Source organism: Medicago sativa, chromosome 3, assembly GCF_051527215.1.
Source record: "Medicago sativa cultivar Bolivia chromosome 3, Bolivia_mono, whole genome shotgun sequence".
NCBI lineage: Eukaryota > Viridiplantae > Streptophyta > Magnoliopsida > Fabales > Fabaceae > Medicago > Medicago sativa.
Genome location: NC_140751.1, coordinates 60,555,425 through 60,622,955, shown reverse-complemented (window position 1 = coordinate 60,622,955; position 67,531 = coordinate 60,555,425). Strand labels below are relative to the sequence as shown.

The 67,531-nt window shown below is 33.2% G+C and overlaps 5 protein-coding genes and 1 long non-coding RNA gene across 6 annotated transcripts; 2 read left to right on the top strand and 4 right to left on the bottom strand.

The window, feature by feature from the left end:
* Positions 1 to 6,597: 6,597 nt before the first annotated feature.
* Positions 6,598 to 23,302, top strand: PA200 (proteasome activating protein 200). The gene is made up of 35 exons (XM_085752717.1): positions 6,598 to 6,925; positions 8,262 to 8,364; positions 8,457 to 8,569; positions 8,990 to 9,112; positions 9,361 to 9,462; positions 9,552 to 9,717; positions 11,180 to 11,296; positions 11,399 to 11,466; positions 11,569 to 11,670; positions 11,768 to 11,984; positions 12,162 to 12,398; positions 12,513 to 12,640; positions 12,767 to 12,884; positions 12,973 to 13,191; positions 13,277 to 13,432; positions 13,570 to 13,646; positions 13,756 to 13,961; positions 14,273 to 14,486; positions 14,587 to 14,666; positions 14,764 to 14,881; positions 14,971 to 15,141; positions 15,903 to 16,071; positions 16,156 to 16,199; positions 16,294 to 16,336; positions 16,413 to 16,564; positions 16,769 to 16,863; positions 17,006 to 17,904; positions 18,505 to 18,786; positions 18,887 to 18,982; positions 20,302 to 20,480; positions 20,736 to 20,817; positions 21,325 to 21,449; positions 21,921 to 22,013; positions 22,821 to 22,974; positions 23,086 to 23,302. Exons 1-35 carry the CDS (start codon positions 6,765 to 6,767, stop codon positions 23,125 to 23,127), a joined length of 5,451 nt encoding a protein of 1,816 aa, XP_085608843.1. The 5' UTR covers positions 6,598 to 6,764; the 3' UTR covers positions 23,128 to 23,302.
* MYB80 (myb domain protein 103) lies at positions 23,101 to 24,634 on the bottom strand. The gene is made up of 3 exons (XM_085752718.1): positions 24,360 to 24,634; positions 24,137 to 24,266; positions 23,101 to 24,038 (listed from the first exon to the last, which is right to left on the bottom strand). The coding sequence occupies exons 1-3, from the start codon at positions 24,490 to 24,492 to the stop codon at positions 23,333 to 23,335; spliced, it is 969 nt and encodes a 322-aa protein (XP_085608844.1). The 5' UTR covers positions 24,493 to 24,634; the 3' UTR covers positions 23,101 to 23,332.
* Positions 24,635 to 28,843: 4,209 nt separating this feature from the next.
* On the bottom strand, positions 28,844 to 33,987 carry LOC146938811 (putative amino acid permease 7). The gene is made up of 7 exons (XM_085752716.1): positions 33,712 to 33,987; positions 33,106 to 33,342; positions 31,344 to 31,437; positions 30,656 to 30,867; positions 30,115 to 30,248; positions 29,791 to 30,018; positions 28,844 to 29,530 (listed from the first exon to the last, which is right to left on the bottom strand). Exons 1-7 carry the CDS (start codon positions 33,794 to 33,796, stop codon positions 29,129 to 29,131), a joined length of 1,392 nt encoding a protein of 463 aa, XP_085608842.1. The 5' UTR covers positions 33,797 to 33,987; the 3' UTR covers positions 28,844 to 29,128.
* Positions 33,988 to 38,399: 4,412 nt separating this feature from the next.
* On the bottom strand, positions 38,400 to 40,775 carry LOC146938810 (uncharacterized). The gene is made up of 2 exons (XR_015033400.1): positions 40,426 to 40,775; positions 38,400 to 38,679 (listed from the first exon to the last, which is right to left on the bottom strand). It is a non-coding gene; the product is annotated as an uncharacterized LOC146938810 (long non-coding RNA).
* Positions 40,776 to 44,381: 3,606 nt separating this feature from the next.
* Positions 44,382 to 48,338, top strand: LOC146938809 (putative amino acid permease 7). Its single transcript, XM_085752710.1, has 7 exons — positions 44,382 to 45,222; positions 45,316 to 45,549; positions 45,654 to 45,747; positions 46,225 to 46,439; positions 46,569 to 46,702; positions 46,791 to 47,018; positions 47,764 to 48,338. The coding sequence occupies exons 1-7, from the start codon at positions 45,147 to 45,149 to the stop codon at positions 48,172 to 48,174; spliced, it is 1,392 nt and encodes a 463-aa protein (XP_085608836.1). The 5' UTR covers positions 44,382 to 45,146; the 3' UTR covers positions 48,175 to 48,338.
* Positions 48,339 to 50,792: 2,454 nt separating this feature from the next.
* On the bottom strand, positions 50,793 to 54,094 carry LOC146938808 (putative amino acid permease 7). Its single transcript, XM_085752709.1, has 8 exons — positions 54,021 to 54,094; positions 53,488 to 53,611; positions 53,162 to 53,395; positions 52,960 to 53,053; positions 52,502 to 52,716; positions 52,281 to 52,414; positions 51,977 to 52,204; positions 50,793 to 51,398 (listed from the first exon to the last, which is right to left on the bottom strand). Exons 2-8 carry the CDS (start codon positions 53,561 to 53,563, stop codon positions 50,988 to 50,990), a joined length of 1,392 nt encoding a protein of 463 aa, XP_085608835.1. The 5' UTR covers positions 53,564 to 53,611; positions 54,021 to 54,094; the 3' UTR covers positions 50,793 to 50,987.
* Positions 54,095 to 67,531: the final 13,437 nt, after the last annotated feature.

Here is a 67,531-nt window from a genome sequence, read left to right as displayed (position 1 = left end):
GTAATATATTAATGATTTATATTGAGATGGTGTAAGTTGGAGCAATATATTTAGTGGTCCAAACTATACTTTTCCCTTTTTATAATTGGTAATAAAAACAATTTTCTCAATGTCCCACATCTTTTAATGAGTTAATATGTATGAATATTGCGCCAGTAGGATGTCAACACATTTTATTTTTAGCTTAAACCCTTATTCTACTTATCACTTGTTTGGATCCACGGTTAGAGTTTCAATTTCGTGTCCCGATGTGATATTGACGTAAAAAGTGAGAAGCTATGAATAACAACTTCTACATTAACATTGTTCTTTGTCGCGATTCTTCTTAACGTGCCACGTTACTAAACACGTACTTAGAGTCATGAAAAATCCCATTTGAAATATAGTTGAAAACTTTGGTTTATGTTTTAAAAGTCTTTGAAAAATGCCATAAATAAATCTTACCGTAGTTTGACAAACAATTTTTCTATATATTGTGTGTGTCTAATACTTGTATGTTGAATTTTTTGATAATAAAAGAATTATTTATCCGTTTGAGTCAAAATAAAAAGAATTTTTTTTAATTGTTCATGCATGATTTTCAACTACACAACTTTTCTAGCATAAAATATATTTTCTATTAAGATAAAATAATGTTAGTCAAAAAATATTTTTGAAGGAAGTCAACAAATATTTATAACTTAGCAATTTGCAGCCGTTGAATTGCATACAGTACACAATAATTTCTTAGTTTTAAAACATTATCACAATATTCCTGAAAAAAAAACATTATCACCATAACTTCTTCTTCCGCAAGTTATATGCATATCCTTTTCCTCAAGCAAGATGCATCAATATCGATCATGTCACAAAATGTACACTTGCAAATATGAATTTTCAAAAGTCGGTATCAGTATACCCGAAAGTAAAAAGGCTGATATCAGACTTCAACTTCCAAATTTATGTTAAAAACAAAAACAGTTTCCAAATTTAGTTATCCTTTACGATAAAAAATGGATGCTAAATGCATAATTAAGAGATTAATTTTAAAATAAAGCAATAACATTTAGAATTTAGTGATGGTGGGTTACACGCACAACTAATTAATACATTTTAAACTGCGTAAATTAAAAATATTAATTGATGTGACGATTCTGAATGTTTTGATTAGTTGTGTGCAAAATTGTTTTGGACTATCAACCCTCTACCATTGTATTAAGAGATTAATTTCGATGGAGTAACGGTATAAACTATTTTATATATGTATTCAATTAAGTTTTACAATTGTACCACTTTTTTTTTTTTTTTTTTTAAGGAGCAATTGTACCACTTTTATAAGTTGGTTTGTAAAACATCTTCACAAATATCTATTCGGTATAATTTATTTGGATACCTGGCTAAAGAAGTTTAACATTGTCAGTTTAAACAAATATTAAATCCTTAATTTTTTTATTGGAGAATTAGTCACTTTAGTCCCTGAATAGGAAATGAGTAGTCACTTTAGTCCCCGAATGCAGAGAAATTGCAAAACAATCCCTGAATGTAGACTCTGTTGGTCAATTTTAGGGACTAAAGTGACTAACGCAGTCTACATTCAGGGACTAAATTGACTAACGAAGTCTGCATTCAGGGACGAAATTGACTGACAGAGTCTATATTCATGGACTATTTTACAATTTATCTGCATTCAGGGACTAAAGTGACGACTCCTTTTCCTATTCAGGGATTAAAGTGACTAATTCCCTTTATTTATTACAATTAAATCCTTATATTGATTCATGTTTTTTTTTTTTTTTTTGTGTTAAATAACATAGTAGCTATAATTCATCCTAAAATGAATAAGTAAAAAATCTGTCTAGGATTCGAACCCTCTAGCCCTGCATATTATGCAATAGACTAAATTACATAAGGAGTCCTTTAAGTTTGAGGTTTATAACAGATTGATTCTTTAAGTTATTTTGGTCACATATAAGTCATTTTGAGGTTTGTAACAAATTGATGCTTTAAGTTATTTTGGTCACACATAAGTCCTTTTAAGTTAGTAAACGTTTTCAATTTAGTCCCTTATGTTAATCAAACATTATAAAAACGATGATATACTAAATCTAAAACGTTTACAAACTTAAATGACTCATATGTGATAAAAATAACTTAAAAACAAATCTATTACAAACCTCTCAATCTTGAAAGACTTAGATGTGATCAAAATAACTTAAATGATAGATCTATTAGAAACCTCAAACTTAAAAGACTTCGGGTGTGATTTAACCTATGTAATATCACAAACTTTATTGATAACTAATTTCATCGGAAAAACTTAGCTAAGAGACCACCTTGTTGGGGTACACTCCCCTCCCAATTATATTTCGTTATTAATTGCCTGCCAAACAAAGCATCCGTGAATCCATTGTGGTGTAAGGTTGTCATGATTACACGAAGACTCCTACGTCAAACATCAATCCTTTTCTTTTTATTTTAGTTCAACAATTGTAAATATCCTTTTCTTTTAGGCCAAGCTAGGACGGAATATGAGAAAGCCTTTACATAGTCAAAAGTAAAAAGAGATGAGAAACACTATTCATATCCCACGATTTATTTAAATTATGTATAAAAAAATATTTGTTTTTGTAAAAATACAATCCTTTATTAGCTTTCTACATGTAAAAATATACGTTCTTGTAAAAAAGAGTAAGAATACGTTCTTACAGATTCTACCAGTGGAAGCGATGATGTAAATGTCACATGTAAGAATCATTTCATAACTAATAAAGAATGAATATGAGGTGATTTGTTTTATTCGTTTTAAAGGAATATGTAAATTTATAGGATATTAAGATAAGATGTGACATATAACTTGTGGGATTCATTTGTTCTTAAAGTGTTAGACCATGTACAATGAGGGTGTTGAATCTGACTTTCAACAAGTGGAACCTGTCCAATGGTGTGTTGAATGTTGTTGAGGGATGAGCTGGAGGTGAGAGTTGTTGAATCCATTCAACGTTGTTGAAGCCTGCTCCATTGTGCCACCTGTCGCAGCTTGGTTGGTGAGAAATGGAGCGTGTAACAAACACGCCGACAGAAGCGCGTGGAATGTCAGTGGACGGAGAGAGAAGAAAGAAAATATGGAATAAGGGGACGCGTGTTGGTTTTGTATTGGCTGGTCTGTTTTTAATTTTTTTTAATAATTCTACATCAATTATTTTGTTGAAAAAAAATTTAAAATATATATATATATATATATATATATATATATATATATATCAAAATTCAAGATTTTTTTTTCTCTATAAATAGAGACTTGGTTCATTTCATTTGGACACAGAAAAAAATACCAAGTTTTTCACTATCTTCTTCTTATTATATCTTTCTATTAGCAAACTAAGTGAAGTTTTAATCTTCTTTTTAGTGAAATGGATCCCAAAAATAAAAATAAATTATTTAAATAAATTTTTTTCACTTTTTAGTTTCAATTCTTTTTAGTTTCAATTTTTTTTCAGTTTTTCTTTATTTTAATTTAATTATAATCGATAATTGTAATTTTATGTAATTATAAAAACAAAAATATAAAATTAAATAAGAATAAGAAATAAAAGGTGGTGGGGTAGAGTGTTGAATGAAAAAAACCATTGGAGAGGTTAAAGTTGAATGAGTGTTGAATTAAGAGAGAGAAGATGATGTGGAGTGTTGGGAATTGAAAAAGTGGGTGTTGAAGGGTGTTTAATGTTGGTGACCATTGTAAATGGTCTTATACCATTGGAATTAAAATTTGCTAAAATTCTTCAAAGTGACGTGGTATTGCAGGCTTAACTAAAATAAAGACAAAAACTAAATTAAACAAATGGACACAAATTCAAAATTTACTTTGATTAGCTTGTTAGGGAGAGAAAAAATTGTTAGCAACAAGGCTCAAATAACAAACCTCCTTAATCTTTTTCGGTGTTACAAATCATCCCACCGAATGAGGGTTGTTTGTGATGCGGTTTGAATCGGTTTTGAGATAAAAATCTATCCGATCCAAAATAGAAATCATACGCGGTTGATTCAGTTTGGATGACTGTTCTAAAAAAATCTGATCTGATCCGACCCAAATATATGCGGTTTAATTTGGATCAGTTTTTGGATATCCAAAATGCAACATGTATTTTTATTTATTAATATTAGTATTATACATACACAGTAAAATAATAAATTTTATGCAAAATATAACACAAATATATTTAAAAATTAACTTTATAGAATGAAAATGATCAATTACATTCGAACATATGAATTATTGATAATAGAGATTAAATTAATGCAATATATAAAATAAAAAACAACAAAAAATATATATTAATGTAATATATAATAGAGATTGAATTAATGACCGGTTTGATTTGGTTTTGAAAAAGTGATTCGAAATTCGATCCGGTCCTAATGTTTTTTACAAAACAACATCAAAACGCATCCAAAAATATTCAATTTTTTAGATCGATATATGATTTTATTTTGAATCAGTTTGTATTTGAACACCCTTACACCGAACTATATTTCGAAGTCATGTTAATCGATAACTTTTTTTTTTGAACAAGCCAAAATGGAATTAAATTACCACGGGTGATTCATCTCACACAAGGCATGCAAAAGAGAATCACCAAAAAGAGTAAAGACAAATATCATTGGTGCATAAAACACAAGCACCGTAGAAAGGAAACAAAAAAATAAACAAAAAGACTACAGCCTCACACCCATACAAGACAAAGGGTGCTGCCACCAATCATGATAGCTAAAAACAAAATATAACATATTTGCCTTTAACCACTGGAAAAATAACATTTTCACCTTGTCTGATAAAATTCGAGGAGCTGCAACCTTCTGCTGAAACACTATGTTATTCCTTTCCTTCCAGATAATTCAGACACAAGCTAGCCAGATTATCCGAAAGAAAGTGTAAGAAGAACGCGAAAACCCCACCATCTGACCGAATTGTATATAATGATTAGTACTCCCTGCCGGAGCGACGAAAGATAAGCGAAGCCACTGCAAAACCACGGACCACACACTGCCAAAAGTGTTGCAGTCGACAAAGAGGTGGTCCGCGGTCTCCAAAGAGCCACACCCTCCCACGCAAATATTGTCACCAGTTTGAAGAAGTTGACGCCGAACAAGATTATCATTGGTTGAAAGCATGTTGAGAAAAAGTCTCCAAACAAACAATGAAACCTTTAGCGGAACCTGCTTATGCCAAACATCAATTTTCATAACATGAATACTAAAAATATAAAACTTAATTTTCATACTCTATTAACACAATTTTTTACACATACATCTAATTACTATTTATTGTATACTCCTAATTTTTCACATTTGAAAAAATAATTTGTCCTAAAATAAGTGTCGACTTTAGTTTCAATGCAATTTTAGTTTCACCTTCCAACTAATTTTACATGTTTGTCAAAAAAAAAAAAACTAATTTTACATGTATCACTCTAATATATTACTCTATCACTTTTTATTTATGATAATAAGAACACATTAATGATTAATAATAATAATTTGACTATCTTAAAAAAATGACAATTTGATAAAATTACTATTTTTTCTCTCTTTTTTATTTATCAATTTTTCTTAATATGCACTCCCGCTAGTCACATTTATAAGGAATAAATTGTTTTTTTTTAGGTTCATTCAACATTTAATGTATTTGATCTATATATAAACCAAATACATTAAGTATCGAATAAACTTAAAAAATAATTTTTTTATATTATAAATATGTACGTATTAGTCAAATGCAACACTTATTTACGGGGGAGGGAATATATATATATATATTCGTGGCATCCTTTACAAAATGTAGTTACTTCCTCGATTGAATTGCATTTAACAATATTAACTTTTGATGAGTGATGAATTTTTTTCGATCTCTATACTAATAATTCTCTCTTATCTAACTAATTTATTTAAATCACTAATACAATATTTTTTCTCATTTAAAACACACCAATGCCACAAAAAATTAATATCAATCAAAACATCTTCCCAACCGTCTTAAGAGAAATACTTATTTGGTCACAAAACCTAATGCATAGTGTTTAGACACAAACATACAATGATTCATTTGTTCCTAAAATGTTTATTTTACTTTAATTTTTAGGAAAATGTCAACCGATACCTCCGAAACACTGGTTAAAGAAAAATGTCTCTTTATATGTGTGCTTAAACACTATACATTTGGTCTTCTGAGCATAGAAAACTTGCTCCCATCTTAAAATACGTGTCTTCATAGCATGATTGCCATATGATCTGCTATGAATTATTTATAGGGTGACATTTGTCCAAAGAGTATAAATGCATGATCATTGCTTGATTTCACAACTAATATTGTGGTAATGAAATGAGCAAGAAGAGATTAGATTTTAGCTCCCCTTGCTAATGGAGAGTGTTAAAATGGTTGGAATTACCCTCGAATCTAATGGCGGCTTCATCATAGTGTAAAAGTCAATTGCAATGCAACCAAAAACCACAAAAGTCATATTTTCATCCCATAGTAACAACAACAACAACAACAAAATCAACAAATTAATTAATAAACAATAATACTAATAAATAAAATAATAATTTTCAGTTTCACACTTCACCTCTCTCTTCAACTCAATGAATTTACCTTTCTTGTTCAGAAAGTACCTCTAACTCTAATCTTCAATCCTCACACCTACACACACACTCTTTATATAAATTCACATTCACAGTTGTATAACTACCAAAACCTTATTCTTCTTCATTTCTCTCGAAAGAACAAAAAAATGCATCTCTACAATGCATGGTTGCCGCCACCAGTGGCAGCTCAAACCGCCGGCGAAAGAGATTCCTTCGCTCGCATCATCGCCACCGTTAACTCTTCCTTCAACCGTGACGATCCCGAATCCGTTTATTCTACTCTCAAATACATCTCCGTTCTTGACCTGTGAGTTCCATTTTTCAACTCTTCAATTTTCAATTTCGATTTTCTCTCTCTTCATTTGTTGCTGATTTTCGTTTTGTTCAATTTCTTTTTTCTTGTTATATTTTGATTTTATCGTGTTTTCGTTTCAATTGATTTGTTTTTTGTTTTTTTTTTTGCTTAATTTTAATTAATTTAGTGGTAATTGTTCGAAGATTTTGTGTTGACACGAAGGAAATTTGTTGTGATCGAATTCGAAGTTTTGGTGAGGTTTTGAAGATTGAAGTTAGTTACTGAAACGTTATTGACTTCGTGGTTTTAAGTCTTTTAGACTCTGAATTTTTCACTTTTTGTATGGAATTTGCAATTATTCTGATTACCTGAGTGTGAAAAATACTTGAGGAGACTGCATAGTTGTCACTCGCGGATAGCGAAGCAGTAGCGCGATAGCGCCACAATAGCCGCTAACTGACAACATTTTGTACTAAATATTGAATCACAATACACTGGTGGAGTGATTTGTCTGAATTCCGCTACTCTATAGTGGTATAGCGTTGCTATAGCTGCTATATAACAACAGTCAGCTTGATTATTAACGACAGTGAGCTTAATTATGATATAAATAATGGCTTCTGTTCTATCTAGCACTGTCGCTTTATATTGAAGGAGCATACACGTACAATGTCCGACACTGACACATATGTATGGTTATGATCAATCACTTCGATTTTAAATTATCATCAGTGTGTACGTGTCAATGTCATGTCTGGTGTCATTGTCTTTGTCAATGCTTTATCGTTTTTTTTTTAAACTCTGTATCCGATAATCTGAGGGGTCCAATCTCACCGTCCACATGTGGGGGCCCCATTTAAAGCCAGAGCTTTGCTCTGTATGGACTAGCCCCCCAAAATTGGTACTGGGAGGAATGCAACTTGAGACCTTGAGAGGAACACATTCCAAAGTACAAAGCCAATACCACCAGGCCAACCCAAGTGGGTTGCTTTATAGTTTTTGTTATCAAAACTTCCCACTGGTACCTGTCAAAGAAAAACGATTATTTTCTTTAAGTAAGCAAATAAAAACACATAATTCTTGAGAGTGTTGTCAGGGTTTAATTGTGTCTGTAATATCACATCATATATTGTGTATAAACAATTACACTTGTTTCATTGTTTTGGTAGTTCTGTTATCACTAGTTTCAGTGTTTGTTATTCAATTGGAGATTCTTATCAGTATCTACTCGCTCTTCATTGCATTCCAAATTGCATTGTTAATAGTGGACATGGGGTTTTTCGTTAATAGGTTGTATCTGAATGGAGTTGGTTAATGGAAGGGAATCTGACTTTTATGTGTTGTGCAGTTTCATAAAGGCAAAAAGCGACGTGTCTTTGGAAGATGTCCAGACCCTTATTCAGACGGGTCTTGAACTATTTCACATGTCCCGTAATAAGCTTTATGCTCAGGTGCTGCATTTTTTCCTGGATGAGATATGGAGTTTTCTTGTTTTCATGTCTTTTCATGCTCTTAAATGAACGTGTCATTTTTTGTTTATTAGGTTAGATGGGGAAATTTATTAGTCAGGCTACTCAACAAGTATAGGAAAAAGATTGCACTGACTATTGAATGGAGGCCTCTGTATGATACGTTGATTTGCACACATTTTACTAGGTAAGGTTTGTACTGTTACTGTCGATATTGCAGTCTTAATTGGTTTAAACTTTGAAGTTATTCTGCGTTGTTAATAGTTTGCAACCGCTCTGAAATTTATGATTTCTTAGTTTTATCATTGAAAACAAAGGGAAAAAAAAAAGAAAATAATTCCAGGTGATTTAAAACTTGAATTAGAAATGAACACAAAAGTTATCTTTTTTTTTTTGAGGGAAACACAAGTTATCTCTAATTATGAACTTAAGCTTTTCTCTGATTTCAATGTTACTTTCTTAGTTCATTAAAAAAAAAAAATGTAATTTTAGTAGTCCGTTGCTAAAGCAAAATACGTAATTGAATATATTGAAGAATTTAATTCTTTGCTTCGTATTAGGTTCAGTAATTTTAGGCTGGTGATTATGAATTATATCATTGTTGCAGAAGTACAGGCCCAGAAGGATGGAGAGTAAGGCAACGGCATTTTGAAACTATAACTTCACTTGTTCAGTCCTGCCGAAGATTCTTCCCATCGGGTTCTGCCTTTGAGATATGGACTGAGTTTAAGTGAGTGCTCTGACATTGTTTCTGCATAGTTTTATTGTCGAATTATCACAAGTTTTTCTCCTTATGCCTTTATTTATTTTGTACTATTTATTGACACTGAGCTAAATGAAAGTGAATTGTATATGTTTCCATTGGAAATTAGAATAAAGGTGGACCTGTATTAGGACTTTTATGTTTTTTGAATTTCGGTTTTGTTTAATTTATTTGCTTATTAATTATTTTTCTTTGGGTCAATGAATGATTTGTAGATCTTTATTGCAAAACCCATGGCATAATTCATCCTTTGAAGGATCTGGGTTTGCTAGACTGTTTCTCCCTACAAATCTGGATAATCAGGCTTTTTATACACAGTAAGAAGCATAAATTTGTTAGGAAATTTATTTTTTGTGATATCTGATTTCACTTCTTGTGCGATGAAGTCTTACAATTGAATTCGCAGTGATTGGATTACAGAGTGTATAGACTTGTGGGAATCTATACCAAATTGCCAATTCTGGAACAGTCAGTGGGCAGATGTCATAGCCCGTGTTGTAAAAAATTACCACAATGTCGATTGGGAGGGGTTGTTGCCTTTGCTTTTTGCTAAATACTTAAATATGTTTGAGGTAAGCATATCAATTATTCTTCTTCACATTTTGATTTACAAATTATCAGAAGTACATACATGCTATCTCTATCTTAGGCACTTCATTTAAAGATAATCTATTGTGTTGTTTTTTCTCCATTTTTAAATATTTACAAACTTTGTTATTGCAACTGAGATTTCACCTTTTCAACATTTAAGAGATGTTTTTTAACACTGATGCAGTGAAACACAATTAATTAGTGGCGACTGGCGAATATTAAAAGAATGATGTTTATCTTAGAGCGTAATGCTGAATGTTATGTTTTTTCACATAATTGATCACATATTTATACCCTATATCTCTTGTCTTTTGATAAATACACTGGAATTACCCGTTGGCAGTCAGTTTATACCATCTTAGAAATTGTGGTTGGGCCCAACACATCCCCACAAAACCAGCTTGTGAGGTGAGGATTTCCCCCCCACTTACATAAACACATGTTTAGGCCATCTTTTGTCCGATGTGGGACTCTTTAACACAAACAAATAAGCACTGTCTTCTCAATAGGAAATTTTCAAGGAAGCTAGATGTTGCCAATGCTCATGCTTTAAGCTGCGAAACTAAAATAGATTTCTTTAGCGTACCATCTTTTTTCTATAATTTTTTCAACAGAATTTTTTGAAGAAAGTTACAAATGAAAAATTTGTTTGAATAGCCTATCTTAAATCGTCATTCTAAATATTTCATCATTTTGTTGAAATGTTTTTTGGATGATAAAATTTTAAAAATCTCTGAAATAAGAAGCTATTTCAAATAGCTTTTCATAAAAATAATTTTTGAAGATGTCTTTTTGAAAAAATATGTGATCTTTACTATATAAATTTTCTAACTGAATATTTAAGTTAGTGTATATCATAATCTCTTCATTAACTTATGAAAACGAGTTTGAAATAACTTCTACTATTTTTGAATATATTTCCAAAAAAATAATTTTTAGAAATACAAAGAAAAATCCATTTTTTTAAATATCTAACAAACAGGCACATTATTCTACCACAAGACCAGCACGGCCCTTCTTAATAGCCAAGTTTATTTAGTTCCCTATCAACTTTCATGCATATATACAAACATTGAAAGATATACTTTGAGATGCATTATTATGTAAGTAGGAAATCCAATCCATTTCCAAACATACCTCCAACAAATGGCAATCTTAATGCCACAGCTGTATCAGTTATTTCCTGCGAAGTCATGAGCATGCTATCAAAACTAGCTACTGCATTTTTAAATTCTTGTTTACAGTAAAAAATGCATCCTCCGGCAAAACTGTTTGGATTAGTTGATCTGTAGGTGCACCCACATGTCGTCCTGCTATGTTTTGTATAAATTTCATTACTTATTCAATATTTGTAAAGCTAATTGATCTTTATTTCCATAGCTTACTCCTTTGGTTAGTCATTTGGATTTTGCCTCATTTCATGCTTGCACTAATGAATCCCAGGTTCCTGTTGCAAATGGAAGTGGATCATATCCCTTTTCACTGGATGTCCCAAGAAACACAAGGTTCTTGTTTGCCAATAGAACTTCCACCCCTGCAAAGGCTATCTCCAAGTCAATTGTAAGAAAATATGTTGTTCCTTATTTTTGTGGGATTCTAACATTTGAGCCATGTTGCTGGTTTCTTACTTTTAATAGCGATCTTTTGTAATTGCAATTACAGGTATATTTGCTAAGACCTGGCAGTTCCGCGAAACAGCACTTTGAGAAATTGGTCAACATTTTGGAACAGTTAGTTTACTTACACATTGCTTGCAATATTTAGCTTAATTAAGTTTACCTTTTCTTCAATTCAATTATTCCCATTTTGTTGTTTTCTTTTCCTTCCCTTAGATACTATCATCCCTCAAATGGTGGTCGATGGACTTACTCACTGGAGCGGTTTTTGTTTCATTTGGTGATTCAATTTCAGAAGCGTCTACAAAATGAACAGTTGTACGGATCAATTATCATTTGATATCTATTCTGTTTTTTTTTTTTTTTTTTCCCTTCCTGCTTCTGTTTTATGGAACTGAAAAACTCTGTTCTACAGGGGCATAAATAATTGCAGACCCACTGAACAGCATCTTGGAGAATCAGAGAGGGTCTTCTTTGTGAATACAATGCTAAAATTAATTGATCGTGGTCAATACAGCAAGAATGAGCATCTCTCTGAGACAGTTGCTGCAGCAACATCTATATTGTCTTATGTGGAACCCTCACTGGTCCTTCCATTTGTGGCATCTAGGTTTCAAATGGCCCTTGAGACGGTTAGTTGTGTTGTTTGAATATTTTTCATGGTAAAATTTCAGAAATCATTTGTGGTCAGTGGCATTACAAAGAATAATATTTTCTTTTTGGTAATATGTCCATTGAGGGATACTCTTTGAAAGTATACTGTATTGTGTTAGTTTGTCTTTCTGACCATATTCATTTTGCCTAGCCAGATGACTGCCACCCACCAGTTGAAAATTGCAGTTATGTCTGTGGCATTTGTTGGGCGCTCACTATTTTATACATCTGTATCGGCTTCCTCCATGAAACAAGTTGATCTTGGCGGTGGTGAGGAAGCATTCATTGATCTTGTGGGGGTTTCATTATCTAATGCATTACTTGGCATGGATGCTAATGACCCTCCAAAAACTTTAGCTACCATGCAATTAATTGGTTCCATATTTTCAAACGTGAGTTTCAACTTCTTGATATATTGAATAAACGGCTTCTAGATATATTGAATAAACAGCTTCTTGCTGGTACTACTATAACGAATGCTTAACCACTCTACCGTGTAAATGCAGTTGGCTTTATTGGATGATAAAATTGACGATTTATCATTTATGCCAATGATCCGCTTTTCTGAATGGCTGGATGAGTTCTTATGCCGTCTGTTTTCCCTACTTCTACACTTAGAACCCAGCAGTGTTTTGTAAGTAATGGTGTCAAAATCTCTCCTCTCTTGCACGTAATTTTATTTGGCAAAGATGTTGTTTAAGTGGATTTTATGTATGTTATTATGCTTTCATAATTGGATAACTGGTTTTTGGTATATTAGAAATGAAGGTCTGCACTCGTCAGCTTCGTCAGGAACTTTTCTAGTTGACGAGGGTCCATACTACTTCTGTGTTCTTGAAATTCTTCTTGGGAGGCTTTCAAAATCACTATACACTCAGGTATCACTTTATAACTTAAAAATACTTGATATAGACAACTTTTTCTGAGCTAATATATTGTCTTGCACTTCACTGACATATCAAACAGGCATTGAAGAAAATTTCCAAGTTTGTGACGACAAACATTCTTCCTGGTGCTATTGCAGAGGTTGGATTGCTCTGTTGTGCGTGTGTTCACTCAAACCCGGAAGAAGCAGTTAGTCAACTTGTTGAGCCAATATTAGTGTCTGTGACATCCTCTTTGAAAGGAACACCAGGCACTGGATTTGGAGGAGGTGGGACTTTTGATACTTCTGCTTCAACCAAGGTACCTGGGTTTGGTTATTTGTGATTGTCTTTGACTTCAATGTTGCCTCTGGATTCTCTGGAAAGCTGAGACTTCTCTACTTCAGGTTAGGTCCACAATTTCACCAGCTCTTGAGGCTGCAATTGACTATCAACTAAAGATATTATCAGTTGGTATCACGTATGGAGGTCCAGCACTCCTCCGCTACAAGGATCAATTAAAAGAAGTTATCTTCTTGGCTTTTGACTCACCATCTTGGAAGGTCTTACTCTTACGGGCACACTTGATCTGTTTCTTCAAATAAGCTTATTGTATTCTTTTACTAATACACATGAATTTGGTGCTGAGTAGTACTCCATTGGTTCCATATCTATATTTGATCACTATTTTCATTGACAGGTTAATGGTGCTGCTGATCATCTTCTTAGGTCTCTTCTTGGAAGCCAGATTCACTATTATCCAATAGACCAATATAAGTATGTATTAGAAGGGTTCATTCATTTCCCTATGTTTGCGTAGTATTTTTTTTGCGATTATGTGGCTGTATATCTTCAGTAACATAAACACTGTTTTTTGGGTTTCAAGGTGTGTTCTTAGTCACCCTGATGTTGTTGCTCTAGAAGAGTGGATTAGTACGAAAGATTTTTCTGCTGATGAAAGGTTGATTCCAAAGTGGCATATTCCCTGTGATGAAGAAATTCATTTTGCAAACGAGCTTTTAGACATTCACTTTAAGTCTGCTTTGGATGATCTGTTGAAAATATGCCAAACTAAAATTCATGCTGATCAAGGTATAACAAATAAGCATTTGTCTCAAGAAGTTAATTAGTTATCCTGTGTTCATTAGCAAGATTTCTTATTTAAGTTCCTCTTTGACGATGAAGACTTATATTAATTATGAATAGTTCTTGAAATTATCTATGTTCATTATGCTGATACGTATTATTCTGTTTTCTTGGAGTTTTCCTCTTTTTCTGATATAGTAATTTGTTTATCATAAGACATATTTGGATGATAGTTTTCTATGAAGGAAATTCCTATAGGATAATAATACAAATGTATGCTTTTCTAACTGTTATATTGAATGTAATTTTATATGCAGGAGATGAGAAAGAGCACTTGAAAGTGACTCTTTTACGTATTGAGTCGTCTTTGCAAGGACTTTTTTCTTGCTTGCCTGATTTTGTCCCAGCCTCTAAGAATGGAATGGTTGAAGATTCAAACCATACATTTCTAATTGCTGGGGCAACAGGCTGTACTGTTGGAACTACTGCTCTGAGAGAAAAAGCTACTGAAATTGTACATGCAGCCTGCAAGTAAGTGTCACATATACTGCTACTCTATGCATCATCCCTTCAACTTATGACTATGTGGTTTTCGATCCGGAAATGCTATTAAACTTTGTCTGTTTAACAGATATGTCATCGAGAATAAATCTGATGACAGCATCCTGTTGATACTCGTTATTCGTATTATTGACGCTTTGGGAAATTATGGTATTGAATTCTCCATTCAATCAAGTGTTTGCATATTATTCCAAATTCTGTTTGTACATGCACAACCTAACTAATTCCGAACCCTTTTCAAACACAGGAAGTTTGGAATATGATGAGTGGTCAAGTCACAGACAGTCTTGGAAGTTGGAATCTGCTGCCATAATAGAACCGCCAATTAATTTTATTGTGTCATCTCATTCTAAAGGAAAGAAAAGGTACTAATACTTTGACCACTCTTCGCTCTTAAAACGCAAGAACTTTTGCAAAGAACTTTTTGATAAGTCTGAGTTTGTGGTCATTTCAGACCTAGGTGGGCTCTTATCGACAAGGCATTCATGCACAATACCTGGAGGTCTTCACAAGCATCCTATCATCTTTACCGTACAAGTGGGAATTATTGTCCACCTGAACACGTGACTATTTTGATGGATGATTTACTGAATCTCGCTTTGCATAGCTATGAAACTGTCCGCCTGTAAGTGATTGAGGAATCAATAGCTAACTGAAATTTTGATTTCTATATTATTTGATTTTTATATGTTAGCTGTTGGTTTACTATGTAGCATTTATTTTAACATTTCACCCGTAGCTATGAAATTAACGATATTCAACGAACAAACAAATAATCCAGAATTCTTTTGCCGGAGAGAAAAATAACACAATGAAATCAGTTCGTAGGCTTTGCATTTATATAGAATTTAGAGTGTTGCACCTCTAATGGTCTAAGATGGCATGGATTTGAATTCTATAATGTGTACAATAAATTTGCAATAGTTTATTAGGAAAATAGAAAAGGGCATAAAAATATTGTCTGAAATTGCTGACGTGCTTAAGAATAAAGTCGTGGTATAGTTCCTTCATGTTACAATCCAAGAATAGATGCTTCAAATTTTCTTATTTAGGTAAAACTGCTTACATTGCCTGTTAAGTCAACCACTAATTTTTTCAGTAAAATGAAACCAATTTATTTCGAAAGTTGGAAACCCCCAGTCAGAATCATCTATACAGTGATTAGTCTAATCATCATGCATCAATGTAATATTCAGACCATGTTTACTTTGAGGTTTCATGTGTTATAGAAGTTAAGTTTAATTCTTTTAGTTGTTCTACAAATATTTATCTTGATTCTCTTTCCCTTTGGATGTGAGCTAACGTCTCATCCAATAATTTAACATGTTTTACTGAATACAACTACTGTGCTGTTTTATGCCTGATTAAGATTCTTTTATGATCCAGGCTTGCAGGGAAAGCTCTAGTGAAGCTGATCAAGAGATGGCCTTCTATGATTTCAAAATGTGTCATCAGTCTTACTAATAACTTGCAGGACCCCAATGCCAAGGAGTATACAGTCTTGGGTTCTTGTTCAGTTCTTGCCTCACAAACAGTTCTCAAGCATTTGACTACGGTGATTGTCAAGGATTAGGTTTTTAAAATTCTTTTATTGACAGCTAATATTTTCATTCCTCTTACATAGTTTCTTTGATTCTAGGATCAAAAGTCATTCTCTTCATTTATCTTGTCAATTCTATCAAGGTAATTCTATTTTCTCTGTTTCCCCTTTTAGATAAAAATCGCTATAACTTGTGTAACATTAGAGAATAATACTTTCCTTGCTTCTTCTTTGAAGTTCTCATCACGAATCCCTGAAATCTCAGAAAGCAATTAACGAGGTAAGCTTCCCTGCATCGGATTACTGCAATTTTATTATGTGCTTTTCATTGTTTAACTTTTCCTCACTTCCAACAGCTTTTTGTGAAGTACAACATCCAATTTTCTGGAGTGTCTAGAAGCTTTTTCAGGATATCAGACAAAGATAGTCATAACGGTGGACTGGAGTTTTCCGATTTGGTTTCTCAGATTGGTTCTATGAGTTTTGATTCTACTGGCTTGCATTGGCGGTAAGTGTCCATTCATTTGGTTTGAAAATAGTGACTCATGATTAATGAGTTGTTTTTCTGTATATTTGTGTTCTGTCTCTCATCTGCTTCCTTTTCATTTATTTTACTTTTTACACGGCGCTTCACAATTTGTCAACTTATTTAAGCTTTCTGTTGAAATTCTTGCACATTTAAAATGTTACCTGATAGTTTCGGTTATTTCAGGTATAATTTGATGGCTAACAGAGTTCTGCTCCTGCTGGCTTTGGCATCTCGGAGCCATCCAAATTCATCTTCTAAAATCCTGAGTGAAGCTGCTGGTTTGTACAGCTTCCTGTTTGCTTCTGGATCTTTCGTTTTCTGTTATATTTTTTTGGCTTGCCTTTTGCACATTCAAAGTCGGCATTTCTGCACTTTTTTTGTGCACCTGTCTTTATGCTATTCATACTGTTTCTTATTTAGGACACTTCTTGAAGAATTTGAAAAGTCAACTTCCTCAGACAAGGATACTTGCTATTTCGGCTCTGAATACATTGTTAAAGGAATCACCTTATAAGCTGTCTCCTGGTGAGAAATCTGACGTACTCGAGGATTTGAAAGGCCATGTCAAGTCATCCCTAGAAGGAGCTTTAACCCAAACTTTTCAGGAAGATGGTTTCTTTAATGACACACTCACTAGTCTTTCTCATGTTCACATAATAACTGACAACGAATCTGCTTCTAGAGGAAACCAAGGAGATTCCAGTATTCAAAGCTTAGCAGACAAATCCATAACCCGTTTTTATTTTGAATTTTCTGCTTCATGGCCACGTACGCCAAGTTGGATCTCCTTTTTAGGAAGTGATACATTCTACTCAAGTTTTGCTCGTATTTTCAAGCGGCTAGTACAAGAATGTGGCATGCCTGTAGTGTTGGCTCTTAAAGATGCAGTAGACGAGTTTACAATTGCTAAGGAGAGGTCTAAACAATGTGTAGCCGCTGAAGCATTGGCAGGTGTGCTGCATTCTGATATTGACGGTCTGTCAGGAGCATGGGAAAGCTGGCTGATGCCCCAGTTGAAGAATATAATTTTAGCGCCATCTGTTGAATCAGTTCCTGAGTGGTCCTCTTGCATAAGATATGCAGTTACTGGTAAAGGAAAGTATGGAACAAGAGTTCCTCTTTTGAGGCAGAAAATTTTGGATTCCTTGATGACACCTTTACCTCCAACAGTAGCTACCACTGTAACAGCCAAGCGTTATGCTTTTTTGGCTGCTTCACTTATAGAAATATCTCCACAGAAAATGCCAGTAGCTGAAATCCAGCTCCACAATACACTGCTGAAGGAAGTTCTTGGTAATATGTGCCACTCATCAGCCCAAGTATGCATTTCCTCTGATCCTTTATATTTAATCAATCATGTTTAAACTCTCCTGTTGATCTATTACTTTCCTCCCTCCCTTGGTTCCAGCCAATTTGATTATAGTTCAAATTCCTAATGATTTTAAATAAACTGATCTAGAGTATAGCTGAGTTTACATCTTTAAGGCGTATTCTATCACTTGACTTGGTTGACTGTCCCGGAGAATATAGCTGCTGTATATACTACTGTCCTCTGGTTTATCTCTTTATGGAATTACGTATATAGGGTTAGTGTTAATTATCATAACAAAATTTTGTGTATATGATTTTGATTTTAAAAATAGTCGAGGAAGTTGCAAGGAGAAAAAGGAATTCTCTGCAAAAAAAAAAAAAAACTTACATTGAAGCCGTGCATAAATTTATTAACTAATGCATGGTCAGGTAGTATTTGAACATAAAAGATCTCTGTCTCTATATGCGTCCATTTGGAGAGAGTGGTTGGAATAAGCGGTTTGGCACTGGAACAGATGCCCCCCTCCCTGTTCTGCAACATGAATATATAAGTTGGATAGACATTTTCTTAATTGTTTGTGGTTTTGACCTATTTTAATATGCCACAGGTGAGGGAGGCTCTAGGTGTTGCCCTTTCTGTATTATGCTCTAACATTCGGCTATATCATTCAAGTCATCGTGATAATGTGGGTGATGAGAGAACCAACAATGCTGATAGTTTGATGAAAGATGAAAGTTGGGTTCATTGTCTTACAGAGAGAGCAGCCGAAGCAGTTGTGAACATTCATATTGCTTCCCAATCAGATAAAGCTGTGAATACAATAGATACAAATTCTCAAAATGGGCATTTAGACGGGGATTCACAAGATGATATGAAATGGATGGAAACGGTACTAATATGAGATATATTTTTATGGATTTTGCTTTTACTTATTATTATACCATTAACTATTTGTTTTATTAATTGTTTACTGTTCCAAACAAATGCAGCTACTTTACTTTATCATCTCGTCGTTGAAGTCCGGGAGATCCTCTTATCTACGCGATGTGATTGTGGGGCTTCTTTATCCTGTGATTTCCTTGCAGGTTTGGGCTAAACATTTGACTGTATTTATGATGATATGCAATTTTTAATTTCTTGTTTGACAATATTCATAACTCTGATCCAATTTCTTTCCTTATTATGTGAACTTGATTGTGTGTTTTATTTTCACAAATTGTATGATTTTTTTTTTTTGAGGATTTTGATTCTCTTAAGCCTTCAAGTTTAGACACCAGATTATGTTATTGGTATTAACCAGAGTTTCGTAAAAACACCAAACTCAGAATCCTGATTTTCTTCCAGGAGTTGATTAATAGGATAACATATCTTGAAACTTTCTGTGCTCATAACTTTCTTCCAAGATTCTGGTTCCACCAAAATCTTAAAACCAGTAACATGGTTGCGGGCAAAGAATGTGACCAAATCTGAAGTATAATCCCTTGAAATCTTGGAATTTCTTAATAGAGGTTCTTAGAGTGGAAGAATACCTGTGCATGTCCTTGCATAAAATATTAGTAGGTGGCTATGTAGTCTATGGCGGATAGCGGCTGATCCTCAAAATGCTGAAGTGCTATAGTGGGTAGCGATATGGTTGCCACGTCGAAGTCTGGGGAAACAACAATACACGAATTTACACCATAGTACCAGGCACATGTGCGAATTTCCGTAGGCAAGATTCCAACTCCGCGTCGAAGCTAAAAACCAATGTAGTAACCACTAAACCACAACCACCTAACATTTACAAAAAAGTCAATCAAAGTCTGCCACTGATGCTCAAAAATTTAATGCAACAAGGATTCTTGTAGCACCTAGAGGCTGCTACCCTACATAGCGCTGTTATAGTGGCTGCTATTAACTACAGAGATAGGCACTTTTTCTTTCTATAGACAAGCTTCCATTTCTCATGCTTATGCTAAATTCATATCAGGACACTTCAATTGAGATGCTTTTGCGGTTACATGGAATTAATGATTAGTGAAATAGAAAATCATGTGTCAAATTGTGTAGCTTACTGTTGCAAGACTTTTAATGAAGGGTACGCACAACGTTGCTTTTAACATTCCTATACCTTTGAGAAGTTGTATTAAAAAATTAGACAACATTTACCAAGGGTTGGTCTAGCAGAAGGGGCTAGACTCCCACAACATAGTGAACCAAGGTTCGATTCCTGTCTGAGAGAGGTACCAACATTTTGTGCCTGACACGCCTCAAATAGTATTACTTCCAGTGGAGGGAACATATGGGAAATAAAAAAGCGGACGATTGCCTAGAATTTTTTTATATTCATTTCCTTTTTCTATCATCATTCAATTTCAAGTATATCGGTTATCACACTTCTGAGTAATGTTGTTTTCTTTTGAAGGACACATCAAATAAAGATTTGTCAACATTAGCCAAGGCAGCATTTGAATTACTAAAATGGATGATTGTTTGGGAACCTCACCTCCAGAAGGCAATAGATGTGATTCTTTCTTCTGCCAATGATTCCAACTGGCGAACGAGATCTGCTACATTGACATATCTGCGTACTTTCATGTACAGGTATTTGATCTTGTGACTGGTTTGCTTCAGCATACCATACTTTAAAGTTTAAATAGTTGGAGTCCTTATACGCATCTATCTTGTGATAATATTTGATTTTTAAGACAACTGATTTAAATCCCTCTTTTGAAATATAAGCAAATAGTACTTCAGAGGTTTTTCATTGTAATAATTTTCGCAAAATTTCTCATAATTATCTTACTACTGCCTGTTATCAAACAGATGAAAATAAAGGTTTGTTCCCATCTTTAACAGGCACACTTTCATTCTCTCAAGTTCAAAGAAACAAGAAATTTGGAGAACGGTTGAGAAGTTACTAGTAGACAACCAAGTTGAGGCAAGTTCTCGCTCTTTAAATAGAAGTGCAAACTATGTTGTTTTTCTCCCTTTATTTTGGAATTTGGGTGATTTAGGATGAGACGTCTGTACTATATAAAAAATCCTAAGCTTGTTGAGAAGTTTTCACCTGATATGTCCTACTTGTCTATTAGCCTGGAACCTCTTTCCACTTTTAAGAACTGGGTTGTGAATGAAGCAACATACACCAAATGTTTTTTTTTTTTTGAATGGCAAATGCTAGTAGTTAGTTTGTTAGATTAATGTTTTTCTTCTTTGTCCGAGTTTGAACCCAGGACCTCCTTTTCCCTTAGCTCAAACCATAGGGTTCACTTAAAAAAATTAGTCTTTAGTGGTAGTTCCTCGTGTGAACAAATTTATATGAACACGTATTTCTTTTCTCGTGATTTCTTCTATTGTTGATGGTTTCAATTTTCATTTAATCTGATGTGGTTCTAATTACTGCATTTAAATTACCTCATTCTGGAAGACTTAATCTTTGGTCTAGGTAAGAGAACATGCTGCGGCCGTTTTAGCTGGCTTAATGAAAGGTGGAGATGAAGATTTAGCTAAAGATTTCCGTGATCGAGCTTATGTTGAGGCGAATATTGTACAAAAGAGGAGAAAATCGAGGTAACTTCTTTCAACTAATATTGTTCCGAAGATTTTCTTGTGTTTCTGTGAAGTTTAGTTGTTGTTTTGAGAAAAAAGTGGGCCTCACAGAAAACCTAAATGCTGATTAATTTCTTTGAATGTAATATCATCTTTATCCATTGTTAATGGTCTTGTAAAGTTATATCTGTAGCTGTAACTTCGTACCTTTATGAAAAAGCTATTCATGCTTTAGTTGAAACTTGATTTCTCTACATGGACAATAAGCTTAATTATTTAACTCTGGAATATTTGCCATTAATGAGAAATGAAGTCATGGTGCATCCAGCGTGTCAAAAAAATATTATTTAACATGTAGGCTGGACTGCATTGTGTATAGGGTAGGATTTGCAAACATGATATTTATTTGTCAATTGACCAGCTAATATCCCCCCCCCCCCCCCCAAATAGCACATTGCACGTTTGATCAAGTGGGGAAATTTTCAATTGCAGAAAGGCAAGCTCTGGTTCGTCTGTAGCATCTGTTCATGGTGCTGTACTAGCTTTGGTAGCTTCTGTATTATCAGCCCCATATGACATGCCCAGGTTTGTCCAACAGTATAATATCCAGTGAACATGATTGCATATTGGTAACTTGGTATGTTAGTAATGGCTACGTAAAATAAACTTGATATGGTATGTTAGTAATGGCTATGTAAAATCAACTAGAGATAGTAACAGTGTTAGATAATGCATCAATAATATCAAAAAATGAACTTATTTCTTGTTAAAATAATATGAAATCCCTACATGAACTGCAATGTTTGTACTACCAACTACTGCTATCTTCAAGTTCTGCATCTCTCTGAAATGTAACTTCATCCATAGGTATCGAAGGAAACCATATCAAATTAAAAAACCATGTGATGTCCCTATATCATTTGAAGTGTGAATGATTGAAGTGGCAGTGCTAAGGCTATAATCTAATACACAAACATTATTTTTCTAGTTGATGATAGTTGAATTTGAAAAATGATCAGGGTACTTGGTTGAGAGAAATCCAAAAGATTTTCCTGAAATCACATTCGTAAGCACAATTAACTTGGGATAAATAATAAAGTTTTTTGCGAAAATAATTGTTTACTCTAGTTGAACTCTTGATCTATTTATAGAGGGTTCCGTGTGCTGTTCTCAATTATAGATTACAAGGATCATAAGCATACTTTTTTTCTTATCTTTGTTTTGGAGATATTTGAAAGCATTGCTTTTTATCCTTAGAAATCGAACTTACCAGGATTTACAACACTCGCACACCCTGAGCACTAACCACCAGCTTTTTTTCTTGATTACACAATTATTGGTTCTTTTGACACTATGTTTTCCGTTGTTATCTGACTGCATAACTACTTTCAGTTGGTTGCCTGAGCATGTTACACTACTAGCTCGCTTTAGTGGGGAGCCATCCCCTGTGAAATCCACTGTTACAAAAGCTGTTGCAGAATTCCGGCGGACCCATGCTGACACATGGAATGTTCAGAAAGAGTTATTCACTGAAGAGCAACTAGAGGTAGCTTTCTATGTAGACGAAACATATTGTCCTATGATTTGGAAAACGTAATTATTACTTGTGTTTTTTATTTTATATGTCCTAATGTTTATTTTTCCCCCATATTCACAGATTCTGGCAGATACATCCTCTTCATCATCATATTTTGCGTGATCTAATAATCCAAAGATACTGTTAGGAAGTAAAAAGAAAATTGGTTAGGCATAATATGCTTTTCATTTGTTGTGTATTTTTAATTTGTAAAAATAGCTCTTATTTACATTTTGTACCATTGATCATATTTGTAAGAATTTATTCCATAATGCAGTCTCACAAGTTGAGCTTCTAAGCTTCCTTTATTTTTGTAATATAATATTTCTTATACCATAGGGTTCATTAAATCATCGGCTGGTAAATCCCACACGACACAGTCTGAGTTGAATATATTGGATAGATTTCTAATTTCTTTTGTAGCCTCAGAATCATCCCCATTTTCCTCTTCAAGTTTTTCATGAAACTGGCTTTGCTGATCCATGGCTGTGCATGTGCTTCCAGTACATAAACTTTGGCTCCATGGTGATGCATCCCCTTTATTGCCAAAACATGATGGGCTGAATTGAAACCCAGACATTGTAGGGTAAACATTGTATGGCATTGCAAAACTTGCAGTTATTGCCTCCCAAGGTTTATTTGTGGGTACCATTTCTTGTTCTTGTTGTATGGCCTTAGATAGGTCAAACTTAATCTTCTCAACAGCATCTTCTCTTTCTTCTGGCTTACAGTTAAAGTAATTGGTGATGTTATTCCCCAGAGCTTCATTAGAATGTTGGCCCTGGTAGTTAATTGGCTTCCTGGTAAGAAGGTGGAGCACCTCATCTTTGAAACAACCAAGGGCTGCTTCAGCTAGGTGAGCTGCCTGTGGCGGTGCCAATGTTGTAGCAATTTCAGCCATTAAATGGGAGAATGGCTTGTGGGTGACAGGGTCTATACCCATGCCTGACAGTTTCTTTTTCAGCTTGGTGTTCCAATGATTTTTGACATCATTGTCGGTGCGTCCTGGCAGCTGCGCTGCTATCAGAGACCATCTGAACAACCATTTAAGCAAATCATTAACAATGTGATAAAGAGAATCTCATACACTACGAATAACATAACCTTAATGCATAGATAACATTAGTGGTACCTGTTACCAAAAACTGAATGAAGCTTCACAATTGTTTGCTCTTCTCCATCCGAGAAATGGCCATGTTTCAGATCAGGGCGAAGGTAATTAGTCCACCTTAGCCTGCAGCTCTTTCCACATCTCTGAAGACCTATTTAATTTAATCCACAAAAATCAAGTATTAAAGTTAGTTTTATTGACATTGATTCAAATTATATTTAGACAAATAGGGAGAAGGACTAACCAGCATTCTTGGGAATGAGGCGCCAGTTGCGAGTGCCATGTTGAGCAATGTAAGAGGAGAGCTTGTTATCTTCCTCAGGTGTCCACTGACCTCTCTTCACATTGTCCTTCTCACAGCATGGAATACGACCCATTTCTCTTTTCTTTTTCAAAATGTTAAATTTGAGAACAGGTTATGACTATAGAATAATGGAGGGAAGTATCAAGTATAAGAATTGTTTGTCTTTCTTTCACAACCTGTGAATTCTCTCTACCAGTCTTTGAATTCTTTGAGGCAAAAAGGGAAGACGTGGAATATTTCTGTGTTGGTTTTAGTTTTGTTTTTCCTTCTTCTTTGTTTTTTATTTGGTTGTAACTCACTATTCTTTATATATATGAGGGGTGTCAATTAGAATTGCATGGGGTACATGGTTAAGGCTCAAAGGCATCAAAGGTGCATGATTTTATTAAAAAATTCAACGCCGTTGAGTGTGTGAAAGAGGCAGGTAGCTCACCCACAAGATGCTTGGTCAACTTCTTTTTCCTTCCCTCCCTCTCTCTTTGTTGACTGTGTTAACCATAGTTTGTGTGCTTAATGCATGTGTGGGATAAGTTTCTCTCCTTTGCTCACACAAAACAACTTCACCTTCAGAGGAAGAGTGGAACGGTTCAGATCCTATCTATAACATCTCAGATGTAAATTTTGTTTCACGGTGAGATAACATGTGAATAGAGATGTGAGGTGGATCCCACATGCTGTTAGGGTATGGTACATTTTGTTATGGAACCAGACAACACTGCTTGATAAATTTGCATGATGGTTTTCACGACTTGTTATAGTATTTAAGTGATCTAAAGATCATATTTGACCGATATACTAAAATTGTTAACGTACATGCTTTCATGAAAATAAATAAAATTACAGTATATCATAACTCGCACCTTCCGTTTTATGTTCTTTAGAGAATTTACAATAATAGTTTGAATGTGTTTTTATTTTTAGTGATAGCATGTTAAAGTGTATAAGAGCAGCAGTGTAGGTGTTCATATGAACCAGTTACATTAAAGGAAATACATAAATTAGTCAAGTATGAATAAAACAAAGGTTTTTCTAACCTGTGCAAGATTGCACAACTTAAGGAGTAATAAATGTATAATTTTTTTGTCATTTGAACTTGACGAAGTGGTTCATATTTAAAATTAATATTCCTTGCCTTCTTTTATTGCAATATTTCTCATTTTAATATCAACACAAATTAAGTATTTCTTATCATATTTATCTATACTACTAATAAAGGGGATACACAATTTTTTGGTGTAGTCTATTTTCAACATACTAAAATTACCCTCTTTACTATTAAACTCATCAATTCTTTTCTAAATCTAAGTTTTAATTTAAATTTGTCTGAATTTGTCTCTCATAGAGTGAAATTTGCATGTGAATGTGGTGCGGGCCACAACTCTCCCTTCCACTTGAAACAAGATTATTTTCTCAAAGTTTATAACAAACACAAAATATATATTTTAAATTAAGAACCATACAAAGCAAAATATATATTTTAAATTAAGAACCATACAAAAACATCAAAATAAATTTATTTAAGTTTTATTAAAAGAAAAAAAAACTCCCTTAAAAATGTTTTTTTTTTCACAAGTTAAAATGTCATTTCTTGCTCTCCAAATTCTTCGGTCATCACAAATACGTATCTAAAGATATCAATTCAGGAACCCACTTACATGTTTAATTGCTTGGCTAATTAGTTCTAGGGAAATGTTAACGAGTGCCTCCGGGACACTCTTTAACATCTTTAAATGATAATGTTTTTTAAAAATTTGTATAATCAATGCATTGGAGAAAATACTTGATTTTTTCATGAAGTAATTTCTTCTTTTAGAATCTTTAAAGAATGCTCGGGGGCACTCGTGAACAAGTCCCTTAGTACTAATTAGTATTCTAGTGTTGTAATCACTGAAGTGTAGAAAATCCCCTTGGAAATCTTATTAAGCCTCGAAAATTTAATGATGTAATGTGATAGTCATCCCATTTAATGGTAATCTATTACAATTTACTCCCTCCGGTCACATATATAAGCAAAAAAGTACTTTTTAGATTCATTGAATACATAATGTATTTGGTCTATATATAGTCCAAATACATTATGTATTGAATGAATCTAAAAAGTACTTTTTTGCTTATATATGTGACCGGAGGGAGTACTTTTCTTAGTTTAGCTTAAGCTTGGAATAAGGAACTTTAAAAAGGAGATTAAAACACATTTCCCATGTCTCAAGTCAAAGTTAACTGAAGACACAGTTTCATGTCCTCTCCAATACGACAGTTGTATAGTGTGCAGTAGTCCTAGAGATCCGGATTCCAAGTCAATATGTCAGCCCAACATATAGCTTAACCCTGCTCGCATTTCCTTTTTTCTAAGGGGTCAAAGAAATGTCTCCACATGCTGCCAATAGTCTTTCTTTGGAATTCAAGTGAACGGGTCGATCCTCCCCTCCGAGAGCGATAAGAACGAAAGGGTTGGTGTGGCCACAACTACAACCACTCGCGCTTCAAAAGGCTTAGATTTCTTTTAAGGGTGTTACAACAAGCCACCATTTTTTTTAGGTCATGTAATAGGGAGGTGTAAACCTAAAAAACCTTTAGTACTTCGGTAGGGCGAGCAACCCTTAAACCAGAATCAAATGAAAGGGCCGAAGGACCATTCAATTCATTAAGGGGCACAAATCTAGGCCTCTTAGTTTGGTCAATCACCGGGGGGGGGGGGGGGGGGGGGGGGGGGGGCGACCTTAGAGTCTGGTGAGGCCACCCCATCTATTATTAATTTTCCTCTTCAGTGTGGGGTGGGAAAGGATAGAGGGAACTACCATACCGAGGGAGAGATACTTGGAAAACCGAAAGAAAGGTGCGAGACTATTTCGATTCATTAAGGGGCACAAATCTAGGCCTCTTAGTTTGGTCAATCACCAAAGGCGGGGGGAACCATTATGGGCGAGACCCCCCGACCTAATTTGATGTGGGACTGGTTGTGAAGGGAAGCTTTTTGGGAGAAAGGAGAAAAAGGCCAAGCTAGTCAAGGCTTTACTCAAACATATGGGATAGATTACGAGGAAGCCTTTGCCCCGGTAGCCAAGATTAAGTTTGTTCGTCTCCTGCTCTCTATTGCTGCGAATCGAGATTGGCCTCTGTACCAATTATATGTTAAAAATGCCACATGAATGAGTGTGTGGCAATTCATTGGGATGACCTTCTGGGTACTTACTTGAGCAATGGGTAAGCCTTTTCTTTTGTACATTCATTCAAAGCATTTAGGCCCGACTAGGAACACGTGGATCCATGGAATCTGGCTCGGGAACAGCTTCTTACTAGTGGGCTAATCACAGTAAGAGAGTCCAATCTCTGAAATAGAGCTTAGTCTCTCCATAGTAGTAACATATTAATTGAAACTAATGCGACGGTTGTCAAAGACCGAATCTTTGCACTTCCTGGTCGTCACTTTTCCGGACCAGGATCGATAGATAAGTGGAAGTAATCAAAAAGAGATATTTCTCTTCGCACCTGAGATCAAGAGGAAGGGTAGCTTGTCAAGCCGGCTGCTTGCTTGGAGAGCGCTAATCCTGTAGCGGTAAACCAATAGCAGCAAAAAGGCCGACAACACTGCCTTTTCCATCTTGCCTTTGTTTGCTATTTGAGAGAAGTGTAGTATGTCTTAACTTTTTAGTTTTCAGCGGAAAATACCCTAACAATCAATTCAAAGTTTGTTATAAAGTAACTAAAGTATGATAATAATTGTTATAAATTTTAAAGAGTTACAAATATTGTGGTTGTTGTGAATTTTTTGTGTGTGTATGTAATCACATCTTAGGCATCCTATGGTTTAAAGTTTAGAATTTTAGTTTTTTTATCAAGATTAAATAACTAACAAAATGAACAGCGTAATCGTAAAAAGTTTAAACAACCAAGTCCTAAAGCCTTGGTTTTGAAATTTAATTTATTTTCTTGAAAACTTTGTATCCAATCAAAAGACCGATTAATTCAAGAGGGTCAATCTCATCATCCACTTGTAAGGGGTAGCACTTGGGTGCCATAGAATTGGTGACATTGACCAACCACCACAAGTGGCTTCTCTCTCTCTCTCTCTCTCTCTCTCTCTCTCTCTCTCTCTCTCTCTCTCTCTTTCTCTTTCACAAGGATTGTGACATTGTGATTGATCAATGTCACCAAATTTTATGTCACCTAAGTGCTACCCTTGCAAGGGCTTCATTTAAAGCCGACGTTATGCTATGTATGGACTTAGCCCATCGAAATTGGCATCACGGAAAATCAAACTTGAGATTTTGAAAGGAGCACACTCTAAAGTCTCAAGTCTACACCACTAGGCCAACCCAAATGGGTCATAGTCAATTTAGCGAGATTTGGATCCCACGCAATAAATTCGTGACAAATTTAATGATCTTGGTCATCTAATCTCTACAAGACTACAACAATAAAGATAACTTAAAGATCATTAGTGGCTTTGTAATGTGAGCCGACCAATCTAAATGCAGGGAATTTGAGTCCAATTTGTACCTCCAATACAACATTATTACAGATGAAACTAACTACGTAGTTTGAACAAGCAGAACGGCAAAACCATGAATTCATCTATGCTCCATGAATATGTAATAAGTTTGCTATCAAAAAAGGGGGTAACCAATAAGCCACTCTCCTGTGTTTAATGTTTGGTTTCAAAACCACAATCTGATTCCTCACTTAATTTCAACTTCTCTTAAAGCTTCTCACCTTTGTTCTGCGGATATTATCCCTTGAATGGATCCAATGAGAGTGAACAATCCCACAACAAATCCAACAGTGCTAAAAGTCCTAAGCAAAACCCACTTGGTTGTCCATGCTTCAATATTGCACTGACTGATATACATTTCCACTGGGAAATATATGGTTAATGGATAAAATATTATGCCAGCCAAAACTCCCAAAATCTGATTGAAGTATGGAAACAGCATTGCAATCACGGTCGTCGATGCAACATATAGCGTACGGAAACAAAGCCTTAAAGGACTGAGTTGAAATTCTGGCAGTAATGGGAGTTTTAAGTTGTATGAGTTATTCACAAATCCACTGTCTGGGAAATTAAATCGACACCAAGTCTCAACATTTGCATAAAGTGGCTGGCTATACACCTGCATATCAGAACAAGATGAATGACACATTTACTTAGTAACAAAAGTAGTGGAGAATGTAAGGATTCAGCATACCATATCAAAAATTTAAGTAAATCATCAATTTTGCCTCTGAACTCACTCCCGTCTTATTCATCGTTTTATCATTGATTCATTATATAATAATAGAGACTAACAGAATAGGTAAGGAGAGAGGATGTATGTTTAGAGACGATATTGACGGTTTACGCTAAAATTTGATAATAATGTATAATATGTACCTGATATGCACCAACTAGGTGAATAACTATACAAGCATTGGCGAAGTCTACAAGCCAATACAGCTTGTAAGTTGCGAACCCTGTTAAAAGATTTCCTGGTGTATCATTGCCAAAGGCTGCATAACCAGCACAGCCACAACATAGGTAGAAAAATGTTGTGACAATGACTGATATTGTTGAGGCCCTTCTCATGGTTACGTTTTCTGGTGGAGGCGATTTCAAAGTGTCCTTTAAGAATTGAAGATAAGTTCGTATTAGACTTTAAGGCAGTGGTGATGAAGTTGCATTATTGATATCTAAGATCAAAGGATCATGCATACATACCTGTATTTCTATAAGAATCACTGAGAATGGATAGGAGAAGGCTATGTCACCAAGTGCTTGTGCAACCAGCCATAGTTTTTCAGTTCCAGTTGAAGTTGGCATTCCTTGAATGCTACCCTCAAAATGTCCATTTTCTGAGCACATGATTACCACAATTACACACATGATAGATAGTCTAAAACATCGAGTCAATCACAATTTTAGTCCGTAAAATTGTAGGGATTGGACTGTTTGATTTATGAGTTACCGAAATTCCAAAATGATATTTGAAATTGAAAATCCTGATCACATTAGTCGTTTTAGCTCCATTAATTTAATCCTTGGAATTTTCCAGAGGGACAAATTTTAGAGAAGATTTTCAATTTCAGAATCATTTAGGAATTTCGTTAATTTCAGAGTTCACATCGACAAACATCCACAATTTTAGGACTAAATTGGTAATTCAGTCTTCGTAATGTTGAATGCTTAATGCTTTGAAGCAACTACTATGCATATAGGAGAGACATCAATAATCGAGATATTGGCGAGAAACTAAGAATACCGTTGACTTTAACAATGGCAAGTGCCATTCCTATGAAAGCATAAGCAAAGGACATTATTGCTGCAACAATAGACAGCCATTCAATGTTATGGAAATTGGGAATCTGTGAGAGAACAACTTGGATAGCCCCAAACACAAGCATGTTATATGTATCATCAAATCCACATGTTTCACTCCCTTTGTTATGGAAACAGATTGAGTCTTGGATTGCTCTGCAGCCACAAAAAAACACAGACATCCAAATCAATAGAATCATTATTATTTAGCGACAATAATTAGTTAGATTATTGAACAGGTTCATGAAGTGATAAGGTTCTGTTTGGTAAAATTAACGATTGAACTTATTGATAAGTAAATATAAAATGACAAAAGGATATTTTTAGTTAATATTTAAAAAATAATAATAATTCAGATAATGAGGATAAAAATGAGAGAAAAAAATGATACGCTAGTCGCAATAAGCTATTAGTTCGAATACTACTCGAAGTAGCATCTGAAAAAATGCTATAAACCAGTGCAAAACGCAATAAGCAGAATGATGGTTACTATACAATTTTATTCTGATCTTAAAAGTTTTTATGATATAAGCTATAGTGGTTATAAAAAACCATTTTTGCAACAGGTAGCATCCAAGAGATAAATGTAGAAAAAGAGAAGAGAAACCTGAGCCAGGAGTTAAAGAACAGACCTTATACTGATGGATGCTGTAATGATATAAGCAATTCCAAAACCATATAAGCTTATGTTTACAAAAACACCGCAGAGACGTCCATTCTTTTCTCCTGTAACCACAAATAAGGATCATGCAATGATGTTCTTGCCTATAGAAACATAATACTATGAAGGAGTGTGTGTCATTTAGACATGTCTTAGGGAAGACGAGTGTGATTTTCTCTTTCCTCATATATATTACATGAACTACTTGATGAAACATTAACATTTGATTAACTTTTCTCTAGAGCATTGTTAAGCTTAATGCTATCAAAAGTAAAGAAGCTAAAAGAAGAAAAGTTCAATAGCTACATAGAACATGCAACCTACCATAACTCCACTATCAACATCATCATAGCTCATGTATAATTTTTTTTTCATCACCATCACCAATTCACTGTGATATGTTTTACCAAACCTCTCATTAATCATAACCACAAAGTTAACACTCTATGTATATAATAATAGTAAGGATTTAGAAGACATGTAATTTCAGTGTAAAGTAGTTTATACCATCATCCTATCATCCTACAACAACACTAAATTGACAAAATTATGATTCTTGACTTTTACTTAATAATTTAGTGTCAACAATGAATGATTAAGAAGTAATATCTTTCTATTCCTCCGGATTTTGATTTTTGTTTTTTCAGTTGTTATTGTTTCTGGTTTTTTATTGTTATGATTTGGACTAATAGATTAATCAATAAGATTCTGTAAAAAAAAAAAAAATTAGTCTATAAGATTAGAAATGCTGAGTCTTGGACAAAAAATAAAAAAGAAATACTGAGATCTGATCCGAGACATATATTATTTTATTTTTTTGGCAAGACTGAGACATAGAGAGAACCAATAATTTAGAGTACAGTCTATTATAAAATGAATATAAATTTTAATTAAGTTTTTTTTTTTGACAAAAACTGAAACATATACATTATTTTACAAAAATGGACATATATTATTGAGAGAACCAATATTGAGAGAACCAATAATTTAGTGAATAGTCTATTATAAAATGAAAATAAATTTTTATCTTAACAAAATGAATATAATTAATAATAATTACCATTGAAACATCATTGTCTAGAAGTCCTACCTCAACTGACAAATGTCGAAATTACAAGGCCGGACGTCGTGACCCAGGACCTCACAGCTGTGCGTGAGTTTAATTTCAGTGGTTTACCACTTCAAAACAAAAAAAAATTGAAACATCACTTTTAATTAAAAAAATTTTTGTAAGGAGAATTATTTTTAGTCACAAACTATAGGACAAAAATTCACCAAAAAATCGACAAATAAATCATGCCATCTAATCAGGGAATGATTCAGTAGTTACACGTATTAATTAAAAACTAATCATTAATAAAATTTGTTTTCTTTTTAGTTTTTTTTTTCCTCCAAATAAAATTTGATGGATGGATGGAGAAAGGTAAGGGTGAAGGGGTAATGAGCAAGATACATGTGGAAGCATTAAAACGATAAGTAAGGATCTTCACGTAACGGATGACAATGTTGCCGTGACACAACTGAACTACTTCAACAACATATATCTATCTGACACATCACATGTTTTAATTTGTCCAAGTCAAGACCCACATTTTTACTTACTTTTCCTTCACTCTTAAAATAAAAAACTTTTGTACTACTAAATGATTGATTAACAACATTTAATTTCATAATATGTCAATTGGTTGGTTGACATGAAAATTAAAAGATACTAATTAAAAAGAAAAACTAACCCTTATGAATATTAACAGCATCAAGGTAGGAAGAGCTTCTCCTAGGGCCAAGTTCAGGATCAGGAGAACGATAAGTATCACTTAGAAGAAAAGCAGAGAGAAGAGTAACAGAAGCAAATAAAATAATTGCTAATGGTCCTGCAATCCATCCTATTTGTGCAATGCTCCATGCTAATGATAACACTCCTGATCCTATCACTCCTGTCACTATGTGTGCCACTGCTGTCCATACCGTTCCTGTTGATCCAATTCATCAAACAACATTAATCACTTGTTCATTTCTCAATTAACCACATGTCTGAGAAAGAAATCACCGTGACACCGTAATTTTGTTAAGGCTTTAGAGTGTAATTTTGATGTCAAATTTACCGTCAATCCAAAAACAATAGTACTAATATATAGCGCAGGAGACTCCGAAACAGAACAACAACATTGTCGAAATTAAAAAACAACGTATACTTATTTATTTCTCAATAATTCAAATTTTCAACATGAAAATAAAAAGTTGTAAGGATTAAAATGCACATGATCCAGAAACAGAACTATATAATATATGAATCATATGATAATTTTATTTGATAAGAATTGAGAAGAAAAAGTACAAACCAGTTCTTTTGACATGATAAGAATTATCTGCATATTGGGTCTGCAATAATGGGGTGCTACCATCTGCAGAACAATCTCCACTCATGATGAAGAATTGATTTTGATCTCAGATTTTGATTATCTAATTAACCCAATCACAAAAATTTGTTATTGATTTGAAAACTGATTTTGGTGAATTGAATTTTGTTGATTGATCTTTCCTTTCAGAGAGAATTTGGATTGGTTTGTGATCGTGTGAGATGAGTTTTGTTAAAATACAAATGCACAATGGCATGTGGGGAGTTATAAGTCGCTTACCCCAGCTTATATTATACTCAAAAAACAAATCCTGTAATGTACATGTGATCGATGTGACATTCATTTTTTTAGGGGTATTTGTTTATTATTTCATTATTATTATTATTATTATTATTAAAGAGTGCATCGAGGTTCAATCCTCCGATCTGAAGACCATACAAGAAGCCAAGACTTAATAAGGCGTCTCAAACCATCGGATGATCATTTATGTCAACAAAGGCCGCAAAACATTGAATAAGATGTTCATAGTCCATTTGAGCCATTCACATCATCGAACGGTCATCCGGCCTCCACATCACAAAAGTATTACTCTCAAGGTGTGTGTTCTTGTAGCTCATGAGAATCTATAAATAGGACATCCCATGACAAAGTACACATTTCTCATTATAAGATATATGATATTCTAAAAAATGTCTCGAGACTTCATTAAGTTGAACGTTGAAGTGTCTTTGCAAGTATAACCAGTTCCAACCATTTCTCTTCTAATTATGTACATATCAATTAACATCATTATTTTGTTGACATATTGATAGTATTTATTATTATTGAATGAATTAGTATTTTTTTTAGGAATTATTGAAATTCATATATGTAATACAATATGTGATTTTAGTCTCTTAAAATAAGGATTTAAATGAAAATTAGATGGACGCAATTTAACAGTAAAGATTGAAACAAAACACTAAAGATAAAAAAAATAAAATAAAAACATTTGTAAGGATAAACAACTTTAAGGAAGATGATAAACAGATTCTAAAATTTGGGGATTAATTGAATTTGTGGATGTCTAATCCTCTAAAGATAGGTTACTCGGTCACTCATTTGATAGTTACTTGTAATATAAGGTATGTAGAATTGCACGTTTTTTATGTTTGGGTTACATGATATTGTAGTTTGGTAGTGATTAATTTCTATCAAGTAACTTGTTAGATATATAAGGTGGATTCTTCTAATAATTTTTTTTATATCAAACTTATAACCAGATATTTAATTTCTTGTTATTTAAACCAATCAAAAATTACATGCATTGTTGTGTCATTTTATGAATAGAGATAAATTAGTAAAATATATTCTTTATTGTGATGAACCAAATTATTGTATTTTCTTATGTAATATGTGTATCATCTATATATAATTGAAACCAAATAGAATCACAATAAGTAAGAAAACTCTGCATTAAATATTTAAACACTGTATTTTCAAAGTGGAGTTCAAATTTAAAAAAAGAAGTTAATATTATAAGATAAAATAACATAGATATAAAGAACAAACAATTAACTAAGCACAGTTTTAACCCTAACCCGAGTAAGATACAACTTATTTAATTAAAAAAATTGAATGGGTATTTGAAATATTCTTATTTTATTTTTTTTGAAGGAGAAATATTCATATTTTTGTCACTTCTGCAAAATTACCAATTGACAATTCAAGAAAGATAAAGAAATTACTTGATGTTTGTGGAAAGGTATAGAAACATCTTTGGTCATAATCATTATTGTGTAATTTGTAAAGTATTCATTGGTTGAACTTCTTTATCAATTTGTTCTTGTCCACTCAGGGCTTCATACGAGGAACTTAAATTAAAAAAATACAACAAAATTCTACCTTATTTCTATCACAATTAATCAATAAACACTCTCGAATCAAGTATACTGAAAATACACATTTATAATAAATACACTGAAAACTAAAATTCACACATGTCTACTTCTTCTTATTTTGGCAATTTTACCAACCAAAAAGTGTTTACATCATTCTATAAAAAATTCTCAATTTTACTACCAAAAAAAAAAAAAATTCTCAATTTAGTTTTTAGAGATTAATAATTTCTTTTCTAAAAATAACAAAATCAGATTTCAGATTTTTTTTGTTAGAATCAAAATAAATCTTGACTTTATATTTTTCCTTTTTTCTGGTAGTGACTTTATATTTTTCCTTTTTTTGAAAGAACTTTATATTTTTCCTGTTAACTTTTATATTTGACTTTTTATTAAAAAACATTAATATCATGTTTTAATAACATTAACATTCTATTTGTAAGGACTGATCTTGGAAAAAGAAAAAAAAAAGATGGAAAAAAATAAAACATTTTTCAAAATCTCTTCCATTCTTCCTTCAAAAAAAAAAATCTCTTCCATTCTTTGAATCATATAAAACGTTGTGAGTTTTATTGTAAAATTAATTTTTGATCTATCGTTCGTTAAAGAGTCTTGAGCGGCCTTATCCCTTTCAACATTTTTTATAGGCTTAAATATGTTTTTCGTCCCTGCAAATAGGGGTCGCTTAAAATTTCGTCCCTGCAATCGCTAATCCTTTTTTTTTGCCCCTGCAAAGTTTAATCACTTAAAATTTCGTCCCTTGACCCAATTAATTAATGTCATGTCATCTGATTACTGACGTGGCACTGTTAATCTGGTTTTCACTTGTGTGACTCAGCAAATGGGCACGGGAATAGACAAAATTGCCCCTCAATAAGGCAGCTAGCTCTTCTTCCTCCCTTCACTCTTTTTCTCGCCATCTCCCTCCATCCCTTACACACCTTCGCCGCCGATTACATCCTGTCGGCGGTAACATCCTCTTCTACCTCCTTCCACCAAATCAAATCCCAACTATTCCTAATCCAATTCGAACACAATTACTTCTTCTTCTCTCTACTACAGATCTGTTCAACTTCTTCCTCTCTCTTTTTCAACAACCCTCATTTCTTCTTTCTCCTTCACTTTCAGAAATCTAGTTTTCTATCAAATTCAATAAAAAAAGTTGCATCCTTCCACTTCCATGTTTCCAAAAATCAACTATAAATTCGAAGAACACAAATTCACACAAATTCGAATTCTGGGTTGGGGTAATTTTTTTCCCAGCCACTCCTATTTTTCTCACAAATTCGAATTAATTGAAGCTTAGATAGATTGCAAATTTAAAGAACATAGAACAAATCGATTTCGAATTCTGGGTTAAAACATTTCGATTTCGATTGCAATTTTCGAATTCTGGTTTTAAAGAACACAAAATTGAAGCTTTGCTTACTTCTCAATACCACTATTTTCGAATTTTGGGTTATTCATATTTTGTATTCAAATTCGAATTCTGGGTTCAAAATCGAATTTAAGGCTTATCAATGGAAGGCTGATGTGTTTCAAATTCTGGGTTGGATTTGGTTTGAACGTATTATGAAATTGGGGGTTTTGATGTTAGGGATAAGAGAAATCGAAAATAGATGAAGAAATTTGTTATGGATAAGAGGAATTGAAATTGGTGAATGAGTCATGGCTCAATTTTGTGGCTGTTAAATTAATTTTGGTGGTGGTAATGGTGGTTCTGTTCTTGAGTGTAGAGAGAGGAGAGGAGGAAGAAGAAGAAAGGGAAAATGAGGAAGAAGACAGGGGTATTTTTGTCTTTTCGCACTGGTCTGAGAAGAGATGGGTAAACATATGACGTGGCAGTGATTAAGTTGGTCAAGGGACGAAATTTTAAGTGATTAAACTTTGCAGGGGCAAAAAAAAAGGATTAGCGATTGCAGGGACGAAATTTTAAGCGACCCCTATTTGCAGGGACGAAAAACATATTTAAGCCTTTTTTATAATGTATGTACGCCTTAGCTTTGATTAAGGAATTTGTTGAAGCTCTTTTGCTTCTTGATCCCTATGCCCGAACTAATCCAAATTCCACTAGTTACATCTTCATTTTGTTATATGCAACTTTAACCACGATGATTTATTTTTAATATTATTTTTCCCACCCTCGCGCGCTCTGTAAAAAAATACAAAAATACCTCTGGTCCAGATTATGTAATCTGAACCAGGTTGTTAGAGTTTTTTGGAAAACGAAATCCGGACATTTTTGAAATGTGATTTTTTGTATTTTCTTTGATGTCAAAGGTTTTTGTTGACCGTTATATAACCCCCGCATAAGCTGCAAAACAATTGCATGTGTTATATGAACGGTCAACAATGACCATGACACAACAAACACTCCTAAAAAACTATTTTTTTTGAAGAAAATGTAAGAAAAGAGGTGAAGTGAAGAATGAAGGAAATTGTTGAAGATTTAAGCCTATTTATAGACTTAAACCAATCCTAGATCATAACTACAGTCAAATAAAATGTGTTTGTGGTGCTAACCGTCCAAAAATGCATTAATGTCTTCACCGCTTGCCAAACCTTTGGTGAAACACCATCGACCAAAAGAAACTGAGGGTTTTGGGATTATATAATCCAGAAATGACAAAAACATTCAGGATTATATAATCTGGACAACAACAAAATGCCTATTTGGAGGACTTTTTAGAGAGATTTGATGGAATATTGTAACACCCTGTTCTCCCAACAACGTAATATTAGTTAATTTAATCAGAGTAACCACACAACGGAGTGTCACACTACTTTTCAAAATTTCATAATAGAAAATTGTCTATTTATTTAAAACCGACATTTAAATTATCTTACAAACTGCAGCGGAATAATTCTTTAATAATATAAATTCAACCAAATTCAACATCAATAAAAATCTTGGCACAAAGGCCACAACATAATTCAGCTTTATTCTAATAGCAAGTCTTTTCCAAAATATGTGATACATAAAAGAAATGAGAAGACACTCGCGACGATCCCCATCCTAATATGTATCAGAGCCCTAGACACTTGAGCCAATCAACCTACAAGCCATCATTACCTGCACATTACCCACGGTCGAGGCAACATATACGCAGAAGGGGTGAGAAACTTATCCAATAATAATAATATATAATTCATCGAATTAATGAAAACAACAACATATCACAACATGCATCATTAATAAAGTTTATAAATAAATACATAAGCAACAACATAATTATTTTCAGCAACAAAAGTACAGCAACAACAACAACAACAACAACGTTATCCACAACGACACCGACAACTCGAAAATGCGACAACGACAACAACTCGACAATGCCACAACGACAACAACAACTCAACAATGCTACGACAACAACAACTAATGCATCATGCAGGTGGTACCAATCTACGCGCGTTGAATGCTAAGCATTCCAGGGCATAAGCCCCCAACAAATTGGATGGTTAAAGCATCCCAGGGCATAAGCCCCCAACAGATGAATGATAAACATTCCAGGGCATAAGCCCCCAACGGGTTGAATGATGAACATTCCAGGGCATAAGCCCCCAACAGATGTGAGTATGCAAATGGACTCAACTTGTGTATATCAACATACAACTTCAACAACGACTGCAACAACAACATATGTGTCTAAAACAATTATGACACACTCCCCAACTTCGACATCAGATGATACAACAACGTCAACGACGGAAAGGAAACAAGATAGCTTAATAGAATGCATTAACATCATTTAAGGAATGAATTACATCAACATAATTGTCATATAACATCATAATATTACTCATAATCAATTATCATCATATATTTAACCACTTCAGACATCATAAACATCAGTATTAATAATCATTTAGAATCATACTATTATCATCATCAATCATAAACAACATCATCATCAAAACGTCATCATCAAAACATCATCATCAATAATCATTTATCATCTTATAATCATCATAACAACTACAACATCATCTACGACAACGATAATGTCCATAATTTACTATGACTCAACGACACAATAATTTTCAACAATGGAACAACAACTTTTATTATACAAAAGTGTTTACACATACATTTCATATAGTACAACCTTCAATAATAATATTCACTTCATAAACATGGCTTAATAAATCAAGGGAACCTATTAAAATGATTAGAATAGACTCCTAGTGCACAAAACAAAATTCAGAAAATGGCAGTACAGGACCAGGGACGCTTTCGCGACAGAAGGACGCCTTCGCGTCCTCTACAAAAAGGGACAGGATGCTTTCGCGACAGAAGGACGCTTTCGCATCCTCTACAAAAAGGGACAGGACGCTTTCGCGAGAGAAGCACGCTTTCGCGTCCAAAATGTCGTAACTCAGGATGAGGACGCTTTCTGCACGCTAATGGGACGCTTTAGCGTCCTCAGCAAATGGGTAGGACGCTTTCGCGTCAAAAGGACGCTTTCGCGTCCTCCACAAAAATTTCTGGGCAGCTATAAGGTGTGGACGCTTTCTGGACGCTAATGCGACGCTTTCGCGTCCTGCTTCAGATTTCAGAAAAATGCTGCGATTTCAACATAGTTTCACCCCAAAAATCCTAGCTTTGATCCCTTAATCACCCAAATTGGTTTACAAACATGTTTACAGGTTTAGTATACATCATAGGGGTAAAACAACCTATATTCATACAATTAAACAACATGTTTTATTATAAATTATCATCCAACATAACCTCTCAAACCCTAAACTCAAGAACAACAATTTCATCAATTTTCAAATTATATATCAAGATTATTGAAAGGAATCCCACCCTTACCTTAATTCAGCAACACCAAACGACAAGCTACCGCAATCGATTCCTTCCTAGCTCTCTCTTTGCCTCTTCTAGGTTTTCTCTCCAAAAGCAGTTTTCTTCTAATGTTTTCACGTGAAAATGTTTCTCTCCCTTTTTCTTTCTTTTTACTTCAAAAATATCTCTCTTTTCTTTTCTCACCCAACTCCCTTAATTTCTATTAATTTCCACTTAATTCCCATTAACCAAAAATAAATACTATTTCTATAATATTTCTATTTCTCATATTATTTCTATCAAATAATAACAACATTCATTTAAATAATACACAACCCCAATATTCATATAATAAAATTGCATCATAACCTATTTCATATAAAAATCATATAAAACATATATTTCACATAAAATCATTTATATAGCAATTAAAGTCATATATAAAATATTCACACATCTACTAAAATATTAGAATAAAAATGGGGCGTTACAAATATGACATAAAAAATAATTAATAAATGAATAAAAAACAAGTAAGCAGCATAAAACAACATAAACAGCAAAATATTCTAGGATGGTGTTTGAAGAGGTGCTTTTGAACTCGATCTAGCTGACCTGCCAACTGACATATTTCTATCAGAAGGCCAACTGGATCGAGCTCATAAAAACCTTTTCGGATTCAGATCTGCAACATAACGATGAAAGACAAGGTGTTTCAAGATGATTGTTTTGAATTAGATCCTGATGCCTTGCCAACTGAGATATTTATATCGCCAAGGCAGCAAGATCTAACTCATAGCAAACCTCTTGGTATTCAAATAGAGAGCAACATTTTTGACAATACATAATGTTGTCAAATAGAGAGCTATCTATTTGCGACAACATTATGTAGATCCTTAGCACAATGACAAAAAATGAGATTTTGTGTATTATTTGTGTTTCTTTATTTTTGTTTTTATTTGCATTTATTTTATGAATTTGACATTTAAATAATATAAAATAAAGCAAAGTGTGTTAAAATTCTGGTAAAAGAGATTTACGGAGTATATAGTCTGGAAAATTCTGGGTAATTTATTTTCAGATTTTGAAATTCGAAAGGTTTTTTTGTAAATTTATAGGACGCGCGAGAACTTAAAAGGGTGGGAAAAGTAATGTTTTTTTACCTTTCGATGTACTCCCTTTGGTCACATTTATAAGAAAAAAAAACACTTTTTAAGTTCATTGAATACATAATGTATTTGGTCTATATATTGACCAAATACATTAAGTATTGAATGAATCTAAAAAATACTTTTTTGCTTATAAATGTGACCGAATGGAGTAGTCTCTAAACGGTTTGTTATTCTTGGTTCTAATATAGCTCCTGAGCTTTCAGTGGATTTTTGTTGTTTGTAATATGCAATTAAATGAAGGTGAACTAACGACACAATTCAAACCATGAGTGGATGAAACAAGTATTTAAACCCTTGAACCAGGTCATGACCGCCTTCTTCTCACACTTCACTGGTCCTCTCGCGTCTCGGAAACTTAAGATATAAGCATTTAATTATTATTATATGAGTTTTTCTATTACGTGCAAATTTCACATATTAAGAAGTTTAAAATAGAAATTTTGTATTGGAACTTGTATTAGTAGTTTTTCTAGCACTTAATGAATATATGAAAATGAAAAGCATGATAAAAATTGTTCTTACATTTTTTGAGTCACTCTTCATATAACCGATCTGAGGAATCAAAAGAATACACATTCTTCATCATCTGAGGAATCAAAGATTACACCTTCCTCATCATCTGTGTCATCAGAATCAGATAATACAACTCCCTGCACCATCACCAACAAATTCAAAATTATAGTTAGGAGAGGAACTACTTTCAAACTAGTATGATCAAAAAAATTATTTGAATTATTTATTGAAACATGAAACAAAACACTATATATACTGATTTTCTGAGTCCCAGCACAATCGTAAGTGTGGTAATCTATCCTCAGATAAAAAAAAATCCCAAAATAAATTATCTGCAGCATTGAACACACATCACGCCAAACAGAAGCATATTGAACAAATCTTCAAAGACCACATCATTCAACTTCATTGTTCACAATGACAATATTATTTTACAAGTGTTGTGAGATTTCTTAATTGACATTCAGGTGGAAATAGATTCTTCAATTGCAAGAATAGATAATTTTTCAAAAAAGTGTAGCACTTGTAGAGGTGGGCCTCGGCATAGTTCTTTCAAGTTTTCCAATGCTTTCAAATGTGAGATACTAAAATGACTTGAAATTGGTGTATACAATATTAACCTGAGGTAAAGTTGGAATCAATTCAGTAATTTCGTATTGATACGTAAAACAAAACTTGTTTTGAAAATATTTTTCTTGCCAAACCAACACTTGTTTTAAAATGGAGTGAGAAATTTCTTGCCTGTGAGGAATAGTTTTTACTCATTGCATCATTGAAGACACTTTACTTGGAAGCAATGTAAGAAGCGTTCTTCAATAAGAAAAGTTTAATACCAATAAATTTTATTTGGCAATACTAGCTAGTGAGAGTTCAAATTTGCATCTAAGTGAAGTAAGTTAAAAATTATTTAAGTTGGGCTTTACTATTTACTATTAGAGTGAAAAGTAAAGAGGTTAAATCCTATGCACCATTGTAATTGTAAGACACTAAAAAACAGTTAACAACTCATATTAACTTCTATAATCTAGGTCATGCTGGCTAGTGCTTTCGGGGTACTACTTAATGAAACAAAAAAAGGCAACTTTCACATTGAAAAAAGTATTTTTCACATTTTTAAGGGTTTGACTGCACAACTTCCAATATATTATTAGTATATTTGTTTTCTTTAAAATTTAAAAATTCTCTAAATCAAAAAATTGTCGTGTAGCTGCTGCCTTCCCTTGAAGTAATATAGGCCAAACATTATGACAAATTATGATTAATCAATAGTAGAAAGTTCTGCATAAAAATACAGAGAACATGATTCCCAATAACATCTAGTATCAGATTCTCTACTTTGAAGGATGATAACTTCTAGAATGGTCCCATTTGGCATGCATTGAACTAACATAGTAACAAGTCCTCATCTCAATATTAGGTAAAACCGTTGGATATGTGGAGTATGGCTCATAGACACAGAATAGCATAGTGTTGGGAATAAACATAATATACACAAGTAATATACAGAACTACATCTGCTCTGTAGTTCCAGAGGTAGGCACAATTGGTCGAACTGTGTAAACAAACGATGGTGTTCCATTGTTTACGACTTGTTTATTTATTCTTCTTTTACTAGTTGTTGATCTAACACGACACGATAGATCAGTAAATTGGAACGTAGTATTTAAACACAAGTTGTAAATTGTAAATCCTTAGCTTGAATAATAGATAGGTACTGCAGCAGTTTTGCAGTTAGAGACGTAGACAAAATTGGCCGAAATCCGTGTTCTAACATCCCCGAAATCAGCTTGAGGGAAGACCTTAAAACTTCTAGAAATTAGGCCATTCAGTTCCTTAAAACCAAATGAAATTCCATTCAAGTTAATCTCAACACCAGATGTGGCCCAACTGAATAAAGTTGTTGCTTTTAGGCCAAAGATTATACTAGGATAGGATTGAAAGTTGAAACTATCTTCTATTACAGCATAAGACAACTTTGATTTAAAAAATATGATCTACATAGGTTGGTCTGCTTTCAATTCAATGGTCAGAAAAATTAATGATTTTGAACCACTTCTTTCAAAGATACTGAATCTCTAAATTTTTTTTACTCTTTCTAATATAAAGTAAGATTCAAAATGATAATAGAGTTAATAAAAAAATTCCACGGTGAACATGAAACCTGATTCCTTCATGGCTTTGTTTAACATGGGCAAACAAATTGACGTTGCACCATGCGCAAGATTAGTTTCCACCATTATATCAATAAGTCTCTTCATATTTTATTTAATTCGAAAGTGAACTTTATTATTCCAATAGTGAAAATGACCTTATGTATGGTGCAAGATGTGTCTCCCTCGACTCCATAGACTTGGCCTTCCTCCGTATCTTGAATAGGATAAACTTATTTTGTATTTGATGAAATAATGCTTTTGTTAGTACACTAACCCAGTTCAAAAAAGAATAATGATACAAAAATTGCAAACATAACCATTTACATCCTATCCTATATGAATACAATTTGACGACATTTTCTCTGTGATTATAGAAATACTTTATACGTAAGTGCTTATATGAAGAGCGTTAATTCAATAAGGAGAACTTAATTAAGTCATTTATCCAAATGCACGTTCTTTCATTCTACCATTAGTGCCTGAAATATATCGTTAGATAGGACTTTAGGACTTGGTTTGTTTTTACTGCTGTTGAATGTCTTGTAAGAGACATTAGTAGGCATCTTAAAGATTTGATTTTTGGTGTTACAACAACGTATTTAAATACTACAATCCAGATTACAATATTACCCTTAAAACGTACAATGGAGAGTGCTTGAGCGACCCGACCACTTATTAGTAACTATGAGTCGTCGTCAAAAGCTACAGTCATAGAAGCCTTATATAATAATTACCTCATAATCACAGATCATGCAGCTTCATATATAAGTTATCATCTTGTTTTCCCCCATGCCAATATAATTACTATATGCTATAATTTTATATGTAAAATAAGAACATCTGCATTGGTTCAAGTATAAAGAAAACTTCATGAGCTTCCATTGAATTTGAATCATATTCTTGGATAAAAATGGATGGGAAAAACTCTCTTCAAATTACAAAAGCTTCTGGTGCTTATGATGATGATGGACATGCAAAAAGGACTGGTATAAAACACTCTCTATAGCATCATAATTCATAAATAACCAATTCATTTTTCTCATATACATGGATTTGAATATCGAATATTGTTTCTGCAGGAAATTTAAAGAGTGCTGTGGCTCATATCATCACAGCAGTTATTGGTTCCGGTGTTTTGTCTTTGGCATGGAGTACTGCTCAACTAGGATGGATTGGAGGACCAGTTACCTTGCTTTGTTGTGCAATAGTTACTTATATTTCTTCGTTCCTTTTATCTGATTGTTACAGAAATCCTGATTCGGTAACTGGGAAAAGGAACTACTCTTACATGGATGCTGTTAGAGTTAATCTTGGTAACTATAACACATTATAAACTCTTCATTATGTGAAAAACATAGATATATTATGATTTTCATAAACTCTACCATAATAGTTATAACTTGAAAGTGGTTTTCAGGTCATAAGAGAACATATGTGGCTGGTTTCCTTCAATTTTTGACCTTGTATGGGACTAGTGTTGCCTGTGTACTTACCACAGCCACCAGTTTGAGGTAATTCTCCTATTCAACGCTTCATGAATATGGAAGACTTATTTCCTTTTCTTTTAGGCTCTATTTGGATAAACAACTTAGTTAAGCTCTTAATTGGGACTGATTTATTTATTGGTCAAGAATATTAGCACTAATTATACTTTGGTAAAATGAATATTTTGTTTTACCAAGCAATAAGGGCATGTAGTTGGCATAACATCATTATATACCTGAATGAAATTAGTAGTGCAGGCACATGACCACTCAACTTTGTACATAGCTTCGCCTCTAAGCATGTAACATATAGGTGCTTACGTATAAGCTATTTCTATAACAGGATAAACTAATAATTCAAATTGTCCTCATACAAGTTATAAGCTGTTTTCATTAGCTATCATTAGCTTATGGAAATAAGACAAGAACAGCTTATGAACATGTCATCAATAAGTTTTTTTCCACCAATCTAATAATACACAATTATTGTACTAATGAATACAGGGCTATTATGAGATCAAATTGCTATCATAAAGAAGGACACCAAGCTCCTTGTAATTATGGTGGTAACTTGTATATGATGCTGTTTGGACTTGTTCAGATTGTAATGTCGTTCATTCCGGATCTCCATAACATGGCTTGGGTTTCAGTTGTTGCTGCACTAATGTCCTTTACATACTCATTCATTGGACTAGGACTCGGCATATCAACAGTCATAAGTAAGACTCATTTTTGTCGATTTGTTACTCCATCCGTCCCACAATAATTGTCACAACAATTGCAAAAAATGGTTGAATCATCGATTAATCCCTGAAATATAGACGTTGAGTTTAATCGCGTTATTGCAGAAAATGGAAGAATTATGGGAAGTATAACAGGAGTGCAAACTGCTAAAGTTCCTAACAAAATCTGGTTAATCTTCCAGGCACTTGGTGATGTTGCCTTTTCCTATCCATATTCAATTATCCTTCTTGAGATACAGGTACCTTAAACATTTCATATTCAAATATAATGTTTTAGGAAAAAATTGTATATCTGAAACAAAAAGTATTGAATTATGTTGAGAACAGGACACACTAGAGTCTGCTCCACCAGAGAATCAAACAATGAAAAAAGCTTCCATGGTTGCAATCTTCATTACAACATTCTTCTACCTATGTTGTGGTTGCTTTGGATATGCAGCTTTTGGAGATGCTACTCCAGGAAATCTCTTGACAGGGTTTGGATTTTTTGAACCTTATTGGCTTATTGACATAGCCAATGTTTGTATTATCATTCATTTGGTTGGAGGCTATCAGGTACTATCCTTACGAATCAAAATTGACTAGTAATTCATTTTTTACAATAAAATTCATACCTTTTGATTTATCATAACTTAAGGTCTTTGTGTATTCCCTCATGTCAAATTGATGAAACAATTGTACTCATCATAAAAAGCACAATTATTTGCAACATGCAGTCTTTGTAGCACCGACACTTCATTGAAACTTTTGAAAGGGTATTTGATGTCCAACACTGATATGACAACGTCACACATATTATTACATTTAATTATTTTATTTTTTCAAACTATTAACATTGTTGAAATGTCAGCATTAGTGTAGTGTATGTAGGTTATGTGTGTGTCATTGCTTCGTAGCATTCAGTTGTGACAAGAAAAGCACTAAATAAATAGTAACAGCAGAAGAGACATAGTTGGAACATAGTTCTACTGTCATCTGACATAAACATGCGCAGTTATATACAAAAACAAACCTATGCTGTGCTTTCTTATTTGTAATTATGCAAAAAAACAATGTGAATTTGATTTTAGTTTAGTTTACATTACTTATATACTGACATTTATGCCCATGTTACCTAGTATTGAACCAGTCTTAAGTAAGGATAATAAAGTAAATTACTAATCATATACATAAAACATTTATATTCAAAGACATGTAATTTCTTCAACAAATTCTTTCAAAGTCCTCTTTCACTGTTTTGTCATGTTACATACTACTAATACATTATTGTTTCACATCTATATGGTCTTCTCAATTGCAGATATACAGTCAACCAATATATAGCACTGCTGATAGATGGTTCTCAAAAAAATACCCCAACAGTGGCTTTGTGGTTGATTTCCACAAAGTGAAACTTCCTCTATTACCAGCTTTTGAGATAAATCTTTTCAGATTCTGTTTTAGAACAAGCTATGTGATTTCAACCACTGGACTAGCAATTCTATTTCCTTACTTCAACTCAGTTCTAGGATTATTAGGAGCTATAAATTTCTGGCCATTGGCTATATATTTCCCAGTAGAAATGTACTTTGTACAGAAGAAAGTTGGAGCTTGGACTAGAAAATGGATTGTTCTAAGGATTTTTAGCTTTGCTTGCTTTCTTGTCACAATGGTTGGATTTGTTGGATCATTTGAAGGTATCATAAGAGAGAAAATTAGTGGAAAAGGTTAATGATGTTATTAATCCTTAATAATGCTTACTTTATTTGGGGTTGTACATTGGTTAATGTAATGTAATAGTAGTGGTTTTCAGAGTTGTTAGATAGGGATTAAGATATTTAAGGGATGGATTATACTACAAGCCATTTAATAATATACAAGTTGATTGATGCATAACTCGCTTCTTTCCAATAAATTTGTAATTTGATATTGATGGAGTTGTATTTTATCAAAGTCTATTGTTGATTTTCTTTTCTTATTGTTACCAAAAAAAGGAAAAATTCACTGGCTTTATTTTCCAGAACTACATCTACACCAAATCCAAGAACATTTTTTTGTTTCCGGCTTTTACCATTGATGTCTTTGGTCTACTGCAAGATGTGAAGTGTTTGCAAGGGTTTTAAGTTAAAGACATTGAAGCTTGAAATAGCCAAAATAGTTGAGTGTCTACTGCAAGTTTGAGAGAAACTCAGGTGACTTATCTTTCAACATATATAGTTTTTAGTTGCATGTTTCAATAAATGATGCAAACATGTTTTTTGATTTTAGTAGTTTGAAAATAGTAAATCTCCTCACTAAAATTCTGAATTTGTATTGTGCAGAAAGGTAAATATTTGCATAATTATTTCGACTGTGATTTCCTTGATTAACCATGTTACAAAGGGGAATGGTTGCACGTTCAATCTTCAACAATGACTAATCGCTATTAAATCTTGTGATAAATCTGCATCCACACGTTAGCGGGATCAAAAGTGTAGAAGAACAAAGGAAGAAAATGAGTGGCTCCGTCATTGATGATGTGGTAGGCAGGATTGACGAGCACATGTGAAATACAAGAGCCAAATTGATGTTTAAAATTTAGATAGAGTTAGTGATTTGATTTCGTATTTAATATTTCAATGCAGAGGGCATGATTAGTTTGTATCCAATTATGCGCCAATTTAGCTGCATTATTGTTTTAAATTATGATAACTTGTTGATAATTGGATGAATTATAAAATTTGCCAAATGCTTTTAAAGCGGATATCGATAAAATCTTGGACTTTTGGCTTCGTTTTTGTCCAGAATTAGATGTTGATCATGCGATGGAAAGTTAGAAATAAAAAGTGGGCTTTTGAAGTGTGTTCCAAAGCTAGTAAGGATAGCGGTCAATGGAGAGTTAGAAACAGAAAGTGCTTCCTGAAATGATGGTTTCGACAAAGATATGAAAACGTTGTTAGCTCTGGTTTGGCTACAACTGAGACTGTGATGCTATAGTGGAGACATGAAAACCCTAGATATACGTTGTAGTTTCAAACTGCAAACCAATCATCCTTAATGGATATATGCCTGATGTAGAAGCAATTTTTCTCCCATCGTGAAAATTGTTCCCAATAACTTTGTTTATATCAATTAAGTCCACATTTTCTTAATGTGTGACATTTGTTTATATCAATCAAGTCCAATTTTTCTTAATATGTGACTTATTTATTCATTGAGGATCATTGACACATTTTCTTTACCATTGCTTCAATCTGATTTTTCTGACTGTGAGGGTATCTATATGGCTTGACTTTGACGGGAACACTTCCTTGTATTAACGGAACGGAATGGTCTTGAAACCTCGATGGCGGTAACCCGACGGGGTAGCGAAAACATCTTGAAACTCATCCAATATGGTTTTCAATTCTGGACAATGGAAAGTAGCTGAGTTTTCCAGTGCAGGTGCAGTGGACAATGGTAAAATTTGGAGTGAAAACATTTCATCAATAGCATGAGTGGAATTTAACCTCTTAATGTGGTGATATTGAGCTTGTTGTGGCATACCAGGTTTGTCACCGGTGAGAGTAATGAACTTATTACCCAAATAAAATTTAAGGGTTAATGCACTAAAATCTGCAATGTGCGGTCCCAATGTGGCCAACCAAGGGGCACCAAGAGCGAAATCTGCACCAGTAACAGGAAGAAGATACACAGGTAACTGAAGGGTGTGATCTTGTATTTGTACCTGAAAATCGCTAATGTAACCTGCTGTGAGACTATGACCATTCCCCACCAACACTTAAATTTCTCTGCAGGTTGGATTGGTAATTTGAGGAAGTGTGCGATTCGAGGTTGAAGGAAGTTGTCGGAGCTGCCACTGTCAAGCAAGATTTGTAGAGTAACACCTTGGACAGACCCTTGAAAGCGCAAAGTTCCAAGGCGTTGGGAACCCTTGAGTGCATTGAACGAGAGGTGATGTTCCAAATTCTCCAACACGACCTCTTCGTATGTATCAGCCACAACTTGAGAGTGCTAAAAGGCCGCCTCACAGCATTTTGGTTGATATTTTTTGTTGATCCACTCTCATCTCACCACCACTTGAGGTTAATGATAAGTTACCATGGCGTTTGGTCGTTTTCTTTTCCTTTATCACGAAGGAATAACTCTTGCATAAAGTGATGAATCACACTTCGAAGTTTGAATCTCTATATGTCTTACCTCTACTTTGAATGACATTGTTTTCGATAAAAGATACATATGAGAAAAAAATTGTTCTTGAATGAGTGTAATGTATTTCTGAAAAATAAAGTTTGGGAGTTGATAGAAATAGAAAATAATCAACAATTTAGACTTTGATAAAATATAACTCCATCAATATCAAACTTCAAATTTGTTGGAACTCACTTCTTTGAAGGGAGTTATGCATCAATGAACTTGTATATTATTAAAAGACTTGTAGTATAATCCATCCCTTAAATATCTTAAATACCTATCTAACAACTCTGAAAACCACTACTATTACATTACATGAACCAATGTACAACCCCAAATAAAGTAAATCATTATTAAGGATTAACAACATCATTAACCTTTTCCACTAATTTTCTCACTTATGATACCTTCAAATGATCCAACAAATCCAACCACAGTGACTAGGAAGCAAGCAAAGCTAAAAATCCTTAGAACAATCCATTTTCTAGTCCAAGCTCCAACTTTCTTCTGTACAAAGTACATCTCAACTGGGAAATATATAGCCAATGGCCAGAAATTTATAGCTCCTAATACTCCTAGAACTTGGTTGAAGTAAGGAAATAAAATTGCTAGTCCAGTGGTTGAAATCACATAGCTTGTTCTGAAACAGAACCTGAAAAGATTTATCTCAAAAGAAGGTAATAGAGGAAGTTTCACTTTGTGGAAATCGTTCACAAAGCCACTGTTGGGGTATTTTTTTGAGAACCATCTATCAGCTGTACTATATATTGGTTGACTGTATATCTGCAATTGAGAAGACCATATAGATTAAAAACAATAATGTATCAATAGTATGTAACACACTGTTTTTTTGCATAATTACAAATAACAAAACATAGCGTAGGTTGGTTTTTGTATATAACTGCACATGTTTATGTCAGATGACAGTAGAACTATGTTCCAACTATGTCTCTTCTGAAGTTGTTTATTTAGTGCTTTTCTTGTCCCATTTATTTAATAATTTTAGTGAAGTCGGCTACTCAACTGCGTGCTATGAAACAATGACACACACTACACTAATGCTGACACTTCAACAATGTTAATAGTTTGAAGAAATAAATCAATTAAATGTAATGATATGTGACGTTGTCATATCAGTGTCGGACATCAAATACCCTTTCAAAAGTTTCAAAGAAGTGTCGGTTCTACAAAGACTGCATGTTGCAAATAATTGTACTTTTTCCGATGAGTACAACTGTTTCATCAATTTGACATGAGGGAATACACAAAGACCTTATTACCTTAAGTTATGATAAGGTATGATTTTATTAAAAAATTGAATTACTAGAGAATTTTAATTGGTAAGGGACTAAGGGTAGTACCTGATAGCCTCCAACCAAATGAATGATAATACAAACATTGGCAATGTCAATAAGCCAATAAGGCTCATAAAACCCAAACCCTGTCAAGAGATTTCCTGGTGTAGCATCTCCAAAAGCTGCATATCCAAAGCAACCACAGCATAGGTAGAAGAATGTTGTAATGAAGATTGCAACCATGGAAGCCTTTTTCATTGTTTGATTCTCTGGTGGAGGAGACTCTAGTGTATCCTGTACTTTGTGTTTCAGATATACAACTTTTTTCTTTAATCATTCATTCTATTATAATATGAAATGTTTAAGGTACCTGTATCTCAAGAAGGATAATTGAATATGGATAGGAAAAACTAATGTCACCAAGTGCCTGGAAGATTAACCAGATTTTGTCAGCAACTTTAGCAGTTTGTACTCCTGTTATACTTCCCATAATTCTTCCATTTTCTGCAATATTCCGATTAAACTCAACGTCGTTATTGTGGGACGGATGGAGTAACAAATCGACAGAAATTGAGTGAAAATGAATCTTACTTATGACTGTTGATATGCCGAGTCCTAGTCCAATGAAGGAGTACGTAAAGGACATTAGTGCAGCAACAACTGAAACCCAAGCCAAGTTATGGAGATCCGGTATGAACGACATTACAATCTGAACAACTCCAAACAGCACCATATATATATTAGCCTCATATCTACAAGGAGCATTGTGCCCTTCCTTGTGATAACAATTTGATCTCATAATAGCCCTGTATTAATTAGTACAATAAATATGTATCATTAGCTTGGTGAAAACAGCTTATAACTTGTATGAGGACAATTTGAATTATTAGTTTTATCCTTTGTTCTATATAGAAATAGCTTATACATGAGCACTTTATATGATACATGGTTATATCATAAGAGCTTAAGTAAGTTGGTTATCCAAATAGAGCCTAAAAGAAAAGGAAATAAGTCGTCCATATTCAAGAAGGGTTGAACAGGAGAAGTACTTCAAACTGGTGGCTGTGGTGAGTACATAGGCAACACTAGTCCCATACAAGGTCAAAAATTGAAGGAAACCAGCCACATAAGTCCTTTTATTACCTGAACCAATTTCAAGTTATAACTGTTATGGTAGAGTACATGAAAATCATAATATATGTATATATGTTTTTCACATAATGAAGAGTTTATAATGTGTGTTATAGTTACCAAGATTAACTCTAACAGCATCCATGTAAGAGTAGTTTCTTTTCCCAGTTACAGAATCAGGATTTCTGTAACAATCAGATAAAAGGAATGAAGAAATATAAGTAACTATTGCACAACAAAGCAAGAAAACTGGTCCTCCAATCCATCCTAATTGAGCAGTACTCCATGCCAATGACAAAACACCAGAACCAATAACTGCTGTGATGATATGAGCCACAGCACTTTTTACATTTCCTGCAGAAACAAATATTCAATATTCAAATCCATGTATATGAAAAAAATGAATTGGTTATGTATGAATCATGATGCTATAGAGTGTTTTATACCAGTTCTTTTTGCATGTCCATCATCATCATAAGCACCAGAAGCTTTTGTAATTTGAAGAGAGTTTTTCCCATCCATTTTTATCCAAGAATATGATTCAAATTCAATGGAAGCTCATGAAGTTTTCTGCATATGATAGGAAAAACTTGTGCTATAAACAACAAAGATAAACTAGGCTGCATCTATATTAAATTGAAGTTAATATATATATATATATATATATATATATAGGGAACTGTATACGTTTGGTATGTATGGGACAAACTGACACAAGTCTATGCATATGGCTATGTGATTGGACAAATTTACTAAATATATAACTGTTTAATAAAAAGAACAGCACATGGTAAGATTGTTTGATAGTTCAAGTTAATCTCAATTATGCTAAAAACATGTGTCTGTTTGGCTTATGTATAATCAATATTAATCAATATGTTAGGTGGAGTAAGTAGATGATGAAATATGGACATTTAATAACTTTTGGAAGACATGTGAATGTTTTATTTCTTAAATAAACTTGTGTAAAATAAGTTACCAGATTTCCTTGAGAGTCTCACAGCAGAAAATCAGGAAAAGGTCTCTATACTTGAACCAATGCAAATGTTCTTACTGCATATAAAATTATGGCCTATAGTAATTATATAGGCTTGGGGGAAAACAAGATGATAAGGCTGGCGTAATTTATATGAAGCTGCATGATATGTGATTATGAGGTAATTATTATATAAGGCTTCTCTATGACTATAGCTTTTGACGATGACTCATAGTTACTAATAAGTGGTCCGGTCACTTAAGCACTCGCCACTGTATGGTTTAGGGGTAATATTGTAATCTAGATCGTAGTATTTAAATACATTGTTGTAACACCAAAAATCAAATTTTTAAGATGCCTACTAATATCTCTTACAAGACATTCAACAGCTGGAAAAACAAATCAAGTCCTAAAGTCCTATCTAATGATAGATTGCAAGCACTAATTGTAGAATGAAATAAAGTGCATTTGGATAAACGACTTAATTAAGTGCTCCTTACTGAATAAACATTTTTCATGTACTTGTGAGCTTAACTCGGTTGGTAGGAACAATGCATAATATATGCAAGGTCCGGGATTCGAACCCCAGACACCACAAAAAAAAAAATAAACGTTTTTCATATAAGCACTTACGTATAAACTATTTGTATAACCATAGAGAAAATGTCGTCAGATTGTATTCATATGCGATAGGATGTAAATGGTTATGTTTGCAATTTTTGTATCTTTATTCTTTTTTGAACCAGGTTAGTGTACTAACAAAAGCCAAATAAGTTTATACTATTCAAGAAACGGAGGAAGGCCAAGTTTATGGTGTCAAGGGAGACACATCTTGCACCATGCACGAAGTCATTTTCATTATTGGATTAATAAAGTTCACTATCAAATTAAATAAATATGAAGAGACTTATTGATATAATAGTGGAAAATAATCTTGTGCATAACATCAGGTTTTATGTTCACCGTGAAATTTTTTTATTAACTCTATTATTATTTTGAATCTTACTTTATATAGAAAGAGTAAAAAAAAAAAATTGAGAGATTCAGTATCTTTGAAAGAAGTGGTTCAAAATCATAAATTTTTCTGACCACTGAATTGAAAGCAGACCAACCAACCTTTGTAGATCATATTTTTCAATCAAAGTTGTCTTATGCTGTATGGAAGATGGTTTCAACTTTCAAACCTATCCTCATCAAATTTTAGATAGCATCTTTTACCAGAAGGAGCTAGTAGAGAATCTTGGATTTCATATTACAAGATAATAAGTAGAATCTTTCTTTAGCCTAAAAGCAACAACTTTATTCAGTTGGGCCACATCTGGTGTTGAGATCAACTTCAAAGTGATTGAATGGAATTTCATTTGGTTTATGTCACTTTATCCTAATTAATAGGAACTGAATGGCCTAATTTCTAGAAGTTTTAAGGTCTTCCCCCAAGCTTATTTTGGGGATGTTAGATCACGGATTTTGGCCATCGTGTTAGATCAACAACTAGTAAAAGAAGAATAAATAAACACAAGTCGTAAACAATGGAACACCATCGTTTGTTTACACGATTCGGCCAAGTATGTTTATTCGCAACGCTATGCTAGCTTAGCTCTCCGTCCATTTCCCCGTCTACGAGCCATACTCCACATATCCAACGGTTTTACCTAATATTGAGATGAGGACTTGTTACTATGTTAGTTCAATGCATGCCAAATGGGACCATTTTAGAAGTTATCATCCTTCAAAGTAGAGAATCTGATACTAGATGTTATTGGGCACCATGTTCTGTGTATTTTTATGCTAAACTTTCTACTATTGATTAATCATAATTTGTCAGAACTTTTGGCGTATAAAGTACTAAAGCAGGTTGGTCCTGGTCCTGAAACATGGACCATTTTTTTAATTCTAGTGATAAACTATATTCAAATTTCAAGCCTATATTACTTCAAGAGAAGGCAACAGCTGCACGACAATTTTTTGATTTAGAGCATTTTTAAATTTTATAGGAAAGAAATATATTCTAAAAGTTATGTTCAGTCCGACTAAAAATTGTTTCAATGACAAATTATCTTTAATTAAAGCTTGTTAACCACTTGAGCGCAAACACGTGTGGTTTAGTAAAACAATTAGTAACATCTATGGCTATTAATTTAACTGACATTATTAGATAAACAAATGAAGAAAATAGAAGCCACCCTATTGATAACTCTAATATCAAGTCCACATCAAAATTGTATAGTCTCACTCTTAAGTTATCCTCAATCAACCAACCACTTATTATTTTATGGTTATAGCATGCTAGAGCATAGGCATGCCAAATATCATAATCTAAGTGGTCACCCTGTTCCCTCCCACTTTCAAATTCATCCCAAAATAGTAGTTTTCAATTTGAGGCAGAGGTCCAGCATCTATTTTTTCGTGCTGTCAGAATATACGAAATGAAAAATGAGTGGTGTGTATGGTGCAACAAAGCAAATTTACAAGGACTTTTCTAAGGGGTGTTTATAAATGAAAAAGAATAAGAATAGTTGCTTTCAGAGAAAATAACAATTTTAGAGTATTTGAAAATTGCATGAATGGTTTTGAAATATATGCCTTACAATTTGACTTTGAGTATAATTATTTCATATTAGCCCTTTATGTTAGGTGAGTTCTAAGTAAACCATCTTTATTTTTAAAAATGATCTATCATGGATCGGTACTTAAAATTACTAGAAATTCTAACAACTGCCGATAAAATTGTTCAGAAATAAAATCCTATGACTTTTCTCATATTTACAGTTAAGACGGTGATTTGATTGATGTAAATCCAAAAAGAACTAAAATCCTATGACTTTTCTCATATTTACAGTTAAGACGGTGATTCGATTGATGCAAATCTAAAACGAACTACATATCTATTTTCTATATTTTAATCAAACTGGTATCAGTTAAATCATTATTTCAATCGTAAAATTGAGAAGAATCACTAACATCTACTACCGAGAGACGACTTCTATCATCGTTGAAATTTTTAAAAAAATTAGGTACTAATCTATGGTAGACCATTTGTCAAGATGGTCCATACAAGAATATTTCTTGATGATATTGCAAATTCTTGTACTATATCCTAGAGATTAGTGCTACAAAATATTTGCTTTCTCAATTTTTTTTTGGAGAGAATTTGCTTTCTCAATTGAAACGTGGCACTTCAATTTAGAGAATATCGGTAATTTAGTCCATAAGATTTAATCCTCACACAAAAAAATAACTAATCCTCACACAATGTGACATGTTCATGTTTGTTTAATGTGTTACATCATAGTCGAATACAACAAAAGTAAATATAGAGTCTATTTTAAATGAAATTTAAAAATATCCAAAGCAATTAGAGTCACTTTTAGCTTAATGAATGTATTGAGTTCGAATTTAGCCTTAAACATGCAGGTGCGTAATGTGTTACATCATAGTCGAATACAACAAAAGTAAATATAGAGTCTATTTTAAATGAAATTTAAAAATATCCAAAGCAATTAGAGTCACTTTTAGCTTAATGAATGTCTTGAGTTCGAATTCAGCATTAAACATGCAGGTGCGTTGCGTTAAGACTTTGACAGTTTAATTGAATTTCACAAGATTCGATATATTAGTCTCTGCAGTTGCGTGCAGAGATACCCCATTTACACAAAATAAATGAAATTTAAAGAACGCATATATATATATATATTGGTCAAGTAGCCCAGTGGCTAGAATTCACCTTATAAGATGAATAAGTGGGGTGTCCGGAGTTCGAACCCCGGCCCCTGCATATAATAATGCATTCAATTAATAATAAATAATAATGCATTCAATTAAAATAAAATAAAAAATAATAATGCATTCAATTATGCATTCAATTAAAAAATAATAATGCATTCAATTAAAAAAAAGAATGTCTACAATTTTGAATTTCCTTGTTTACTCTTGTTGATAATTTCGTGTCATTCAACGCTAAATTCGTCACATTCAACAAAATAAGGCCATGATTTGCACAGGTTGACTTGTAAGTCTTTAATTTGGATTGGTATGCTCAATCTGACAATTGACACACATAATTTAAGGACCCAGTGTTTCTTTACGATGACTTGTGAGTATGGGTTGGGTTTGTTGAATATATTCAGAATCTCCATCGAAGAATACAAAATAAATCATGGGCCCAATTATATTCAAATTTCTGAATTTTGAGTCACTTCTAGTATAATGAAGGAGAGCTAGTATAATGAAGGAGAGCATTAGTGCAACAATAAAGTTGTTGTCATGTGATTACTATGTGATTGATAGATCACTGGGTGTGAGGTTTTGAAAACAACATCTTATGTAAAAAAAACATGGTAAAATTGTGCTTACAATACATCAAAGATTCAATGCACCTAATAAATTCTTTACTTGTACTCCATGTCTATTCAATGCTCCATGTCTATTCTCCTTTCGATTATTGCTCATTAATAAAACTTTGGGTGTTACCATTGACACACTTGTGCACTCTTCTTATTTTATGTTTTTTGAAAACTTCCAAATTGTATTGTATTAATGATCAAAGATACCACAAGGGATGCATACATCACCTTAATTATTATCTTTCACCAAGTACAACCATATCTATTTTTACATCAAATATTATCAATACGGACTCCACTTTGGTGCCATTAATGGCACCAATGGCATCATACCATTGCATCTCCAGCACACACACACACATCACACACACATCCCCACACACATTCATACACATCAACGGCCAGGATTGGTTCTATGGCAACAATGGCACCATTGCTATGACACTGAAGTATTTTCCTATCAATACAGTACCTATTATTGATATATATGAAAGAAGGGCCTCAAAAACCCCCGACGGCACAAGACAACCTTCATACCAGTTGTGTCCTCCATGATTTACATCAAAGAAACAAGATAATACAGCCTTACACTCCCCTTTCATGCATTCAATAATTCATTTTTGGGCTAATTACAGTTTTTCGTTTTTAGAAAATTACCAAATTTCATTTTTTTCATTTTTTTTAATCTAAAAGTTATATCAACATTATTTGTGAGAGTGATTGTTTGGAACAATTAACCTGATTATTGATGGTCGTGATCATACCTTGCACACTTATGCTACCGATATCCTTCATATTAGAGATGTTTTACATGGGAATAGTAATACAACATTGGTGCATGTTCTTAGGGAACAAAATATGTGTGCATATTTTATGGCTAAGGAAGGATCACATACAAAATATGTTCTTAGTAATACAACATTGGTGCATGTTCTTAGGGAACACAATATGTGTGCATATTTTATGGCTAAGGAAGGATCACATGCAAGTTGCTCTGCTCGCTGGAAATGCCCTCCACCTAGCATGGAATCTCTCATTCTGAGAGATAAGCTTGGATCTTAGTTTTGCATCTCCATATTTTTTTTCTTTTTCTTTTTGCCTCGTTACTTTGTAACACTACCAAAAAAGTCCTACAAAATTTTCTTTCACACAATTTTAGTCCACGTTGTAGAGTTAATTTGTATTTTTGAATGATTTTCTCGCATACATATTTAACATTATGAAAAGTTTCTAGTACCAAAAAGAGCTTAAAATTTGATTTCTAAATCGAGATTTTCGTAATGTTTATCTTGAATTTTTTAAATTGATATTACAATTCAGCTCATAAGGATACAAACGAACAACTCGTGAACATACACGCACAACCGATACAATCCAGTGAACCTGCTTATTGGCCTGAAACCAAATTGCAAAAAAAGAGTGGTGCACGAATGAACACGAGTATAACAACCACATACAACTTCATACAAACAACCATCCATACGAACTCATCTTTCCATACTGGAAGTGAATCCAATCGCCAACACGATAACAGATGCACCAATCAACGACTCCTGCGACAAAAAACAAGTTTACGCAGGCATTTTTGGCAAATCAATCTGAATTCTTCGTCGTAGGAATTGTCAACACACAGAACCAACACCCAACAAGTAGTAGCTATGAATAAATCCTCCAGAAGAATAAATCTAATTTGAAATTCGAACCTAGTAAGCCAATCCGCCAGAGCGACCACTCTGACAGATTTAAGCAGAACATTAACCAATCTAAAACAACTACTGACAACTGCGATAGGACAACAATTCTGGTTGCAACAAAACCAGCATCTCGGAACAAGCCCAAACTCGTCTTTGAACGTCCGGTGAACCCAGAAGCACAAGAGACGGATCTGAGCGAATCTCTATGAATATGAAAGCCCAAACTCATTTAAAACCAAATAGACAACCGTCACCAAAGACGACGGTTGCTCATATAGTAACTGAACCAAAAGGGTCAGCGCAAGCACAATGGAAACTGACGACGAACCTCGCAACAAAAACCCAAAAGGCAACGGAGGCGACGAACGTTAGAGCAAAGCCACCCTCGCCGCGAATCATTTGGATTTGAAGCGATGTTCAAATCGACCAAGATTTTGTCTCAAAATAAACAACTAAATTTATTATTTTTGTTGATATAGAATGATCTAAAAAATACACAATTTAAATTCCACTGAAAAATTAACCAATAACAACTACAACGTGTTTTGTTGTTGTGGATTTATTCACAACTTACTTTAATCAATTAATGATGAATATCATTTTAGAATCCTATCATTTTTTTTTCTTTCAAAAACAAGAAAAAAGAAACCTATCAGACCTTGGTGAATAGATGCTTTATGAATCAAATAAAAGATAACGACACAATTAATGCATATTTAATTTTAAAAACCAAATTGGAATTTTAGATAAATCACACACAATTATTTTTTTCTTCTTCTCATTCTCATTAATTAAACATGACTCCTTTAATCATGCATTTCAATCACAAACACACCATCATCTACATGCACGGACCACAAATATATTTTAAACAGAAAGCAAACTTTCCTCGTTCTTCATATATTAATTATGACTTTTTGAGGCATTCATGTCTTGTGATAATGATCTTTCAAACAAAAAAAAAAAATCTTGTGATAATGAATACTATATATTAAAAATGCAAAGTGATCGTAAATTTTAACCCCTATAACATTTATGTATTACTAGTGTTTCGTCTCTCCGTTTTTTACCGTGTTAACGCGTGTAAACTATAAGCACTGTTTTCTTTATGAAATTTTGATTTTGATTAAAATTAAATGTATAGATGTTTGTAAATTTTAAATAATAACAAAATATGTTTATCTCTTACCAATTATCTAACAAATATACTAAAAATTCTTATATTATTCAACAACAACAACAATATATCATTCTTAAAAGAAATTTTGTTTAAATGGTATAACTAAAATAATGAAAAATCAAACTCAAAAGAATCATGTACCACCTTTATATACTGTTATAGTTATAACTATCAAATAACTTTTTTTAAATAATCATATAAATTATTCACTTTAAAATTAGATGAAAAATATCAAAATGTTACATTTTTTTTATCTCTCATTTGTCTTCATTTGTTATTTTGTATACTCTATTATTCCTTTATGGGTCATGTTAACTTGTGCCCTTAGGGCACAAGATAAGGAACCTAAAAGTAGAAATATTCCCTCAAATTTTGTGCATTCTATTTATTATAAATTCAAAAATTAAATTGAATGCACACATTCCCACAAAAAGTTACTATGTTGGGTTCCTTATCTTGTGCCTTAAGGGCACAAGTTAACATTTCCCTTCCTTTATTAATTCTTTTTGCTCACATGCATAAGTAAAAGACACATTTGCAGTCTCCGTGAGCATAGCTCAGTTAGCAGGGGCATGCATTATTATATGCAGGGGTTGGAGTTCGAACCTCAGACACCCCACTTATTTTCCTTGAAAAAGGTGAATTCTATAGCTAGACTACTCGACAAAAAAAAAAGACACATTTGCAAATGTACGGGTACAAAAAATTCTTACTCTTTAAATATTAGTGTATACAATTATAAACAAATTCAGTACCTCTAAATATGTATATATTTTATTCTACATTTCTTATCGTTGATAAAATATTTTGAAATTTTGATTCTTTTTTTCTCCTTTTGTTTATTTTTCAATCTTATTCGTTTTTTCCTTGATTATTAATTTATGGGTCTTGTTAACTCGTGCCCCCGAGGCATTGGTTAAGAAACTAAAAATAGAAAGAAAAGACAAAGATTTGTATTAAAAAGAGCACTTTTTTAATTTACAAAAGTACTAATACACAATTTCCAAGGTAAGATTTCCTTTTATAATAATTCCTTAACAAGTGCCTCGGAGGCACTTGTTAACATTTCCTTAAATTTATTATATTTTATACTCCCTCCGTTTTAAAATGAGTGTCGCTTTAGCCAAAAAAATTTGTTTTTGTCACTTTCAGTTTCCAATGCAATAATAACTTTTTCTTTTCAATTATACCCTCCAATTAATACTCTGCACACTACTTCCAAAGTATTACTTTTAAAACTAATCAATGGTTAATAAGGATAATTTGGTAAAATAACCATTCTCTTTCTTTTAATCATTGCATTTCTTAATATGTGTGTAAACACCTAAAACGACACTCATTTTGAAACGGAGGGAGTACTTATTATGTATACCCGTTACGTGTGTGATAAATGGGTCACTGGACTACTAGCCGTCCTAATCGTGCTCAAACCCACCGTTGAGTCACAACTATGAACATAACAAGTTGAATCACATAGATGTGGTTAATAATTTAATGAAAGTAATCAATCGGCTCCACACCGTTCGCATTCCCGACGATGATAGTGGCGTTGCCCGCGACGGAAACGAGGGCGGGAGGTTGATGATGACCCATTATCTCATCCACTTCTTACAATTCAGTTAAAATATTGGATCAATTAAGTTTAGGTAGTTCTTCGCAAACTACTAGAACCACTAAATAAGTCATAGTTGTGATTGTAATAATTTAATAAAAGTAATCAATCATCCGTTGTTGTGCTGTTCGTGTTGCCGGCGTGGAGGTGGGTGGTTGATGATTAGCTGTTATCTCATCCACTTATTACCTTTCAGTTAAACTATTGGATCAATAAATATTTTACTTGTATGGATATTGTTACACGTGAATATTGTTACTTTAACTTATGTATATCATCATGTTTTGGTGAAAAGGAGAAAAATGAATATGATGAACTTTTGTTGATAAATTTTAGATAATTATAAATAAAATAAAAACAACAAGTGTTATATATATATATATATATATATATATATATATATATATATATATATATATATACACACCTCAAATCATATGGATTATCTGCTTTAACGGATTTATTCACATACATGGAGGTGAATCCATGCTCCATGTCTATTCTCCTTTCGATTATTGCTCAATAATAAAACATTGGGTGTTCCCATTGACATGTTTGTCTACTCTTCTTATATTAAGTTTTTTGAAGACTGCCAAATTCTATTGTATAATGATCAAAGATACCACAATGGATGCTCAGGTATATATGTACATACATCACCTTAATTATTATCTCTCACCTAAGTACAACCATATCTATTTTTACATCAAATATTATCAATACAGTGCCTTACGAAAGAAGGGTCTCATAAACATGACGGCACAAGACAACATTCATGCCAATTGCGCCCTCCATGATTTGTATCAAAGAATTTTTCAGAAAAAAAAAAAAAAAGAATGATTTGCATCAACGAAACAAAAGAATTACAGCCTTACACTCCCCTTTTATGCATTCAATAATATATATATTTTTTAGATTAAATAAGTATTTCTTTTTTAAAAAATTAAATTAGCAAATTTCATTTTTTTTCCTCATAAAAAATTGCACATTTTAGTTGATCAAGTCTAGTAGTTAGAAATTCACATTTTTTTTTTTAAAATGAATACGTGTGGTGTGTGTCTGAGATTCAAACTCCAACCATTGCATATTTTATACAATATTCATAAACTCAGCTCACGCAAACATTTTACAAAATTTTGTAGCACTCAAATTTAGTCCTAGTTATTAAGTCAATGTATATTTTTTTAACTTTTTTTTATACATATTTAAAACACTATGAAAAGTTTCTCCTACAAAAAAGAGCTAAAAATTTGATTTTTTTTATCGAGATTTTCGTTACTTTTTTCTTGAACTTTTGAAAATTTAAATAAATCATATTAAATTCATAAAATATTCGAAATTTTTGTAAAGAAACTTTTTTTGATAAAGTAAAGAAACTTTTTATAATGTTCTAAACATGGTTGGAAAAACATTATTCAAACATCAAAAGTTTAAGGATGATTAAACAATTTTTAACTAGGAGGGACTAAAGCTGCATGTAGAAAAAAAAATTGTAGGGACGAATACGCCACATTTTTTATGGGGACGACAAATGAAATTTTATAATTTCTTAAGTACGAAAAACTTATTTCACCCTGCGTTTTTCCTTTCATATTTTTTAATAGAAAAAGATAGTATTATGTTGAGCAAATAGTCACTTTAGTCCCTGACTCTGCCCCTCGCTGTCACATAGGTCCCTGACTCAGGATTAAGTACAAATAAGTCCCTGACTCTACACTTCCGTTATCACTTTAGTCCCTGCCGTTAAAAAATCTGTTAAGTGATGATGTGGCACGCTGACAAGGAGTATGACGTGTCACAAGGACTAAAGTGAAAGTAAAAAATGGTCACTTTGGTCCCTGAATCGAAAATCGATATCCTCAACTTACTGTTAAATCCATGACTGTGTATACTTTTTGTCGGTTAGGTCCCTGAATCGAAAATCAATATTTTCAACTTACTGTTAGGTCCCTGACTGTGTATACTTACTGTCAGTTAGGTCCCTGACAGTAAACACGAAATTTCATTAAGATCCTTAGCAAGTTGTTAGTTTAACATGCTACTTACTGACAACATTAAGGTATCTGTGTATATCAGAAATAGTTTTATGGTTTGTTTTCATAGTCTAATAAAAATATACACACAGATGGTGTTCTTGTTTTTTAGCATATCATTCATAGAAATATCAAACATAAATGCCCAAATATGGTGCAATCTTTTGATTACTCTACGGTTGTCATTAATGACTTAATAGTTATGTTATGAAAACATTTTTTTATTAAACTATGGAATCATTTTTACAAGTGTTATAATAATATTTTGGTATTTAGCACAGATACCTTAGTGTTGTCAGTAAGTAGCATGTTAAACTAACAACTTGCTAAGGATCTTAGTGAAATTTCGTGTTTACTGTCAGGGACCTAACTGACAGTAAATATACACAGTCAAGTACCTAACAGTAAGTTGAGGATATTGATTTTCGATTCAGGGACCTAACTGACAGTAAGTATACATAGTCAGGGATCTAACAGTAAATTGAGGATATTGATTTTCGATTCAGGGACCAAAGTGACCATTTTTTACTTTCACTTTAGTCCTTGTGACACGTCATACTCCTTGTCAGCGTGCCACATCATCACTTAACAAATTTTTTGAATGGCAGGGACTAAAGTGACAACGGAAGTGTAGAGTCAGAGACTTGTTTGTATTTAATCCTGAGTCAGAGACCTATGTGACAGCGAGGTGCAGAGTCAGGGACTAAAGTGACTATTTGCTCTATTATGTTTTAGGTGAGTTTAATTTAAATTAAACTTAAAATACTTAAATATATAGTAAAATAAAATGTTATTTTGCTCTTGATTTTTATCACATTTTCTCTCTTGTTCTGAGTGCCTTAAAATCTCATCATGTAATCGTTTGAAGGTTTGGAAGAATAGTTTGCTACTTCAACACCCACATGACGCCCACCAGGAGTCACGAGGCAATGGATTTTCATGATGCAAGGCGATTCATCTCTTCCTTGGTCGTAAACAGACAGGCTTGGGCACGAGCAACCTGGTGCAACCTCTTGAAACTAATTTCTTATAACTCTTTTGTATCTCTTATAAAGATTTATTGATAGTGAATCGAAGAGATTCTCTCTCCCCCACATATATGTCATTTTGGGTTAAACTAGGTAATCAAATCTTGGTGTGTTTGTTCATTTACTCTCTTTTATATTTGTTCTTGATTATGACTGTGGATTTACTTTACACATATTTGCTTGCTGTATAACTTGGACTGTTTGATTATTGGTTGTCATCTTTATTTTCTCCAATTATTTCAAGAGGCGTTGATAAGTTGAAGTACTTGAATTGTCAAAAGATCAAGGGTAAAATATGCTTTTCGTCCCTGTAATTAGGGGTCATTTGAATTTTCGTTCCTGAGCTTACTAATCCTCCCATCTTGTCCCTGTAATTCTTAATCATTTGAGATTTCGTCCCTCGCCCCTTTTAATCACTGCCACGTCAGCAAATTACCAAAATGGCATGGGAAATGACGAAAATACCCCTGACTTATTTTTTTTTCCTTAAAAAAAATTTCAAAATTTTGAAAATTCTTTTTTTAAATTAAAAAAATCTGAAAAAATAATTAAAAATCATAAAAAATTTCGGAAAAAAAATGTTAAAATTAAAACTGAAAAAACTAAAATTTTTCGGAGAAAAAACCGTAAAAAAAAATTCGGGAAAAAACTGGGAAAAAAATTTTTGTGAAAATTATTTTTTTAAATTAAAATATTTGAAAAAATAATTAAAAAACATAAAAAATTTCGGAAAAAAAATGTTAAAATTAAAACTGAAAAAACTGAAATTTTTCGGAGAAAAAATCGTAAAAAAAAATTCGGGAAAAAGCTGGGAATAAAATTTTGAAGGAAAAAAAACAAAAAAAAAAATAAGCCAGGGGTATTTTCGTCATTTCCCATGCCATTTTGGTAATTTGCTGACGTGGCAGTGATTAAAAGGGGCGAGGGACGAAATCTCAAATGATTAAGAATTACAGGGACAAGATGGGAGGATTAGTAAGCTCAGGGACGAAAATTCAAATGGCCCCTAATTACAGGGACGAAAAGCATATTTTACCCAAAGATCAATCATTTCAAGAGGAATTGTCCCGAGTTAGAGGGCAATGATAATTTTACGTCAATTATTGTTGGCTTAGACGAGGATTATGATGATGTGAATAAGGTATTGATGTCAAGTCGAGAATCGTACGAGAGTTGGGTCATGAACTCTGAACGCTCCTTTAACAAGTGTCCAAGAAATGAATACTTCAAGACTCTAAACCTAGAAGGTAGAGTCGTTCACCCTGGAAACATGGAGGATTGTAAGATGTAGGGTTTTTTGAGCATTTTTCTTTTATGAACATACATTATAAACTTTATTTAATTTACCCCACCATAAAAAAATTCCTAGATCCCCCACGGCTTCTATTTCCCTTGTTTTATGTTCCATCTGACTTTCCACCTTTCAAAAAGAAAAACACTAGAATTACTAATATTGAGTATATCCAACGAAAACTAGTCATCTATTTGTCCACTTTTTCTTTTTAACAAAGTACATGTATGATATATGCACATTCATTCATTTTCTAAAATTTCATAGAAATGAAAGAACTTCATGCGTCATGGACCAAAGACTAACTTGCAAAGAGTAACTTCTTCAAATATT

Coding starts and splice junctions, on each gene's coding strand:
- PA200 (XM_085752717.1), top strand. CDS start 6,765: ATGCATCTCTACAATGCATGGTTGCCGCCACCAGTGGCAGCTCAAACC. Junction 8,365..8,456: donor GTAATAAGCTTTATGCTCAG/GTGCTGCATTTT, acceptor TTTGTTTATTAG/GTTAGATGGGGAAATTTATT. Junction 18,983..20,301: donor ATCCTGTGATTTCCTTGCAG/GTTTGGGCTAAA, acceptor TTTCTTTTGAAG/GACACATCAAATAAAGATTT.
- MYB80 (XM_085752718.1), bottom strand. CDS start 24,492: ATGGGTCGTATTCCATGCTGTGAGAAGGACAATGTGAAGAGAGGTCAG. Junction 24,267..24,359: donor CCTCATTCCCAAGAATGCTG/GTTAGTCCTTCT, acceptor TAAATTAAATAG/GTCTTCAGAGATGTGGAAAG. Junction 24,039..24,136: donor CATTCAGTTTTTGGTAACAG/GTACCACTAATG, acceptor ATGGTTGTTCAG/ATGGTCTCTGATAGCAGCGC.
- LOC146938811 (XM_085752716.1), bottom strand. CDS start 33,796: ATGAGTGGAGATTGTTCTGCAGATGGTAGCACCCCATTATTGCAGACC. Junction 30,868..31,343: donor ACAGCATCCATCAGTATAAG/GTCTGTTCTTTA, acceptor TTGTGGCTGCAG/AGCAATCCAAGACTCAATCT. Junction 29,531..29,790: donor ACCTAGTTGGTGCATATCAG/GTACATATTATA, acceptor TCTGATATGCAG/GTGTATAGCCAGCCACTTTA.
- LOC146938809 (XM_085752710.1), top strand. CDS start 45,147: ATGGATGGGAAAAACTCTCTTCAAATTACAAAAGCTTCTGGTGCTTAT. Junction 46,440..46,568: donor CGGCATATCAACAGTCATAA/GTAAGACTCATT, acceptor GCGTTATTGCAG/AAAATGGAAGAATTATGGGA. Junction 47,019..47,763: donor ATTTGGTTGGAGGCTATCAG/GTACTATCCTTA, acceptor TCTCAATTGCAG/ATATACAGTCAACCAATATA.
- LOC146938808 (XM_085752709.1), bottom strand. CDS start 53,563: ATGGATGGGAAAAACTCTCTTCAAATTACAAAAGCTTCTGGTGCTTAT. Junction 52,717..52,959: donor ACCACAGCCACCAGTTTGAA/GTACTTCTCCTG, acceptor TAATTAATACAG/GGCTATTATGAGATCAAATT. Junction 51,399..51,976: donor ATTTGGTTGGAGGCTATCAG/GTACTACCCTTA, acceptor TCTCAATTGCAG/ATATACAGTCAACCAATATA.